General features: G+C 46.3%; 1 protein-coding gene across 1 annotated transcript; it reads right to left on the bottom strand.

The window, feature by feature from the left end:
* Positions 1-17,070: 17,070 nt before the first annotated feature.
* Positions 17,071-61,957, bottom strand: LOC147124038 (uncharacterized). The gene is made up of 3 exons (XM_086002753.1): positions 61,932-61,957; positions 58,550-61,361; positions 17,071-21,210 (listed from the first exon to the last, which is right to left on the bottom strand). Exons 1-2 carry the CDS (start codon positions 61,955-61,957, stop codon positions 60,017-60,019), a joined length of 1,371 nt encoding a protein of 456 aa, XP_085858879.1. The 3' UTR covers positions 17,071-21,210; positions 58,550-60,016.
* Between the last annotated feature and the right edge of the window lie 10,132 nt (positions 61,958-72,089).

Here is a 72,089-nt window from a genome sequence, read left to right as displayed (position 1 = left end):
AGGCCCCTTGGGTCGGAGCAATCATAATATGATCGAATTCTTCATTAAGATGGAGAATGAAGTAGTTGACTCAGAGACTAGGGTCCTGAATTTAAATAAAGGGAACTATGATGGTATGAGGCGCGAGTTGGGTAGGATTGATTGGGGAATGTCACTCAAAGGGTTGACGGTGGATAGGCAATGGCAAACATTCAAAGACTGCATGGATGAACTACAGAATTTGTTCATCCCAGTTTGGCATAAAAATAAAACAAAAAAGGTGATTCAACTGTGGCTAACAAGGGAAATTAGGGATAGCATAAGATCCAGGGGGAGGACATATAAATTGGCCAGAAAAAGCAGTAAACCTGAGGATTGGGAGCAGTTTAGGATTCAACAAAGGAGGACAAAGGGATTAATTCAGAGGGGGAAAATAGAATATGAGAGTAAGCTTGCATGGAACATAAAAACTGACTAAAAGCTTTTATAGATATGTGAAGAGAAAAAGATTGGTGAAGTCAAGCGTAGGTCCCTTGCAGTCAGAATCAGGGGAATTTATAATGGGGAACAAAGAGATGGCAGACCAATTAAACAAATATTTTGGTTCTGTCTTCAAAAAGGAGGACACAAATAACCTCCCAGAGATGTCGGGGAACATAGGGTCTGATGAAAGGGAGGAACTGAAAGAAATCAGTATTTGCAGGGAAATGGTGTTCGGGAAAATGACGGGATTGAAGGCCAATAAATCCCCAGGGCCTGATAATCTACATCCTAGGGTACTTAAGGAAGTGGCCCTAGAAATAGTAGATGCATTGCTGATCATCTTCCAACATTCGATGGAATCTGGAACAGTACCCATGGATTGGAGGGTAGCTAATGTTACCCCACTATTCAAAAAAGGTGTTAGAGAGAAAACGGGGAATTATAGACTGGTAAGCCTGACATCGGTAGTGGGGAAAATGCTAGAGTCCATTATAAAAGATGTAATAGCAGAGCACTTGGAAAACAGTGGCAGGTTCGGACAAGAGTCAACATGTATTTACAAAAGGTAAATTGTGCTTGACTAATCTACTGGAATTTTTTGAGGATGTAACTGGTAAAATAGATAAGGGAGAACCAGTGGATGTGGTGTATTTGGACTTTCAGAAGGCTTTCGATAAGGTCCCGCATAAGAGATTAGTGTGTAAAGTTAAGGCACTTGGGATTGGGGGCAAGGTATTGACTTGGATAGAGAACTGGTTGGCAGACAGAAAGCAAAGAGTTGGAATAAACGGGTCTTTTTCCGAGTGGCAGGCAGTGACTAGTGGGGTACCACAGGGATCGGTCCTTGGACCCCAGCTATTCTCAATATATATTAATGATCTAGACAAGGGAACTAGATCTAATATCTCCAAGTTTGCAGACAACACAAAGCTGGGTGGGCGTGTGTGCTGTGAGGAGGATGCCGAGAAACTCCAGGATGATTTGGACAGGTTGGGTGATTGGGCAGAAGCATGGCAGATGCAATATATCGTGGATAAATGCGAGGTTATCCACTTTGGTGTCAAAAACAGGAAGGCAGATTATTATCTGAATGGCAATAGATTGGGAGAAGGGGAAGTGCAACGAGACCTGGATGTCCTTGTGCACCAGTTGCTGAAGGTGAGCATGCAGGTGCAGCAGGCGGTTAAGAAGGCAAATGGTATGTTGGCCTTCGTAGCGAGAGGGTTTGAGTACAGGAACAAGGATGTCTTGCTGCAGTTGTACAGGGCCTTGGTGAGACCACATCTTGAGTATTGTGTGCAGTTTTGGTCACCTTATCTGAGGAAGAATGTTCTTGCCATGGAAGGAGTTCAGCGAAGGTTCACGAGGCTGATATCTGGGATGGCAAGAATGACGTATTAGGAGAGATTGGGTCGATTGGGCTTATACTCGCTGGAGTTTAGAAGAATGAGAGGGGATCTCATTGAAACTTATAAAATTCTGACAGGACTGGACTGACTAGATGCAGGAAGGATGTTCCCGATGGTCGGGGAGTCCAGAACCAAGGGTCACAGTCTAAGGATAAGGGGTAAGCCATTTAGGACAGAAATGAGGAGGAATTTCTTCACCCAGAGAGTGGTGAACCTGTGTAATTCTCTACCACAGAAGGCAGTAGAGGCCAATTCATTAAATATATTCAAGAATGAGTTGGATATATTTCTTAAGGCTAAAGGGATCAAGGGATATGGGGAGAAAGCAGGGACAGGGTACTGAATTTGCATGATCAGCCATGATCGCATTGAATGGCAGAGCAGGTTCGAGGGGCCGAATGGCCTACTCCTGCTCCTATCTTCTATGTTTCTATGTTTCTATGGCACAGTGTTTATATGGCTGGTCCAGTTATGTTTCTGGTTAATGGTGACCACCTGGATGTTGATAGTGGAGGATTCGGCGATGGTAACGCCATTGAATGTCAAGGAGTGGTGGTTAGACTCTCACTTGTTGGAGATAGTCATTGCCTGGCACTTCTGTGGCATGAATGTTACCTGCCACTTATCAGTCCAAGCCTGAATGTTGTCCAGGTCTTGTTGCATGCGGGCATGGACTGCTTCATTATCTGAAGAGTTGTGAATAGCGCTGAACACTGTGCAGTCTTCAGCGAATATCCCCATTTCTGACCTTATGTTGGAGGGAAGGTCATTTTAGAAGCAGCTGAAGATGGTTGGGCCTAGGACACTGCCCTGAGGAACTCCTGCAGTGATGTCCTGGGGCTGTGCTAGGTATGACTCCAGCCAGTGGAGCATTTTCCCCCTGATTCCCATTGACTTCAGTTTTACTAGGGCTCCTTGATGCCAGACTCAGTCAAATGCTGTGAAGTCTGGAGAATCACAGAGAGAAAGACTTGCATTTCATTAGCACCTGTCATGACCTCAGGAAGTCCCAAAGCAACTTGCAGCCAATGAAGCACTTTTGAGTTGAAGTCCCTGTTGTAATGTAGGAAACGGAGCAGCCAATTTGCGCACAGCAAGGTCCCACAAACAGCAAAATATTGGGTATATTTGAATGCTGAATGGAGGAAGTCGCTGACATGGAGAAGGAACAGAGTGTGAGCGTGAACAAGCCCTCGGAAATCCTCAAGTTGATAGAAAATGAGTCAGAGGATAAGCCTTCAACTACAGTACAGATTGAGCAACTGGAGAGGAAACTGGATAGTCATGAACATAGTTTTACTCCAAGATTTGTAACAATTTTGGAAATGCACAGTGCCAGACCCTGTCAAAGGCATTGGCACATGAATCACCAAAGTGTTCAAGAGCACAGCTCTAGAGATGTATAACATGGACTGGAAATTATCTTTTCTAAGGGAAAGAAGGGTGAACTGGAAATAAGAGAGATTGAAGAGGCAGAGGAAGACACAGGTCAATTCGGAGGAGTGCATCTTCAGTTCAATAAGGATAACATGGAGAGTAGAGACATAGAAACATAGAAGATAGGAGCAGGAGTAGGCCATTCGGCCCCTCGAGCCTGCTCCGCCATTCAATGAGATCATGGCTGATCATCCAAACTCAGTACCCTGCCCCTGCCTTCTCCCCATATCCCTTGATCCCTTTAGCCTTAAGAAATATATCCAACTCCTTCTTGAATATATTTAATGAATTGGCCTCCACTTATTGGATGTCAGATAACAGAGAATCTGATGGACATGGTGATGATAAAACTTGCTATTAGTCCTAGTGGTAGAACTCAACAAAGCAATGGAGTCAGGTGCCTTGACTAGATCAACAAGATTAGAACTAGGGGAAAAAAGTGAGCAAAAATGGTCACGTTTTTCTTTATTTAAATACAATGGCCCAGATATTCCGATCCCTACGGGTGGGTACGTGCTGTGTACCCACCCGTAGGGACATCGGAAATGCCGGTTTCAGGCACGCACAGCGCATGCGCTGAAAACCAGCATTTTCGATCTGTCAAGAATGGTCTTAACAGATCGGACGCCTACCCTGGAGAAGGGCCTCTGTGGGGGGAGAGTTCCGCTTTTTGGAGACTCTCTGCCCGCAGAACACCCTTACAATTCTTACGCCTGGTAAAAGCAGATGTAAGGCCTGCTTTTACCAGGATAAGAGTTGAAAAATGTTTTTTAAAAATCATTTAAAAATACTTTAAGAAAAGGTAAGTTTATTTTTAGCCCTGTAAAAAACTTTAATTATTTTTTTCAAAAAATTAAACTTTTGTTTAAAACACTTAATTTATTGTAATTTCAAGTCATTTTAAAAATGTGATTAAAAAAAAATGTATTTAAAGTTTAATATATTTTTGGGGTGATCTCCATTTATATATTTGACAGGTCTTCCTGTCAAGTGTATAAAGGGAGATTCCCTTCTGTGATTGGCTCCCCATGGCCCACGTGATCCCAGGGACGCTGCGAACTACCTGCGCCTCTGGGATACTTGGGCCCTGCGCACTTGGAGTTTGGTGAGGCCCAGGAGCGGAAGCGTGTGCGTCCCGGGAGCCCTCGGGTAAGGGCGTAGATTTTTCCAGATCGCAGGCCTCCGCCCGCGGGAGGACTGCAATTGGAAAATAAGGGCCAATTATTTGGTAGCAAGAACTTTTAAAGAGTCATGCATCAGTGTAAAGCATAAATCCAGCCTTGCAGTGCACAAAGTGGATGCCACATTTGCCTACATAACAACAGTTACTGCACTCTAAAACTAATTCTTTGGAGATGTTTCTGACATTAAGGTGTTCTGGAAGCGCAAAAATGTAATCCAACTGCCCTCATTACCTGAAGGCACTCAAGAAAGCGCCACTTGGCGTGGTTGATCATCACTGTGTAGGAAACAAAGGAACAGGAGTAGGCCATTCAGCCGCTCGAACCTACTCTGCCATTCAATTTGTTCATGACTGATCTGTACCTCAATTCCATTTGCCTGCCTTAGCTCCATATCCCTTGATACCCTTACCTAACAAAAATCCAGATATTTTGGTTCTGTCTTCACAAAGGAGGACACAAATAACCTCCCAGAGATGTCGGGGAACATAGAAACTAATGAGGGGGAGGAACTGAAAGAAATCAGTATTTGTAGGGAAATGGTGTTGGGGAAGTTGATGGGATTGAAGGCCGATAAATCCCCAGGGCCTGATAATCTACATCCTAGGGTGCTTAAGGAAGTGGCCCTAGAGATAGTAGATGCATTGCTGGTCATCTTCCAGAACTCGATAGACTCTGGAACAGTACCCATGGATTGGCGGGTGGCTAATGTTACCCCACTGTTCAAAAAAGGTGGTAGAGAAAAAGTGGGGAATTATAAACCGGTAACCCTGACATCGGTAGTGGGGAAAATGCTAGAGTCCATTATAAAAGATGTAATAGCAGAGCACTTGGAAAGCAGTGACAGGATCGGACAAAGTCAACATGGATTTACAAAAGGTAAATCGTGCTTGACGAATCTACTGGAATTTTTTGAGGATGTAACTGGTAAAATAGATAAGGGAGAACCAGTGGATGTGGTGTATTTGGACATAAGAACATAAGAACATAAGAAATAGGAGCAGGAGTAGGCCAATCGGCCCCTCGAGCCTGCTCCGCCATTCAATAAGATCATGGCTGATCTGATCCTAACCGCCAATCCACTATCACAGAACCATCTCCTGAATCTAACAGAATTAGACACACGAAATAGGAGCAGGATCAGGCTACACGGCCCCTGGGCCCGCTCCGCTACCCACAGGGCCATGACCGATCCGAACCAAGACTCATGTCCAAATTCCTGCCCGCTCCCCATAACCCTTAATTCCCTTTACTTCTAGGAAACTGTCTATTTCTGTTTTAAATTTATGTAATGATGTAGCTTCTACAGCTTTACGGGGCAGCATATTCCATGGACCTACCACCCTCTGAGTGAAGTAGTTCCTCCTCATCTCAGTTTTGAAAGAGCAGCCCCTTATTCTAAGACTATGCCCCCTAGTTCTAGTTTCACCCATCATCGGGAACATCCTCCCCGCATCCACCCGATCCAACCCCTTCACAATCTTATATGTTTCAATAAGATCGCCTCTCATTCTTCTGAACTCCAATGAGTAGAGTCCCAACCTACTCAACCTCTCCTCATATGTCCATCCCCTCATCCCCGGGATTAACCGAGTGAACCTTCTTTGTACTGACTCGAGAGCAAGTATGTCCTTTCTTAAGTATGGACACCAAAACTGTACGTAGTATTCCAGGTGCGGTCTCACCAATACCTTGTACAACTGAAGCAATACCTCCCTATTTTTATATTCTATCCCCCTAGCAATGAAAGCCAACATTCCATTGGCCTTCTTAATCACTTGCTGCACCTGCATACTAACCTTTTGAGTTTCGTGCACCAGGACCCCCAGAACCCTTTGTACTACAGTACTTTCCAGTTTCTTGCCATTAAGATAATAACTTGCTCTACGATTTTTCCTGCCAAAGTGCATAACCTCACACTTTCCAGTATTGTATTCCATCTGCCAAATCTCTGCCCACTTACTTAGCCTGTCTATGTCCACTTGCAGGTTTTTTATGTCCTCCTCATTCACCACTTTCCCTCCCATCTTAGTATCATCTGCAAACTTTGATATGTTACACTCGGTCCCCTCCTCCAAATCGTTAATATAGATTGTAAAGAGTTGGGGACCCAGCACTGACCCCTGCGGAACACCACTAGTTACTGATTGCCAGTCTGAGAATGAACCATTTATCCCAACTCTCTGCCTTCTGTTCGATAGCCAATCCTCTATCCATGCCAGAATATTACCCCCAATCCTGTGTTTTTTTATCTTAAGCAATAATCTTCTGTGTGGCACCTTGTCAAATGCCTTTTGGAAGTCTAAATACACTACGTCCACTGGTTCCCCTTTATCCACCCTGTATGTTACTTCCTCAAAGAACTCCAGCAAATTTGTCAAACATGACTTCCCCTTCATAAAACCATGATGGCTTTGTCCTATTAAATTATGATTATCCAAATATCCTGTTACTGTCTCCTTAATAATGGACTCCAAAATTTTACCTACCACAGATGTTAGGCTAACCGGTCTATAGTTTCCAGCCTTCTGTCTACTGCCCTTTTTAAATAAGGGTGTTACATTAGCAGTTTTCCAGTCTGCTGGGACCTTTGCCGAGTCCAGGGAGTTTTGGAAAATTATTACCAATGCATCCACAATCCCTACCGCCACTTCCCTCAAGACCCTAGGATGTAAGCCACCAGGTCCAGGTGATTTATCCACCTTGAGTCCCATTATTTTACCGAGTACCACTTCCTTAGTGATTTTGATCGTGTTTAGCTCCTCCCCCCCTTTAGTCCCCTGTTTGTCCAGTGTTGGGATATTCTTAGTGTCTTCTACTGTAAAGACTGATACAAAATATTCATTCAGTGTTTTTGCCATCTCCATATTTCCCACCATTAATTTCCCGGTCTCATCCTCTAAGGGACCAACATTTACTTTAGCCACCCTTTTTCTTTTTATATAACTATAAAACTCTTACTATCTGTTTTTATATTTTTTGCTAATTTACTTTCATAATCTATCTTCCCTTTCTTAATCAATCTTTTTGCTATTTTTTGCTGTCTTTTAAAGTTTTCCCAATCCTCTATCCTCCCACTAGATTTGGCTACCTTATATGCCCTTGTTTTTAGTCGAATACTATCGTTAATTTCTTTACTTAGCCACGGATGGCTGTCTTTTCTTTTACACCCTTTTCTTCTCAGTGGAATATATATTTTTTGGAAGTTGTAAAATAACTCCTTAAATGTACACCACTGATCATGTATCGTCTTACCTTTTAATCTATTTTCCCAATCCACTCTACTCAATTCCGCTCTCATACCTTCATAGTCTCCTTTATGCAAGCTTAGCATGCTTGTTTGAGATCCAACCTTCTCACCCTCTAATTGAATATGGAATTCATCCATGTTATGGTCACTCATTCCAAGGGGATCCTTTACTAGGACATTTTTAATTAATCCTGTCTCGTTACACAGGACCAGATCTAAGGTTGCTTGCCCCCTGGTCGGTTCAGTTACATACTGCTCAAGAAACCCATCCCTAATACACTCAATGAACTCATCCTCAAGGCAGCCCTGCCCAATTTGATTTGTCCAATTAATATGATAGTTAAAATCCCCCATAATTATAGATGTTCCCTTATTACAAGCCTCAACTATTTCCTGATTGATACTCCGTCCAACAGAGTTGCCACTGTTCGGAGGCCTATAGACTACACCCACTGGTGTTTTTTTCCCCTTATTATTCCTTACCTCCACCCAAACTGTTTCATTATCCTGATCTTTTGACCCAATATCATTTCTCTGTATTACAGTGATTCCTTCCTTTATTAACATAGCCACCCCACCTCCCCTTCCTTCCTGCCTGTCCTTCCTGATCGTTAAATAACCTGGTATGTTTAATTCCCAGTCTTGTCACCCTGCAGCCATGTTTCTGTAATGGCCACAAGATCATACCCATATGTAGTTATTTGTGCCATTAACTCGTCTATTTTGTTACGAATGCTACGTGCATTCAGATAGAGAACTTTCAAAGATGTTTTGTGACACTTAGTTCCTGCTTTTGCCCTTTTTATTACTTTACCTTTTACTCCATACCTTCTGCCCCTTCCTGACACACTCTGGTTTTCAATTTCTCCACTGCTACCTAAGTCTATGACCTTCTCTGTTGTCATTTTTATTATTTGCTCTCTAGGAACTTCCCCCCCACTAGTTAGTTTAAAGCCCTCTCTACAGCCCTAGTTATATGACTTTCAGAAGGCTTTCGATAAGGTCCCGCATAAGAGATTAGCGTGTAAAGTTAAGGCACATGGGATTGGGGGCAAGGTATTGACTTGGATAGAGAACTGGTTGGCAGATAGAAAGCAAAGAGTTGGAATAAACGAGTCATTTTCCGAGTGGCAGGCAGTGACTAGTGGGGTACCGCAAGGATCGGTCCTAGGACCCCAGCTTTTCACAATATATATTAATGATCTGGACGAGGGAATTGGATGTAATATCTCCAAATTTGCAGACGACACAAAGCTGGGTGGGAGGGTATGCTGTGAGGCGGATGTTGTGAAACTCCAGTACGATTTGGACAGGTTGGGTGATTGGGCAGAAACATGGCAAATGCAATATAATGTGGATAAATGTGAGGTTATCCACTTTGGTGGTAAAGACAGGAAGGCAGATTATTATTTGAATGGCAATAGATTGGGAGAAGGGGAAGTGCAACGAGACCTGGGTGTCCTTGTGCACCAGTCGCTGAAGGTAAGCATGCAGGTGCAGCAGGCGGTTAAGAAGGCAAATATTGGTCTTCGTAGCAAGAGGGTTTGAGTACAGGAACAAGGATGTCTTGCTGCAGTTGGACAGGGCCTTGGTGAGACCACACCTTGAGTATTGTGTGCAGTTTTGGTCTCCTTATCTGAGGAAGGACGTTCTTGCCATGGAAGGAGTGCAGCAAAGATTCACCAGGCTAATACCTGGGATGGCAGGAATGACGTACGAGGAGAGATTGGGTCGATTGAGCTTGTACTCACTGGAGTTTAGAAGATTGAGAGGGGATCTCATCGAAACCTATAAAATTCTGTCAGGCCTTGACAGACTAGATGCAGGAAGGATGTTCCCGATGGCCGGGGAGTCCAGAACTAGGGGTCATAGTCTAAGGATAAGGGGTAAGCCATTTTGGACTGAGATGAGGAGGAATTTCTTCACCCAGAGAGTGGTGAACCTGTGGAATTCTCTACCACAGAAGGCAGTGGAGGCCAATTCATTAAATATATTCAAGAAAGAGTTGGATATATTTCTTAAGGTTAAAGGGATAAAGGGATATGGGGAGAAGGCAGGAACGGGGTACTGAATTTGGGTGATCAGCCATGATCTCATTGAATGGCGGAGCAGGCTCGAGTGGCCGAATGGCCTACTCCTGCTCCTATCTTCTATGTTTCTATGTTTCTACTACCCTTTGAGTGAATCGCCGCCCAAATCCCTTGTTCACGGGAGTTTAAACAGCGTTAGCGATCACTTGCTGAACCAGGGAGTAAGCATTAGGCTACGAAAAATCCAAAACTTGTCTCCGGTAAGGCAGTAGAGGTTCTCTTGCTGTGCTCCCAGCAATCAGTGAGGCAAAATTCACAAGAGATTGGCCCTTATTGCAGCTGTCTCTAGAGATACCTGGTTATCATGACATATACTACACAAAAAAAAATCACAAACAAAAATAGCAAACTGGTAACATAACCACAAATCCGCTGGGATATGGGAACATGATACGTGAAGCAGCGGCATAGAGTTACTTGCACATTTATGTGGATCGGATAAAAGATCATCCCCCAACTAATGGAAGGCAAGTACCTTTGTACTTTTAAAGCTCTCCTTGCCAGTTAATTCAACCAATAATGGCTTTTGTTAAGTTTGCACGCAGATGAGTTCAATTTATTTTACATTGGCAGAGACTGTAGTTTTTGGACTGGAAACTTGGAACGGAGTCAAATTTTCATTCTACTATTGATTTCCATGTAAACTTTGCATTTAACAGATGGGTCCCGGCTTGGAGTTCAATGGGCTCAGGTCACGTCTGATTGAACTAAACTAAACATACAAGCCAAGGCCACTTTGCTCATCTCTACCAATTAATGAAATGCCTGAATTCCTACTTGTCAATGAGTATGTTTTGGCTACTGCAGGCAACTGGCTTTTAATCTATTAATCAAGGAGCATGTACCCATATTCCTATTATTTAGAAATGTTGCTAGACTCAATAGTAGGCATGTTTTTTAAAGCTTTTTCATATCAAAAATATTGGCCCTAATATTGCGGTCGGTGGCGTAGCTAAAGAGCACGTAGCTGACCTCCGAACAAAATACGCACTTACCTGGTGCGAGGCCCCAAGCCAAAACTTGCTTTGAAACGCTGCAGCGTTGTGCGCAGCGTAGCGGCCCGCGGATCCCAGGGGCGCACCATTGTGCGTAAGCGCACCTGGGATCACGTGAGGGCGGTGCTCCTTGCACCAGCCAATCGGGAAACAGAAACCTCCGATGCCCAACATCGATTAAATTTTAAATTAAACGGTGTGCATATCGATTTTGATTTGCTGACTTATCACCCCCACGGTAAATAATAATGGAAATTATTATAACGCTCAGGCTAAACTGGCACGGAATTTTTGTGTAAAATAAGCACGACCCCCTTTCGAGGATCTGTGCAGTTTTACTTACAGAGAGTGAAATGAATAAAAACAGCAATTATTCAAAGCTAAGTACGGCAAAGAAATATTGGGCAGCAATTCTTTTTTCAACAATATCCAATTACTTTATTATGCGAAAAGCCTGGTGGCTGGGAATAATTCATAATCAGACTGATGGCCAGACTGAGTGAGAACAATACAAAGTAATGGCAGAGTTGCTCCTCACGATACCCCTTGATTAAAGACACCCAAATATGGCAATAAACAGTGTCGCAATTATATTCCTTAATCATATCCAGGAGGTTTAATTGCCTTAACGATGTACAACATTAAATTAATTTAGGTAGTATAGTCCACAGTTTTCATACACAGTTGTTTTCAAATTAATATAATATTAGACATTGTCATGGAAATTGTTTTAATAATCATAATTAGGTGCACCGAGTCTTTGTAATCTAATGCTGAGAGACCTCTGGCCTCAGGCTAGTGAAACCATCTGTGTCGGCTGCCATACTACTGCTTTGTGGCACACATAGTTATGTTTCCTGAAAAGTTACAGGTTCTGATTAATCTTGTGATAGTAAGTAGAGCAGAAAACATTCATTTCAGTTCTATCACATTTAGCCTCATCTAAGGCATATGGTTGGGTACTGAGGACAAACAGCTATGTTGAATATTAAAACAGTATGGGCAACTATTGCTTTAAACCACCCTCCCCCCCACCCCGCCCCCCCCACCGCACCGCCCCTGCTCCCCTTATGTTGTGCAAACAAGCTCCTGCACCTGCTTGCACCAGCCGTAAAATTTTCCAGCAATTAGCCCAACTCTGCACCAGCAATGAGGATTTGACAGTCACCACGGATGATCTGTCTGGGCAGAACTTGACAGATCACAAGTTCGGGATTTAGCGCATACGGAAATCCCGAACTTGCGGTTAATTTCAAAGGCAGTTTGACGGCGTTTCTGCCCCATTAAATTTGCTAAGAAACTGACTCATGTACATCAATAAAACTATTAAATGGTTCAGTATAGTTTTTAGAATTCATTTTCAGTGATTATAAATCAGGTTACGCACAAGTGGAGGAGTGAATACCTTGACCAAAAATGCGTATGTTTGGTGATAAACCCATTTTCAGCTGTATTAATAAAAGTGCACCAGGTTACCACTCTTGAATACATAAAGGAATACTTTATAACAGAAAGGGAAAAAAAAGAAACTATTACATTCTATTACGCTGCCCGATTGCGCTGCTTCGTGAAAGATTTTACATTTATGGCTATGCAAATTAATTTTAGCGGAAACTTTAATTTATACTTGTTGTAATATTCTTTTTTGAAATTGGAAAAATTATATCCACCTGATAGTAGTTGCCTTGTGCTTCCAGTGCAATTTCAAGCACATTTTGGGCACAATTTCCCGATGTCGCCCAAAGCGAAAACTCTACCCCTTAATGTTTTGATAGCTTGAAGGAGTGAAGAGTATTTGCTTCCTCAAAACATTCAAAAACAAGTGCTGATAGACCACACCATGACACATTTACTAAGTGCGGGACAACCTCTCTGAGGGAGTCTCTCATTGCTGCATTCCAGAGCCAGACCTGGCCGCGACTCTAGTTGTACTGTCATTCTTGTCGCACTCCGCATCACAATCCTATGGCACCAAAACTTGAATGGGCATAAAATAAAATCAGTGACACAAACCCTTTCTGTGTATGAATGTTGTGAAGAACAACGTGGGGTATGGTCGTGTAGTTGTTATGTTACTGGACTAGTAATCCAGAGGGCTGGACGAACACTAGTTCATAATCCCGACATCGCAGTTTGAGAATTTGAATTCAGTTTAAAAAAAAGCTGGTACCAGTAAAAGTGGCCATGAGGCTGTCAGATTGCCGTAAAAACCCACTCATGTCCTTTCGGGAAGGAAACTTGCTGTCTGGCCTACTTGTGACTCCAGTCCCACACTAACCTGGTCAATTCTTAACTTCCCTCTGAAGTGGCCTAGCAAGCCACTAAGTTGTATCAAACCATGGTACAAGAAGAAAAGGCCACCACCACTTTCTCAGGGCAACTAGAGATGGGCAATTAATGCCAGCCTTGCCAGCAACACCCACATCTCAAGAGTGAATATAAAACAAGCATACAGTGCACCACTGGCTGGGGTTCAGGTAATGTTGCTAAAACTACTCAAAATATTTGAACTACTAATTCCAATCTAAGATGCCATCCAAATCTCTTGATGTGCTTCTGCCTTGTAACACCACCATGCCCACCCCCCCACCCCACCCGCCACCTCCCCAGTAAATTTGTTATCTGAACAATAAGCAGAGGACTCAATGGCACAAGTATAAAATTCACAAACTGTGAGCAAGGAGAGAAATCCCATGGAAGTTTTTCCCACAGGATAGTTAACATATGGAACAGCATCCCAGAAAAAAGTAGCTGTTCAGGCTCAAATAACATCTTTAAGAGGGAGCTGAATCTAGTATCTGTTGTGAAAGGGTTTTTGAGGAGCATAGCGATATTAATAGCATTGCTTGATTTTTGTTTAGGGAGAGTGTGGGAAGGAACTTAGTACTGTTTAAAACGTGCCGTGTGGAGCCAGTGCAGAACACAATCATCATACATGCACCCTGGATGGAGCAGGACTGATATTCCGAGTTTAGGACCACCCGTCTGATACACCTTCAATGTGTTAGCTTAACGTGACTGGGAAGGGCAGAAGGAATACCTGCTCCCTCCCCCAAGGAGAGCAATTTCCTGTTGAAGTCTCATATGCCACAGAAACTCGGCCGATCTGGGTTCCACCTCCAAATGACAGTACCTCCTGCCTAATTTAAAAGGAAAAGGAAGATGTACACTTCTATAGCGCCTTTCACAACCTCAGGAAATCCCAAAGCTCTTGACAGCCAATGGAGTACTTTTTGAAGTGAAATCACTGTTGTAATGTAAGAAACCTGGCAGCCAATTTGTTCACAGCCAACAGCACTGAAATAAATGACCAGATAATCTGATTTAGTAATGTTGGTTGAGGGATAAATATTGGCCGGGATTCTCCTCTGCTCTTCGAAATGGTGCCATGAATTACATCCACATGAGAAACCAGATGAGGACTCGGTTTAAGGTCTCAACCACAGCACGGGCACGGAGATTAACCGCAACAACACAACCGCTGCGCTGGCTGAGATCAGCTCACCTACCCGAGTCATTCTGGTCTCTGCAGCCTCAATAAAAATGTAAATTTGGGGTTTTATAAATGGGGCATAGAGAATCGGAGTAAATGGATAATTGTGAATTTATACAAAACATTGGTTAAGCTACAGCTAGAGTAGTGTGTGCAGTTTTTGAAGTCCCATTACAGAAAGGACATTAAAGCCACAGTGAGTATGCACTCACCAAGGTGATGCCAGGAATGGGAAGCTATAGTTATGAGGAGAGATTTGAGAAACTGGGACTATTTCCACTGGAGTAGAGAAGGCTAAGAGGAGATTTAATGGAGGTTTGTAAATGATGAGTATTTCCTCTGGCTGGGGAGTCAGTGACGAGGAGTCACCAATTTAAATTATCACTAAAAATGAGGAAAAGAAAGAAGAAAAGACTTGCATTTATTTAGCACCTTTCACAACCTCAGGATGTCCCAAAGTGCATTACAGCCAATGAAGTACTTTTTGAAGTGCAGTCACTGTTGTAATGTGGGAAATGCGGCAGCCAATTTGCGCACAGCAAGCTCCCACAAACAACAATGTGATAATGATCAGATAATCTGTTTTTAGTGATGTCGATTGAGGGATAAGTATTGTCCAGGACACCGAGGATAACTCCCCTGCTCTTCTTCGAATTAGTGCCATGGGATCTTTTATGTCCACCTGAGCGAGCAGATGGGGACTCGCTTTGATGTCTCATCTGAAAGACAGCTCCTTTGGCAGTGTAGCACTCCCTCAGTACTGCACTGGAGTGTCAGCCTAGATTTTTGTGCTCGGGTCTCTGGAGTTGGAGTTGAACCCACAACTTTCTGACTCAAAGGAGAGAGTTTAGGAGAAATGTCTTTACAGACAGTTGTTGTAGCATGTAATGCTTTGCCACAGGGAATATTTCAGACAAATAACATTGCATCTTTTCAAGGAAAATTGGATAAATATTTGAAGCAGAGGAAGATTCAGAGCTATGCGAAGACAGCAGGGGAGCAAGGTTAGTTTTGAATTACCTTACACGATGGGCCAAATGGCCTCCTTCTGTACTGTGAGCTTCTAGTGTTCTATGGGCAGTGTCTTTACCCAGCAAGCCATCAGGGAGCTAAGTAAACTAGATTCTCATTGACTTGGAGCAAATCAATCTCAGGATTAAGGCCTGCGGTAATGGGTTTCATCACAATTTTCTATTAAATTATTTTGGTTCAAATAGCATGTGAACTGTATTTCAAATTACAAAGGAAACAAAATGGATGACAAATCTAGTTTCTGTGTCAAGTCTGCGATTACTGAGGTTACAACAGGAAAACAGATCATTCCTACCAGACATATCAGTGGTGGCCTGGACTTTATCACTGTCAACCTTACTGTACACTTTCACAACATATCTCTTCCATAACTTAATAATGACTATTAAACTACATTATTTTGAAAGCAAATGAAAACTTTGTCAAGTGGCAGTTCCTGTGTTGTAAATCCAACTGACTGACTGCCTGGGACATACGGCACGGGAATTCCCAAACGTCAATAGGCACATACATCATAACAAACATGCGTGAATCAACAACAACAACTTGTAATTATATAGCACCGTTAATGTAGTAATGTAGGCGCTGCACAGGAGTACTGTAAGACAAAAAATTTGACACCGAGCCACACAAGGATAAATTAGGGCAGGTGACCAAAAGCTTGGTCAAAGAGGTAGGTTTCAAGGAGCGTCTTAAAGGAGAAAAGAGAGATAGCGAGGTGGAGAGGTTTAGGCAGGAAATTCCAGAGCCTAGGGCCGAGGCAACAGAAGGCACGGCCACCAATGGTTGAGCGATCATAATCAGGGATGCTCAAGAGGACAGAATTTGAGGAGCGCAGATATCTCGGAGGGTTGCAGGGCTGAAGGAGATTACAGAGATAGGAAGGGGCGAGGCCACAGAAGGATTTGAAAACCAGGATAAGAATTTTGAAATCGAGGCGCTGCTTAACCGGGAGCCAATGTAGGTCAGCGAGCACAGGGGAGATGGGCGAACGGGACTTGGTGTGAGTTAGGACACGGGCAGCCGAGTTTTGGATGACTTCAATTTACCTAGGGTGGAATGTTGGAGGCCAGCCAGGAGTATCACAAAACAAAGCTGAGAAAGGAAAGAGATTCATTGAATTTGCAGGTAACGAGCTAAATGGGCCCAATTTTAGCGTGAGGTACGTTGGCTTTGGCTGCTGCCCCTGGCACTGAGAGTGAATTTATACCAGTTCCAGCACCAGTGCCATTTTCCCTTCTGCAGCTCCCATTCATCCGTTACGATCAGTCCTGGGAATCTCTGCACAAGACAGGGATGATTGGGAAAGACTCTTTTCCTAAAATAGAGCGATCTCAACACTGGAGCTGAGGTGGAGAACTGATAAATGAAATTCTTCTGCGTGCTATTTCTAGTTAATGCCTTCACACCAAATTCCTTTGTGTGCTGTTTTGGGTTAACAATGTCAACAAAATAGTACGCACTGGCATCTGACACAAGTACATTGCCAAAAACAATGTGCCGAGGAATTTCATTGCAGTCCGCTGCCCAAAAATATCGTAATTTTTTTGAATATAGCGAGCATTCTCTTATCCCTCGTGTAACAAGTACAATACTTTTTTCTTTAAATCTTCTAATTGAATAAGTTGAACAAAAGTATGAACATCATGCATTGCGATTTAAACATAATTAAATGTGTTGGTTAGTCATGCAGTGGAGAATGGATTTTGTTCCACAGCAGAAACATAAAAATTTGGCTTTTATTGCTTATTTTTCAAAATGCAATATTTGTTGCAACTTATTTTTAGGAATTTTCTTATTCAAGGTGAGAGACATCACAGTAGACAAGATAGAAATAACTTGCAATTATATGGCAGCTTGTCACATACCTCAGGATATCAGAAAGTGTTCCAGCGCAATTGAATTATTTCTTGCAGTCACTGTTGCCATGTGGGTGAAGTGCTGGGAATGGACCTCTTCGGAGAAGAGCAGGGGAGTTATCCCCAGTGTCCTGGCTGATATTTATCCCTCAATCAACATCACTGAAACTGATTATCTGGTCATTATCACGTTGCTGTTTGTGGGAGCTTGCTGTGCGCAAATTGGCTGCCGTGTTTCCTACATTACAACAGTGACTACACTTCAAAAAATACTTCATTGGTTGTAAGGCGCTTTGGGATGTCCGGTGGTCATGAAAGGTGCTACATAAATGCAAGTCTTTCTTTCTTCCAGCCATTCAGGCATTGAAATTCCTCGCTGTTTTCAGTAACCACTGAGACTGGTAGGAGTGACCAACCTAGAGAGTGCAGAAACTTTGCCTATGGATTACTGGAGCTGGGAAAGAGTTTTCCGAGCATTCCTTACTGCTTTGGCGGCGGACTTGCCTGTGGCATTGCAAGACTCCTGGGATATTTTGCCCTCACCCACAGTGAAAGGTTCTCAGGACCAGGTGTGGAATTCCCAATGGACATTCCTTTGTTTGCCATTATAATGAAGGAGGAGCAGCATCAGGAGTGGATCGAAGCAAGGAGAGTGACGCAGCATATCGGGAGGATGCTGTAGGAGTCTACGTACTCCTAATAAAATATACTGAACTCGGAGAGGTTCAACAGAAAAGGTTTAATTGTTGAGACCGCATGTTGAACACAAAAATGGCGTCAGAGACTCCACCAAGTCCGACTGCCTTTACTTAGTCCCCAGCTTCGACTGCCCCTCCCCCGCTCTGGGCTTAACTATGTTGTAGATCGAGTTTCTTAAAGGTGTGATCCTTCTTAAAGGCATGACGCCTGATTTATAGTCTATGGACCGAAAAGCGGATTGTGTCCTTGATACGCTTATCAATTACTTCATAAAAGGTGATGAGTCGAAGAAGAGATGATGAGTCGAAAGAAGAGATGAATAAGGCTTTTATTAGCTAAGAAGAGACCATGCTTCTTCGTGAGTGACTGAACAAGTCTGAACGAAACCCACACAGTGGTGGGTGGAGTCAGCTGAGGCATGCCTCCATACACAGCGCCACCCAGAGGTGGCAATATACAATACAGTGGTTTACCACAGTCCTTTCTGTGATCGGTACGCCACAATGCAACCAAAGGTTGAGCCAAAACCCTGTGCCGTGTGTATTTTGTTCTTATAAATCCTGACGTCCAAGAACTGTGTGTAATGGGGGACCGGTATCGGAGAAAACCCCTTACAGCAACCTTCAAGATATTGCCCCCGAAGAGAATACACAGGCAACACAGGTCACTCTGCAGACCTTAGTGAGGACCTCTGCGTTAGAAGAGTGCACTTCACCAGAGTGACAATAGGGGAACTGCGCCAACTACCACATGAAGACCTATAGCCAAGATCATCTGCCCTGACAGTCTTCCCTGTGACTGTGAAAATTATGATGGTATTCAACTCTTATCCGCAGGCAGATGGCAATCTATGTAACATCACCCAGGGTGTCATCAGGACATGTATTTGTCAGGTAACTGATTTTAGGAGAGCTGGGGAATTCATCCAGTTTGGCCTGACAGTGAGGCAGCAGCATGAATGGGGCAATCTAGTTTTATTGCCTTACTGCATTCCCCATAATGTTGGGTGCATCTGCATATCATTATGAGCTCCTACCATGAACCCCCTTTAACTATTTTAACAAAGGGCAACCACTCGCTGAATGACCGGATTACTTCTGATCTCTTGCCAACAATTTTTTATGTGAATGCCAGATTTGTTGGAAGTTGCCACGCTCCATTCATCCTTAGGAATCCTGGCCTCCCTGAGTCCATCAAAAGAGTCAAGTGAGAGGACAACTTGTGGGGGACAAGGTGCTGTGGATAATAGCCCCTCTGTCAGGTGGAAGAAGTGTAACTGAGGAACACCACCACGGGCTATATGTCATGTGAGAGGATCTTCCGTGCCCCTCAGGGGCGCGCTTGTTGCCTCCATAAATCAGGAGAGGCTTCAGATCAAATATGCTGCATAGCTGTAGTCTGCTGTGCCCTCCACACCCATGCCACCAAAAAAGTCCTGGACATGGAGATTGCCGAGGAGGTGGCCTTAGTTGCTTTGTTGGTGGAACGGAACCGAGTGGAGCATCAGAAAGCCCGTCATTTGGAAGACTCCTTAGTGACAGCTTCAAGGGGCACCAAAACTCAACTGCCGTGTGTTTAAAGCAATCTCCCTTTGTCACCACTGTCGTAACTCCTCCCCCGCCTTCAAATAAATGAGAATTCCTTCAATCCAGTACTCATCCTAAAACATCACATCACATCAGACATCTTTGGGCCCACATGACTACGCATGTCTTAATCATCTGATTGAATGCAAAGTAGGTGCACCCTTTCCTGTATGACCATAATCTCCATGAATAACAGAAGTGCATCAAGGAAATCAATAATTCATCCTTACACTGTGCTTCCCCAGGTGTCTAACTATGCTCTCCTTTCTCCTATTCTAGTGCTTCTACTAGGTCTATCTGAGGGCCAGTATCACAAAAGATGCTGTGGTGCAAAAGGGTGATGGGACTGAGGTGGCTTTCCTCTCTTGGTAATTTGTTCCTGAAAGGACTCCAGCGCTGGCTACAGTTGATTTCCCTACTAGATGGAGGAGTCGTTCCCTATCTACTCTGTTGTTATTTTAAACACCTCAATCAGATTCCATGTCTGTGGCTCAGTGGGTAGCACCCTCGCCTCTGAGTCAGAAGGTTGTTGGTTCATAGTCCCACTCCAGGGACTTGAGCACACAAAGCTAGGCTGACACTGCAGTGCAGTGCTGAAGGAGTGCTGCACTGTCGGAGCTGCCGTCTTTCAGATGAGATGTTAAACCGAGGCCCCGTCTGCTCTTTCAGGTGGACGTAAAAGATCCCCTGGCACTATTTCGAAGAAGAGCAGGGGAGTACTCCCTGGTGTCCTGGCCAATATTTATCCCTCAATCAACACAACTAAAACAGAGTATCTGGTCATTATCACATTGCTGTTTGTGGGAGCTTGCTGTGCACAAATTGGCTGCTGCGTTTCCCACATTACAACAGTGACTTCACTCCAAAGAAAAAGTACCTTCATAAAGCACTTTGAGATGTCCGGTGGTCATGAAAGGCGCTATATAAATGTAAGTCTTTCTTTCTTCTTTCTTAAAATACTCATCTCTGGGGAATATAACCCAAGTTTACCCAGTCTCACTTAACATCACAACTCATTTAAAGTGTATTTGCTGTTGTTGTGTAGGCAGGCAAGGCAGCAATTTTCCAGTTGGACTTCCAATGATTGACTGAATTGATTTTTATTTTGGGCCACCATTGTTAAAGATTTACTACTCTGTTAAACCTGCATCTACCCAAACGTGAAGTGATGCCCAGACTGCCATTTAACTGCGTGACCAAGCCAGCGTGAAAATGATCCCCAGTTAGGAGGAGACTGCCCCACTCAGAAAACCTCTTCCTTTTTTTATTTAAAAAGATCAAATTTTAGTTTGAATGCTCATTCTTCGAAGGCAGAGTAGTCTTTGCACAGGCCAACTCGGCACTTTGCTGTCTGCTAAGACTGCGCCCTTCCTCCAAGATGTTTTATCACAACTCTCACGCTAATCAAAGAATCACATTTGTTTATAAGTTAGACAAGACAAGAAATCATCCGTAACTAATGTGCTCAAATACAGTAACCTCTTTCTCAAATCTATCTTCACGATGTGTTCAATTAATTTCCGTCATTTTTTTGACCTTCCCCAGTGATATCAAGGCTAATTTACAACATCTTATGCATCTCCCACGTTGTCTTCTTTCTGCTTCCCACAACTGCTGCCACATGTTCTGTGTCATTCTGACTTCCAGAGTATCCGCAGCACTGCAGGGGCTTTCCTTCAATGCCCTTCTGAGTCGATCTCACCTGGGTTTGTCTGTCCTGTGGGGGCGAAAAAAATGAGTAAAGAATGAAAATGGTATCGAACAAGCCGAACTAAAAAAAAACTGCGAAAGACAAAAGAAAAAAGAAGCAGTGGGGAAAGGTAACACAGGAAATGGATGACGTAATAAAACTCACTACGCAATTGGATTGAGCATAAAGCAAGGCTTTAGTCAACTTGTTTTGCTCAAACCAAGTGCGTAGTGAGTTTTATTACGTCAATTTAATCAACTTGTTTCAGAACATGGAAGTCTAGTTGTATTTCACTAGCTCCTTGTCTTACAAAATGTCCCTGGCAAGCTGGGGCCCACGCCCGAGTATTTATACTCCTTGGACGGCGCCACCAGCTGGCCGTCCAGCGTTATTTCATAAGTAGTTCCTTGATGATGAGATTTATAACAATGGATTTAAGACAAAATCATCAAGCAAAATTGTTGATGAGTGCAAGCAAAATGGGGTAGAAATTGGTAGAGACGGGGAGTTAAACGAGCGCAATTCAGCAGTGGGACAGCCTGTGCACAAGTGCCCACTTTTTAGGCATCCCGGGTGGCAGCCAAGAACAGGCAATAGTCCCTTACATGTGTTAATTATGCATCTAATGCCTGTTAAAGGACCCCTCTGCAAACAAGAATTTCGATGAACGGGGCAGGCACTGGGCCTGCCTTGCTCAGGGCTCTTCAGCAGCCCCTACGGCCGCCAGCTAAATTTTTAAAAATACCTTCCTGTGAAGGCAGGAGGAGCTGGAGTTATCCCCGACTCAACATTCGTCGTGATCCCCCGCACCGCCCCCCTCCACACCACAGCCGCAGCCCAACCCAACCCTCCTCCCGGGACTTACCTCTGGCCGGTGCTTAGTCCCCTCCCCCCTTCCCCACCCCCACCGTAACCCTGTAAGTTCTTCATCCTCCAGTACCTGTCCAACTCCATTTTAAAATTATTGATGGAAACAGCTACCACCACCTCTTCAGGTAAAGCGTTCCAGATCCCGACAACCCTCTGAGTGAAATAAATTCTCCTCCTCTTCCCTCGAGATATTTTGCCAATGATTTTAAATCTATGACCTTTGGTATTGACCCACTCGCAGAGGGAATAGTTTTTCTTTATCTACTCTACCAAAACCTCTCACCATCTTGAAAACTTCTATTAGGTCACCTCTTAACCTTCTCTGTTCCAAGGAGAGCAGTCCCCTAACTTTTCCAACCTCTCCTCATTGATATCATTTAATTTGATCCACAACACTTCCACCTCATCTGTATGCAATTCTGATTTGCCTAACTACTTTATCAATACAAAAGCAAAATACTGCGGATGCTGGAAATCTGAAATAAAAACAGAAAATGCTGGAAACAGAGTTAACGTTTCAGGTCGATGACCCATCATCAGAACTGGAAAAAATTGGAGATGTTAAAGGTTTTTTAGCAAGTGTAGGGGCAGGGAGAGGGAGGAGGAGAGGAAAGAACAAAGGGAATGTCTTTGTGGAACACCACCGTTCAGTCCGTAAGGGTGACCCCGAGCTTCCGGTCGCCTGTCACTTTAATTCTCCGCTCCACTCCCACTCAGACCTCTCCATCCTCGGCCTCTTACACTGTTCCAATGAGGCTCAATGTAAGCTGGAGGAACAGCACCTCATCTTTCGATTAGGCACTTTACAGCCTTCTGGATTCCACATCGAGTTTAACAATTTCAGACCATAACTTCTGCACCTATTTTTTTTTCTCACATGGCAGCTGTTGATGATTCTGCCATTTACATTTCAACTAGACTCATCTTTTGTTTCTTAACTTGTCTCCTTTTGCCTTGCACCATCATTCCTTTTGTCTCTTAATCTCTCCTGCCTTCCATCCTATCACAGATATTCCCTTTTGTTCTTTCCTGTCCTCCTCCCTCTCCCTGCCCCTACACTTGCTTAAAAACCTTTTACATCTCCAATTTTTTCCAGTTCTGGCGAAGGGTCATCGATCTGAAATGTTAACTCTGTTTCTCTCTCTACAGATGCTGCCTGACTTGCTGAGTATTTCCAGCATTTTCAGTTTTTATTTTATACTTTATCAATATATTGTAGGAACGTGAGTTTGTAACTAAAAGACTGAGTTCTACTCAGGCGATCAAACAAAACGAAATTTAATGAAACAAACAGGCTTTAACAAGAAACTGCAGGATAACATCGAATGTAGGTCTGCTGTCTCTGGAGGCTCCACGAGGAACTGCCCCTGCAGTCCCGTGGCTGACGTCATGACGTCATGACGTTTTCCCGCCAGTGGGGGGGTCACGTGATGAACGGCGTGAAGTCATCACGTTTTAGTCGTGCTGTTAAAGTAACCACACTCTGTACAGTTAAACAGCATAAATAAAGATACAGACTCAGACTGTAGCTAACATGTTGTTAAAGGAATTATATACAAACGATCTGAGTCCTTTGGTGGCTCCGCCACATGCGCCCCCCCAGAATTGTCTTTAACAGCAAAAGTGAGACGTCGAGGAGGCCTGACAAGTCTGTCCGAGCGACTTCGGTAACCCTGCAGAGGAAGCTGATGGACGGTGGTCGATCTGGCGGGCGGTTGTGGTTGAGCTGGCATGGCGAGTGTGGTCTAGCTGGCGGGCGGCTGTGGTTGATCTGGCATGGCGGCTGCGGGCGGTCGGCCACGTTTCGGCGGTTAAGCGACGACGACTGGGCGGTCCAGGTCCAGGTGAGCCGGCTTCAACCGGTCCACCGAAATGTGATCCGGCTTTCCTCCGATGTCGACCGAAAAGGATTTGTCTCCTGATTCGATGACGCGGAAAGGAGCAGTGTAAGGGGGCTTGAGCGGATCCCGGTGAGCGTCGTGGCGGATAAATATGTACTCGGCGTTCTTCAGCTCCGCTGGCACGTGGGAGCTCTGTAGGCCGTGATTTGATGTAGGCACCGGAGTGAGCATCTGGCCGCTTCCTGATGGCTGACGAGTTGCTGGGAGGCGGACCATGGCTCTGTGGGAGAAGGGAGGAAATCCCCTGGTACTCGGAGCGGCTGGCCATAAACAAGTTCGGCCGAGGACGATTGCAGGTCTTCTTTGGGCACCGTACGAAGACCCAAAAGGACCCATGGGAGTCTGTCCACCCATCCCGCACCTTGAAGACTGGCCCGTAGGGCGGCTTTAAGCGACCTGTGGAATCGCTCGCAAAGGTCGTTCGCCTGTGGATGATAGGCGGTGGTGCAATGAAGTTTGGTGCTGAGCCCCTGAGTTACAGCGTTCCAGAGCTCCGAGGAAAATTGTGGCCCACGATTGGAAGAGATGTCCGCCAGTACCCCGAAACGAGCAACCCAACAGGAGATGAAAGCTCTAGCGACGTCTGCATAAAAAGTGGTGGAAACCAAAGGAATTGCCTCTGGCCACCTAGTGGTGCGGTCCACCATGGTGAGGAGATGCGTATAACCATGAGAAGGCGGAAGTGGCCCCACAAGGTCCACATGCACGTGGTCAAAATGACGCTCCAGAACAGCGAACGTAGCCACTGGAGCTTTTACATGACGCTGGACCTTGGTCTTCTGGCAGACCACGCAGGTGTTGGCCCAGTCACGGACATCGAGGTGCGTACCCTTCCAGACGAACTTCGCCGACATTAGCCGTTGTGAAGCCTTCATACCAGGGTGCGACAACCCGTGTATGACGTCAAACACCTTCCGGCGCCATGCGACTGGCACGATAGGTCGGGGAACGCCCATGGAGACGTCGCAAAGGAGCGTGGTGCCTGCGGCCTGGAAACTGACGTCGGTCGCTTGGAAACTAGAGGGGACGGTTCTGTATGATTGGACCTCTGGGTCCGAGGCCTGATCCGCAGCCATGAGGGCGTAGTCAATCCCCAGGTGAACCGCATGGACCGTCGCACGGGAGAGGCAATCCGCTACCAGGTTGTCTTTACCAGACACATGTTGAATGTCCGTGGTAAATTCAGAAATAAACGTCAGGTGACATTGTTGACGAGCGGACCACGGTTCGGCGGTCTTGGCCATGGCGAACGTTAGAGGCTTGTGGTCGACAAAAGCCGTGAAGGGACGTCCTTCTAATAAGAACCGGAAATGGCGAATGGCTAGGAAAAGGGCCAGTAACTCTCAATCGTAGGTGCTGTATTTTCTTTCATTTTTCCGTAGTTGACAGCTGAAAAATGCCAGCGGTTGCCACGTGCCGTTCACCCACTGCTCCTGCACTGCGCCGATGGCGTAGTCTGACGCGTCTGTGGTAAGGGCGATGGTGGCACCTGGAAGTGGGTGCGCCAGCATGGTTGCATTGGCAAAAGCGCTCTTGGTGTTGACGAACGCCTGGTCCATCTCGGCCGTCCAGCTGATTAGATCCTTACGGGACTTGCCCTTGAGGGCCCTGTACAAAGGCTGCATTAGCTGAGCTGCCTTAGGGACGAATCGGTGATAGAAGTTGACCATCCCCAGGAACTCTTGCAGGGTCTTGACGGTTGGCGGGCACGGGAAAGAGGTAACAGCTTCCACCTTCGTCAGTAAGGGGACGGCACCATCTGATGTTATGCGGTGTCCCAAGAAATCAATCCGCTGCAGGCCGAACTGGCACTTGGCCGGGTTGATGATCAAACCGTGCTGGCTGAGGCGTGTAAAGAGGATACGCAAATGGCAGATATGCTCTTCCTTGCTAGCGCTGGCGATGAGAATGTCGTCAAGGTAGACGAAGATGAAGTTTAGGTCTCGGAGCACGGAGTCCATTAAGCGCTGGAAAGCCTGTGCCGTATTCTTCAAGCCAAATGGCATCTGCAGGAACTCAAAAAGGCCGAAAGGGGTGATGACTGCAGTTTTCGGGACATCTTGCGGGTGCACGGGAACCTGGTGATACCCCCGGACGAGGTCGACTTTAGAAAAGATAGAATTTCCCACCAAATGGGCCGAGAAATCCTGAATATGCGAGATCGGGTACCGATCAGGAGTAGTGGCGTCGTTCAAGTGTCGGTAGTCACCGCATGGCCGCCAGCCGCCGCCCGGTTTCGGAACAATGCGGAGAGATGAAGACCAGGGACTATTCGACCGGCGAATAATCCCCAGCTGCTCCATTGTGTCGAACTCCGCTTTCGCAGCTGCGAGCTTGCCGGGTTCGAGCCTTCTAGCCCGTGCATAAACCGGGGAGCCAGTAGTGGTGATATAGTGGTGATATGATGTTGAACACCATGCTTCGTGGCCGAGGAGGAGAAAGTGGGTCTTGTCAGCTCCGGGAACTCTCCGAGGAGCCGAGTGAAGTCATCCGGAGAAGGGAAAGCGCAGGCGATAGAGCGCGCCACGGTGGTACCGTGGTGGCACGGAATCGAGTGGAAGGTGGCCGCGTTGATCAACAGGCGGTGCCGGACATCGACGAGGAGGCCGTTGACACACAGAAAATCCGCCCCTAGGATGGCCTGCGAGACTGTGGCCATGACGAATTCCCAATGGAAGCGCTGACCGCCGAAACAGACTTGGACCTGCCGCTTTTGGAAAGTTCGAATGGCTGTGCCATTAGCCGCCACGAGGGAAAAACCGTGGTTCCCAGCTTGCATATCGAGATTCGACGCACGTAGGATGCTACACTGCGCCCCGGTGTCACAAAGGAAACGTCGACCCGATAGGGAATCGGTGATGTAAAGAAGTTTCCCCGTAGATCCGATGGCCATCGCAGCCGCGGAGCACCCGTTAGACCCGGTCCTCCTTCGCCAGGAACGCTGCAGGAGCTTTGTTTTTTTTGGGGGGCCAAAAACTGCAGGGAGAGCGGCAGCGTCGTGCTTTCGCGCCAAAACGGGCGTGGTAGGAGCACCAGCCCGCTGCAAGAGGAGCTGGAGCCGCATCTGTGGGGGATGGGCGCCTCGTGGCTGCGCAGCACTGCTGGGTTACTGTGAAAATCTTATCTGCTTCGGCAGCAAGCTCGGCGCAGTGTGTGATCTCGGATCTGGCTAGGGCAGCCTGCACCTGCTCCGGCAGTTGGCAGAGGAATAGCTCCCGGAAGAGGAAGCATTCCGATTCGGCACCTAAGAGCGTGAGCATTTGGCTCATGAGCTCGGAAGGTTTGGAGTCCCCGAGACCGGGCATAGCGAGGAGCCGGCGAGCACGTTCTGACTTCGAGAGCCCGAAGACCTGTAGCAACCGCGCCTTTAACGTATCATACTTGCTGTCAGTAGGAGGACTAGGGAGGAGGCTGATGATCCGCGAGGCAGTGGCGCTATCGAGGGCGGAGACCATGTAGTAATAACGGGTCTGATCCACGACGATGTTCCTGATGGTGAACTGGGCTTCAGCCTGGATAAACCACGTGGCTGGTTGTTGCTCCCAGAACTGTGGCAGTTTCAGAGTCACGGCGTTCGTGTCCATGCTGAAGGTCTTCCGCGAAAACCGTTCACGAAAGTCGGGGTCACCAATGTAGGAACGTGGGTTCCCAAATTCAAGACTGAGTTCTACTCAGGCGATCAAACAAAACGAACTTTAATGAAACAAACAGGCTTTAACAAGAAACTGCAGGATAACATCAAATGTAGGTCTGCTCTCTCTGGAGGCTCCATGAGGACTGCCCCTGCAGTCCTGTGGCTGACGTCATCACGTCATCACATTTTCCCACCAGTGGGGGATCACGTGATGAACGGCGTGACGTCATCACGTTTTAGCCGCGCTGTTAAAGTAACCACACTCTGTACAGTTAAACAGCATAAATAAAGATACAGACTCAGACTGTAGCTAACATGTTGTGAAAGGAATTATATACAAACGATCTGAGTCCTTTGGTGGCTCTGCCACAATACCCTATTTAAATATAAAGCCATCTTACCTGTTCGTTTTTCTATCCCAGTAAATTTAATCCCCATGCGACATCATTATTTAGCCAAGTCTCTGTAATGCTTACAATATCATATGCTCCCTTGTTAGCATAGATTTTAAGATAGGAACATAGGAACAGGAGTAGGCCATTCAACCCCTCGAGCCTATTCCACTATTCAGTGAGATCATGGCTGATCTGTATCTTAATTCCATTTACCTGGCTTGGTTCCGTAACCCTTAATACGGTTCTGTCCAACAAAAATCAATCACTCTCGGGGGATGAAATTCGGCTTTAGTGCGCCTGCCGTTAGAGCCTCCAGGGGGCGCTAATGGGGTGCAAAGGGGTTATCACCCGGGGGAAAGTGCCTGCCGTGAAATTTGGCGGGGCTTTGCTGAGGCGCTACCCGGCATGGTCCTGGCCGCCATCGCGCAGCCCGGCACCGCATCGCAACGCCAGGCTGCTGCCATGGCACCACGCAGCCCTGGTGGCCTAGTGTGGGCCATCGCAGGTCCTGCAGAGTGCGCAGCGGCCCTCCGCTTTAACTGAAGGGTAACGGCTTTGAAACGTGGCAGCGCTCGGCAGAGCCTCCGCCGAGCGCTGCCGATCGCGCCCCGACATCGCTTCGGTTACCGCCCCACCAAGAAGTGGAGTGCCCGACATTGCGCTCCACTTCCTGGGCGGGGCGGTAAGGTGAATTTCACTGCCAGGGCGGGACTTCCTTGCCGGGTGCAGGATGTCCCGCCTCACCAGCATTACCGCCTCGAACCAGGCCGCTACCTAATTTTGCACCCTCAGTTTATAAATTTCAACAGTTTTTTGGGTGAGAGAGTTTCCAATTTCCACTGCCCTTTGTGTGACGAAGTCTTTCCTGACATCACCCCTGAATGACCTGGCTCTAATTTTAAGGTTATGCCCCTTTTTTCTGGATGCCCCCATCAGAGGAAATAGTTTCTCTCTATTTACCCCATGAACTCTTTTAATCATCTTAAACACCTCAATTAGTTCACCCCTTAATCTTCTATACTCAAAGGAATACAAGCCTAGTCTATGCAACCTGTCCTCATAACTTAATCCATTTAGCCCCGGTATCATTCTGGTGACTCTACGCTACACCCCCTCCAAGGCCAATATGCCCTTCCTGAGGTGCGGTGCCCAGAACTGAGGACAGTACTCTAAATGGAGTACACTCCTGAAGGCCATAGCTGCCAGACTGGGACTGCAGCAGGTGGTGAGAGAACCAACATGAAGGAAAAACCTACTTGACCTCGTCCTCACCAATCTACCTGCTGCAGATGCATCTGTCCATGACGGCATTGGTAGCAGTGACCACCGCACAGTCCTTGTGGAGGTGAAGTCCCATTGTCACACTGAGAACACCCTCCATCATGTTGTGTGGTACTACCACTGTGCTAAATGGGATAGATTCAGAACAGATCTAACAGCTCAAAAAGGGCATCCATGAGACGCTGTGGGCTATCAGCAGCAGTAGAATTGTATTCCAACACAGTCTGTATACTCATGGCCCAGCATATCCCTCACTCTACCATTAACATCAAGCCAGGCGACCAATTCTGGTTCAATGAGGAGTGTAGAAGAGCATGTCCGGAGCAGCACCAGGCATACGTAAAAATGAGGTGCCAACTTGGGGAAGCTGCAACACAGGACTACATGCATGCTAAACAATGGAAGCAGCATGCTTCAGTCAGAGCTAAGCGATCCCACAACCAACGGATCAGATCAAAGCTCCGCAGTCCTGCCACATCCAGCCGTGAATGGTGGTGGATCATTAAACAATTGACGGGAGGAGGAGACTCCACGAACATCCCCATCCTCAATGAAGCATTTGCAACCATCTTCAGTCAGAAGGGCCAAGTGGATGATCCATCTCGGCCTCCTCCTGAGGTCCCCACCATCACAGAAGCCAGTCTTCAGCCAATTTGATTCGCTCCACGTGATATCAAGAGATGGCTGAGCGTACTGGATAAAGCAAAGGCTATGGGCCCCGACAACATCCCAGCTGTCGTGCTCAAGATTTGTGCTCTAGAACTAGCCACGCCTCTAGCTAAGCTGTTCCAGTACAGCTACAACACTGGCATCTACCCAATAATGTAGAAAACTACCTAGGTATGTCCTGTTCATAAAAAACAGGATGAATCCAATCCGGCCAATTACCACCCCATCATCAGCAAAGTGATGGAAGGTGTCATCGACAGTGCTATCAAGCAGCACTTACTCACCAATAACCTGCTCACCAATGCTCAGTTTGGGTTCCGTCAGGACCACTCGGCTCCAGAACTTATTACACCCTTGGTCCAAACATGGACAAAAGAGCTGAATTCCAGAGGTGAGTGAGAGTGACTGCCCTTGACACCAAGGCAGCAATTGACCGAGTTTAAAAAAAAAAAAATTTTTAATTCATTGATGGGATGTGGGCGTCGCTGGCTAGGCCTGCATTTAGTGCCCATCCCTAATTGCCCTTGAGAAGATGGTGGTGAGCCGCCTTCTTGAACCGCTGCAGTCCATATGGTGTAGGTACACCCACAATGCTGTTAGGAAGGGAGTTCCAGGATTTTGGCCCAGCGACAGTGAAGGAACGGCGATACAGGTCCAAGTCAGGATGGTGTGTGGCTTGGAGGGAAACTTGTAGGTGGTGATGTTCCCATGCGTCTGCTGCCCTTGTCCTTCTAAGTGGTAGAGGTCGCGGGTTTGGAAGGTGCTGTGGAAGGAGCTTTGGCGAGTTGCTGCAGTGCATCTTGTAGATGGTACACACTGCAGCCACAGTGCTCCAGTGGTGGAGGGAGTGAATGTTGAAGGTGGTGGATGGAGTGCCAATCAAGCGGGCTGCTTTATCCTGAATGGTGTCGAGCTTCTTGAGTGTTGTTGGAGCTGCACTCATCCAGGCAAGTGGAGAGTATTCCATCACACTCCTGACTTGTGCCTTGTAGATGGTGGAAAGGCTTTGGGGAGTCAGGAGGCGAGACACTCGCCGCAGAATTCCCAGCCTCTGGCCTGCTCTTGTAGCCATAGTATTTATATGGCTGGTCCAGTTCAGTTTCTGATCAATGGTAACCCCCAGGATGTTGATAGTGGGGGATTCAGCGATGGTAATGCCATTGAATGTTAAGGGGAGATGGTTAGAGTCTCGCTTGTTGGAGATGGTCATTGCCTGGCACTTGTGTGGTGCGAATGTTACTTGCCACTTGTCAGCCCAAGTCTGAATGTTGTCCAGGTCTTGCTGCATATGGAAACGGACTGCGTCAGTATCTGACGAGTCTTGAATGGTGCTGAACAGTGTGCAATCATCAGCGAACATCCCCACCTCTGACCTTATGATGGAGGGAAGGTCATTGATGAAACAGCTGAAGATGGTTGGGCCTAGGACACTGCCCTGTGTTAAGTCTGTGTGTTATAATGAGAATTACTACACAGACCACAAGAGTAAATTTTAACAGGTCTTTACTAGTCGAAGGTCAGGGCGGAACTGCCCAATAAATCATTACACAGCACTTATATACCGGTGTGGTCACCACCGGTATTACAGTATACCACAGCCAAGATAAAGTAGTGCAACCCTTAAAATAGTTCTCTTAAAGTTGGAACGGTTACATACAGTACAATCCTCCCTTTTTAGCTTAACAGTATATATTCATGTAAAAACAGTTCACAGATTCAGTCTCTGAGGCGGCGACTCCTGCGCCTCCTGACTCAGTCCGGATGACGCCGCGGTGGTGTAGCAGTTCTCGGTGGTATAGTAGGTTCTCGTTGCTGGGGTGACTCATCTAATAGTCCTTCACTGGACTTAACAGCTTGAACTTTCGTAACTTCAGAACCAGCATTGCTGACTTCTAAAGGCTCGAGTACCTTGGGAAGTTTTTCTACTTCCAGACTGATTTGGCTCAGTTCGGAGGGACCACGTGCGTGACCTGGTAGGGGTGATAATGGTTCAGATGAGTCATCATCTTCTGCTTCTTCTCTATTGTCTTCTATTTCCTCCATCACTTCAGCTTTTGCCTCTGCCACCAATTCCCTGAGTGGCTTATTACTGCTGACACTGCTCACAAGAGGGTGCTCTTTCTTCTTAGCTTTCAACTGATCGATGAATTTGACATATTCCCTTTCTTGCTCAGCTTTTATTCGTTTGGCCTCATCGCGCAGACGGTTTGTGTGTTCCTGCTCCATTTTCTCAATCAGCTGCTTCTGCTGTCTTCCCAGATTCTCCAACTCTGCGTCAAAGAACTTTTTCTTTGCATTCATCTCTTGCTCAAAACGGCGAATCATTTGTTCTAATTGCTGTTGTAGTTTGAAATTGAGTTGAGTTCGAGCCCGGTGTTCCTCAGAAATGTGCATGTCGGTAGACTGGACAGACGCAGAATTCTCTGTCAAACTATGTTGTTGTTGTTCAGTGGAATTCTGTTCTGATACTTGGTTCTCTCCTGAAGCATTTATGCACTCCTTCGTTTTTCCATCATTAGTCTGCAAGTCCATTTTAGACTTGTCTTTTGCACATGGGCTGGTCTTACCACCATCAGTACCAGAGTCTGAGCTGATTGTCTTCACCGAGTTCTCACTCTGCTTTGTCACTGTCACTGCTGCATATGCCCTCATCCAATATTCTGGACATCTTTGACATCTTTGTTTTTCCCGGAATCTACCGTTATTGCTTTTAGGGAGTGCCAGTCCATATTTATTTTCCTGATCCACTCCCGTCCCAGAAGTGGTGGACCTCCCTCAGGTAGTACATTTATGTCCATTCCTTGGTGTTCTTTGCCCTTGTGTACCACCTTGACTTTTATCTTTCCGATGGGGTATACTCTTTGCCCCGTATATGTCTTTAATACTATCTCCGTATCCCGTAGGGGAATATGTGTGAATAACCTTTTGTAATCTTGCTTATTCATGACCGTCAACGCCGATCCGGTGTCCAATTCCATCTTCACTTGGACTCCTGCTATCTGCAGTGTGGCCCAGATAGTTTGTCGGTCAGCTTCCTTACTCACATTGTGAATTCTCAGACTACCCAGTTCCTTGCTGTTGGAGTCTGAATCCGAATTCTGTTCATCCGAACTCTTCTCAGCCACCTTATGTACCTTTCTGCACCTTTCCTGCGGTGGCTTTTTGTTGCTGGTCTTCTTTCTTGACCGGCATACTTTAGCTATGTGACCAAGCTTGCCACATTTTCTACATTCCTGGTTTTTAAACCAGCATTGGTTCTGATCGTGTGTTGTCTTCCCACAACGATAACATTTCGTTGTACCCAAAGCCATTTGATCTACGCTGAGTACCGCTGCCTTCAGCTGCATTTCCGCAGTGCCTCTCGCTGCGGCTTCGTGCGATGCTGCAATAGTGACAGCCTTATCAAGTGTAAGATCATTCTCTTCAAGCAGCCGCTTTTGTGTTCCTTCTTTCGACAATCCACACACGAATTTGTCTCTCAGTGCCTCTGTCAGACTTTCCCCAAACTGACAGTATTTCGCTAGCTTACGCAGTTCAATTAAATACTCCGCGTTGCTTTCCTCTTTCAGTTGCGTTCTCGCATAAAATTTAAATCGTTCCGCTAACATCAGCGGTGTGGGGTTCAAATGATTCTTCAGGACAGCAACAATATTAGCGAAAGTCTGATCCGCCGGTTTAGCTGGTGATAGAAGATGCTTCAATAGCCCGTATGTCTTCGCACCCATTGAGTTTAGTAAGGTTAGTGCTTTATCTTCATTTGATATTTTATTTGCCTTACAATATATCTCTATGCGTTCTACATACGTGGCCCAATCTTCAACATCGGGATCGAAATCATTGATGTTACCACGCTTAGGCATCCTCGCAATCTTCTTGAGAAACAAAAAGAAATTTTTCCTTTATTTTTTTTTTCCAAAATGGTGGTTTCCCGCGCTTGTCTTCTTCCCCCGCCTACGAAAATGGCGGCTTCCCGCGTTTGCCTTTCTCCCCCGCTGGCTGTAATGGCGATTGCCGTATTGCTGCGTTCGCCCTCCCCAGCGGTTCTCGAATCGTGCCTCCCAGCCCCTCTTGCAGTCCGGTCCTTTCTCCCCCCGGCTGCGGCTGAGTTCTCCGTGGTTTTTTTAAATTTTCTCCCGCGCCTTCCGCTGACCTGGTCGCTGCGCCTCGCAGCCTCGGTAGCTGCCCGGTCTTTTTCACCGGTCGTGGTCGAGCTCTCTCTCGACGCTGTTGCGTCTCCTAGCCCGCTTGCAGCCCGGTCTTTCGCACCGGCTGCGTTTGCATTCACCGCGGCTCCCGTGCCTTACGCTGCCCCAGTCTCAGCGCCTCTGGCCCCGACTTCTGTCCGGCTCTTTTCCCCGGCCGTGGTCGAGTTCTCCGCCCTTATATCCTCCGTTTTTCCCTCCCCTACTTCACAGCCAACGTGGCCGACTTGCTGCTCGTCGCTGCTCGGCTTACCCACCACCGTGATAGAAGGGATGATCACTGCCTGTTGCTGATGGAAGACTTCGTGTCAGGATTCTTCCTTTGCTCTTCAGACCTGCGCCTTTTCTCAGCTGGATGATGAGGGCGGATGCCTCCTCTCAACGCCCGTCAAACTGCCTTGGATGTATCTCTGCCGCAGGGTAAGATCGTACTCGTCGCCACTGTTAAGTCTGTGTGTTATAATGAGAATTACTACACAGACCACAAGAGTAAATTTTAACAGGTCTTTACTAGTCGAAGGTCAGGGCGGAACTGCCCAATAAATCATTACACAGCACTTATATACCGGTGTGGTCACCACCGGTATTACAGTATACCGCAGCCAAGATAAAGTAGTGCAACCCTTAAAATAGTTCTCTTAAAGGTGGAACGGTTACATACACTACACCCTGTGGAACTCCTGCAGTGATGTCATGTGATTGAGATGAATGACCTCCAACAACCACAGCCAACTTCCTTTGTGCTAGGTATGATTCCAACCAATGGAAAGTTTTCCCCTTGATTCCCATTGACTTCAGTTTTGCTAGGGCTCCTTGATGCCACACTCGATCAAATGCTGCCTTGATGTCAAGGGCAGTCACCCTCACCTCACCTCTTGAGTTCAGCTCTTTTGTCCATGTTTGGACCAAGGCTGTAACGAGGTCAGGAGCTGAGTGGCCCTGGCGGAACCCAAACTGGGCGTCAGTTAGCAGGTTATTGCTGAGTAAGTGCCGCTTGATAGCACTGTCGACGACACCTTCCATCACTTTGCTGATGATTGAGAGTAGACTGATGGGACGATAATTGGCCGGGTCGGATTTGTCCTGCTTTTTGTAGACAGGACATACTTGGGCAATTTTCCACATTGCCGGGTAGATGCCAGTGTTGTAGCTGTACTGGAACAGCTTGGCTAGGGGCGCAGCTAGTTCTGGAGCACAAGTCTTCAGTACTATTGCTGGAATGTTGTCAGGGCCCATAGCCTGAGTGTGGCATCAAGGAGCCCTAGTAAAATTGAAGTCAATGGGAATCAGGGGAAAGACTCTCCACTAGCTGGAATCATAGCTAGTACAAAGGAAGATGGTTGTGATTATTGGAGGCCAATCATGTCAGCCCCAGGACATCGCTGCAGGGGTTCTTCAGGGCAGTGTCCTAGTCCCAACCATCTTCAGCTGCTTCATTAATGACCTTCCCTCCATCATAAGGTCAGAAGTGGGGATGTTCGCTGATGATTGCACAGTGTTCAGTTCAATTTGCAACTCCTCAGATAATGAAGTAGTCTATGCCCCCATGCAGCAAGACCTGGACGACATTTAGGCTTGGGCTGATAAGTGGCAAGTAACATTCACGTCACACAAGTGCCAGGCAATGACTATCTCCAACAAGAGAGCGTCTAACCACTGCCCCTTGATATTTAACGGAATCCCCCAACATCAACATCCTGGGGGGGTCACCATTGACCAGAAATTTAACTGGACCAGCCACATAAATACTATGGCTACAAGAGCAGGTCAGAGGCTGGGTATTCTGTGGTGAGTGTCTCATGTCGTGACTCCCCAAAGCCTTTCCACCATCTACAAGGCACAAGTCTGGAGTGTGATGGAATAATCTCCACTTGCCTGGATGAGTGCAGCTCCAACACTCAAGAAGCTCAATACCATCCAGGACAAAGCAGCCCACTTGATTGGCACCCCATCCACCACCTTAAACATTCACTCCCTCCACCACCGGCGTACCATGGCTGCAGTGTGTAACAACTACAAGATGCACTGCAGCAACTCACCAAGGCTTCTTCGGCAACACCTCCCAAACCAGCGACCTCTCCCACCTAGAAGGACAAGGGCAGCAGGCACACAGGAACACCACCACCTCCAAGTTCCCCTCCAAGTCACACACCATCCTGACTTGGGAATATATCGCCGATCCTTCATCGTTGCTGGGTCAAAATCCTGGAACTCCCTCCCTAACAACACTGTGGGAGTACCTTCACCACACGGACTGCAGCGGTTCAAGAAGGCGGCTCACCACCACCTTATCAAGGGCAATTAGGGATGGGCAATAAATGCTGGCCTTGCCAGCAACGCCCACATCCCAGGGATGAAAAGTAAAAAAACTGGGATCTAACCAGAGCTTTATATAACTGTAACATAACTTCCATCCCTGTGTATTCCAGCCCTCTTGAGATAAGGGCCAACATTCCATTAGCCTTTTTCATTACTTTTTGTTCCTGTCCACTAGCTTTTAGTGATTTCTGTACTTGGACCTCAATCTCCAATTTTATTCCACCAAGACAGAATGTCGGCATCCTCTGAAGATACAACAAGTCTGAGCTGCGTGCAGTATAAGTACACATGTGCTTGCCAACTACCTGGAAACAGTTCACAGGGTCTACATTATCGCGCAATCTCCACTCCCCCAGCTACTTGCAATAGGAGTGCTGCACTGCTGGGTGACAGTAGTTCTAAGTTATAAATACATAAAGAGCAAGAGGATAACTAAAGTAAGAGTAAGGCCTTTTAGGGACCATAAAGATAACCTGTGTGTGGAGGTGGAAGACATGGGTATGGTTCTTAATGAAATGTTTGCGTTTGTTTTCACAAAAGAGAGGGACGATGCAGACATTGCAATCAGGGAGGAAGAATGTGAAACATGAGATGAAATAAATATAGTGAAAGAGGAAGTATTAAGAGGTATAACATCTATGAAAGTGGATAAATCCCCAGGCCCGGAAGAAATGTATCCCAGATTATTAGGAGAAGTAAGAAAGGAAATAGCAGAGGTTCTGACCATCATTTTACAATCCTCTCTGGCTACAGGTGTGGTGCTGGAGGACTGGAGGACTGCTAATGCGGTACCGTTACTTAAAAAGGGAGAAAGGGATAAACCGAGTAATTACAGGCCAGTCAACTTAACCTCAGTGCTGGGAAAATTATTGGAAAAAATTCTGAGGGACATGGATTACAGGGACAGTCAGTATGGATTTGTTAAGGGAAGGTCATGTCTGACTAAATTGCTTGAATTTTTTGAGGAGGTAACAAGGAGGGTCAATGAGGGTAGTGTGTTTGATGTAGTCTATATGGATTTTAGCAAGGTCCCGCATGGCAGACTGGTCATGAAAGTAAAAGCCCATGGGATCCAAGGCAGTGTGGCAAGTTGGATCCAAAATTTGCTCAGAGGCAGGAAACAAAGGGTAATGGTCGAAGGGTGTTTTTGTGACTGGAAGGCTGTTTCCAGTGGGGTTCCACAAGGCTCAGTACTGGGTCCTTTGCTTTTTGTGATATATATCAATGATCTAGACTTGAGAACACAAGAACATAAGAAATAAGAACAGGAGTAGGCCATACGGCCCCTCGAGCCTGCTCCGCCATTCAATAAGATCATGGCTGATCATCGACCTCAACTCCACTTTCCCGCCCGATCTCCATATTCCTTGACTCCCCTACAGTCCAAAAATCTATCTATCTCAGCCTTGAATATACTAAAAGATTCACAACCCTCTGAGTGAAGAAATTCCTCCTCATCTCAGTCTTAAATGGCCGACCCCTTATCCTGAGACTATGCCCCCTAGTTCTAGACACTCCTGCCAGGGGAAACAACCTCTCTGCATCTACCCTGTCAATCCCCTTCAGAATCTTGTATGTTTTAATGAGATCACCTCTCATTCTTCTAAACTCCAGAGAGTATAGGCCCATTCTACACAATCTCTCATCATCGGACAGCCCTCTCATCCCGGGAATCAATCTAGTGAACCTTCGTTGCATCGCCTCCAAGACAAGTATATCCTTCCTTAGATAAGGAGACCAAAACTGTACACAGTACTCCAGGTGTGGTCTCACCAAAGCCCTGTACAATTGTAGCAAGACTTCCTTACTCTTTAGCAAGACTTCCTTACTCTTATACTCCAACCCCTTACAATAAAGGCCAACATGCCTTTTGCCTTCCTTATTGCTAGCTGTACCTACATGCTAGCTTTCTGTGTTTCTTGCACAAGGACACCCAAATCTCACTGAACACCAACATTTGAAAGTTTCTCACCATTTAAAAAATATTCTGTTTTTCTATTCTTCCCACCAAAGTGAATAACCTCACATTTCCCTACATTATACTCCATCTGCCACCTTACTTCCCACTCACTTAGTCTATCTATATCCCTTTGCAGACTCTGTGTATTCTCCTCACAACTTACTGTTCCACCTAGCTTTGTATCATCAGCAAACTTGGATATGACACTCGGTCCCTTCATCTAGGTCATTAATATAGATTGTAAATAGTTGAGGCCCCAACAATGATCATTGTGGCAACCCACCAGTTACAGCCTGCCAACCTGAAAAAGATCCGTTTATCCCTACTCTCTGTTTTCTGTCCATTAACCAATCCTTTATCCATGCTACTATATTATCCCAACCCCATGAGCCCTAATCTTGTGTAATAACCTTTTATGTAGCACCTTATTGAATGCCTTTTAGAAATCCAAAATATACTACATCCACTGCTTCTCCTTTATCTACCCTAACAGTTACATCCTCAAAATACTCTAATTAATTTGTCAAACTCGATTTCCCTTTCATAAAACCATGTTGACTCTGCCTAATCATGTTTTGATGTTCTAAGTGACTTGATTCCACATTCCACTGAAATGCTTCCAGCAGTTTCCCGACAACTGATGTCAGGCTAACTGGCCTGTAGTTCCCTGCTTTTTCTCTCTCTCCTTTCTTGAATGGAGGAAGTTTGATTAAGAAGTTTGCAGATGATACAAAAATTGGCCGTCTGGTTGATAATGAAGAAGAAAGCTATAGACTGCAGGAAGATATCAATGGACTGGTCCGGTGGGCAGAACAGTGGCAAATGGAATTCAATCTGGAGAAGTGTGAAGTAATGCATTTGGGGAGGGCTAATAAGGCAAGGGAATACACAATAAATGGTAGGACACTGAAAAGTGCAGAGGAACAGAGAGACCTTGGAGTGCATGTCCACAGATCCCTGAATGTAACAGGACAGGTAGATAAGGTGGTTAAGAAGGTATACGGGATACTTGCCTTTATTAGCTGAAGCACAGAATATAAGAGCAGGGAGGTGATGCTTGAACTGTATAAAACACTAGTTAGGCCGCAGCTAGAATACTGCGTGCAGTTCTGGTCACCACATTACAGGAAGGATGTGATTGCACTGGAGAGGGTGCAGAGGAGATTGACGGGGATGTTGCCTGGGCTGGGGAATTTGAGATATGAGGAAAGAATGGATAGACTGGAGTTGTTTTCTTTGGAACAGAAGAGGCTGAGGGGAGACCTAATTGAGGTGTACAAAATTATGAGGGGCCTAGATAGAGTGGATAGGAAGGACTTATTTCCCTTAGCAGAAGGGTCAATAACCAGAGGGCACAGATTTAAAGTAATTGAACGGAGGTTTAGAGGGGATTTGAGGAGAAAAGTTTTCACCCAGAGGGTGGTGGGGGTCTGGAACTCACTGCCTGAAAGGGTGGTAGAGGCAGAGACCCTCATCACATTTAAAAAGTACTTGGATATGCACTTGAAGTGCCGTAACCTACAGGGCTACGGACCAAGTGCTGGAAAGTGGGATTAGGGTGGATAGCTCTTTGTCGGCCGGTACAGGCAAGATGGGCCGAATGGCCTCCTTCTGCGCTGTAAATTTCTATGATTCTATGATTCTAAGTAACATCCCGAGTTGAATTACTTCATCCCCACTACCGTGCAGCTGCAGGTGAATATTAAAGCAGCCACTCTGGTTTGCAGTGTTATCAGAAGGACATTCGAGGCCCTAAAAATAAATTTCTCAACCATCTGCACCATTCAGGAGAGGTACTGCAACACAGTGCTCAGTGACTCTGCCTGATCCCTGTGGAATTTCCTATTGCACAACACTGATGCTGGTCTTTTCTATCTGCTAGATCGCACTGAGGAGAGATGAAACGCCTTAAGAAAACAGACAACATCATTAACTGTAGCTGCTCCTGCATGTCAGCACCAGAAACAGACATAGATTGTGTAAGCAAAAGTTTTTTTTTTGCCTTCATGTGATTATCTTTAAGCTTCTCTCAATATATGCGCTTCCTCTTTTTCAGGTGAGCTGAGAGACAGCACAGTGCATCAGTTGGACTGTCCTCCTAGGGCAGAAGATAAGTCAGCTGCTCTTGCTGGTCAGTATTGCCTCCCAGACTCTGTTGCTTCACAGTTTGAGCATGTCTAACCTTGAGTCTTATTGTGCTAACCTCCAAAGTTCAATGGATGCATTTGCATTTGAGCTGGAAGCGTGAGCGATTGGTCTTCTTAAAAAGTGGCTGATTGGATGGACAAGTGTGTAGGTGAGTGAGTAATTATACGGGCAAATGCCATATAGATAACATTTTTGAACGGGTAAATGTGCAGGGTAGGACGAGTGACTCACTTGCAAATGTTGAGTAGGTTGCATTCAACCCAATGTTTTAATTTTCTCCATCAAAAAAGAAGAATTTATGGACGAGTAATCTTTGTAATTGAAGCGATGGTGAATCATTGTTTCAAACAGTTTAAACATTTTGGTCACATCCTGTAGCTGCCCAGACAAGTCAGGATTGCAAGCCACTGACTGAAAAGGGAAACAACTTGAGAGAATTCCAGAATGGATAAGAGGAAACATCGGATCATCCTAGTGCTCTGAAACATCACCTGCAAAGCTACAACATGTGAAAAGCAGATAGTAACAGATCCAACAACGACACTGTGCCAACTGTGAGTCATACATCCCTATTTATTAAAGTATAAGCTTCTAAAATGACCCTTTTTGTGTTATGGGCACAAATAAGCATAACCTTTAATAAATAATTTTGTGAAAATCATTGATGCAAATTTAGAAAACCACTAAACTGATGTTTACGATGGGTAGCAAGGACTTTTCATCGTATCTAGCTGCACACCGAAAGTACAGGGAATATCATTAGGTGACTGATTCACAATTACTCATATATCGTCGTAATGTTAAAAGGTCTTTGGCATCTTCTGCAATGGCATCATTATATATGGAAATGTTCAAACTCCCAATATCACACAAATACATCTTTTAAAGTTTATCGTTAACTATTAGACTGTCAGCAGGTCCACTCTCCCTGTGCCAAGTCTTCTGTTAAAAAATTATGGCGCTGAAATAAACTAACACTACAGTAATAAAGCCACTCATGTATAACAGGAATAGCTTTATATTATTGTAAATTATTTACCTTAAACCGTGCTATTAAATGCCTAAAACTTACTTAACAATAAAAAGAACGGATGACTTTTAAATCTACTCACGCTGTCATCCTTTATTCTGCCACAGTTTTAGCCACGACTCAGTTGATAGCACATTCACCTTGTAGTCAGAAAGTCATGGGTTCCAGTCCTACTTCAGAGACTTGAGCACAAAAATCTGGGCTGACACTCCAGTGCAGTACTGAGGGAGTGCCGCACAGTCAGAGGTGCCGTCTTTCAGATGAGACGGTAAACAGAGGCCCCCTCAGTTGGACATAAAGGGAAAGAAATTGGGCACCTTAGCGCCTCTCGTTAGTGCCTACGGGGGGGGGGGGTGCTAAGGGGGGGGCGCTACCAGCTTTGCGACCGGGTGCGGCGATAGTACCGACGCCCACGAAATTAAGCTGGAGGTTTGCGGCGGCAGTAACCACTTGCGCCACGACCTGCTGCGCCCGGAGATTCTGATGTCATCCGGGTGCGCAGCGCCCCAGCTCTGAAATTCACTCTCGCCCCCTGCCTGAGCGCCTGCCGTTAGCAACGACAGGTAGAGGAGGCGGAATGCGGATGAGCGCTGGAGAAGCGCAATATAAAGGCTGTCAACATCCGGTTTGTTTTTTAGTCAACAAAGAATGCTGCCTTGTCAATTTGACAAAAGCAAACAGGTGTTTTGAGCGACTTGAGCGTTTTCAACTTGAAGGAGTATTCTGGCTGAGAAAAATTCATCACTTTCATTTGGGTTACATTTGATTGTGCATCATTTCCATCCTTTAATGGGGGCTGTACTGGCACTGGACCTCACCCTCCAGCATCACCGTCAGAGGCAGCGGAGGCAGAGAGAAAGATTGCAAAATGTGGCCAGAGGGAGGAGGTCCAACAGGGCTCTCAACAGGAGGCCTTACCCTCCCAGGGTATTCCGGCAGCATTACTCCTACATCAATCTCACAGAGGAGCAGTGTCTTAGAAAGCTCCGCTTCACCAAGGAGGTGGTCACAGAGCTCTGCAACCTCCTGCAGCCAGACCTCGAGCCTCAAATCAGGACCACCACGTCTCTCTCAGTGGCATTAAGGTCTCTGTTGGCCTCAATTTCAACAGCAGTGGATCCTTCCAGTGTGCAACAGGAGACATATCTAACATATCGCAGTTCGCCGTCCATTGCGGCATCCGGAAGGACATAGACGCTCTCTACAGAAGGAGAAGGGACTACATTTCCTTGTCCATGACCAGAGAGAAGCAGGACAAGCGTGCATGTGGCTTTGCCAGGATAGCGGACTTCCCCATGGTGCAGGGCGCCGTTGACTGCACCCACGTTACTTTACGGGCACCTCATAACAATCTTGAGGTATTCCGTAACCGCAAAGGCTACCACTCACTTAATGTGCACACACACAGCGCATGCTCACCGTCAATGCCCGCTATCCTGGCAGCAGCCACAATGCCTTCATCCTGTGCCGGCTCTGTTCCAGCCATCACATCAACCTAGCGGATGGCTGTTGGGAGACCAGGGCTAGCCGCTCCCCACCTGGCTCATGACTCCTCTCCGCAACCCCAGCACTCGTGACCAACACTGTATATGAGAGACATGCTGCCACCTGGAACATCACTGAGCAGACCATCGGAATGCTCAAGCAATGGTTCCGCTGCCATGATCATTCGGGAGGAGCCATCCAGTATTCGGCTGAGTGGGTATCCCTTTTTGTCATGGTTTGCTGCAGGCTACACAACATGGGCATCATGAGGGCGTAGCCATTGCCACCAGGGATTACGGGACCACCTCCGGAGGAGGAAGAAGAGGAGGAGGAGGAGGACGAGGATGAGGAAGAGGAGGAGGAACAGGAGCACAAGCACCAGCGACGGAGGATCCAGCCACTCCATCGGCCTTGTGGAAGGGCTGTCCACTGCCTCATCAGACTTCGGTTCCAATGAATTCGAGGCCACTTCCCGGTTGCTCATCCAGTCCCCATCATTCCATCAATTTCTCATTCCATACCACGCCCCAAAGCTGAAATGAGGCACAGCTCTGGACCTGGAGGGCCCGGCTGTAGACTGCACCACCTCAGGTTGGGCGGCGGCAGTCTGGGCTGACTGGATGACAGGCAGTGGCAAGGGCAATGACGGAGTGGCAGTGGTGGGAGCAGGAATGCTGTCACCCTGAGAGGGGACAGCAGCTTCCTGCTCCATTGACACACTGCCACTCCCCCGGGGCAGCACCTCAGCATCACTAGCAATCTGTTGCTGCACAGATTGCTGGCCTGCTGCAACACCGTGAAAGCCCCGGTGGACTGTGGTGGACCCAGCGATGGTGGCAGCAGTCAGAGCTTTCATGGCATCAAGCTGATACTCATAGAGTCATAGATTTATACAGCACAGAAAGAGGTCCTTCGGCCCATCGTGTCCACGCAGGCCATCAAGCCCTGTCTATTCTAATCTCATTTTCCAGCACTTGGTCCGTAGCCTTGTATGCTATGGCATTTAAAGTGCTCATCTAAATGCTTCTTGAATGTTGTGAGGGTTCCTGCCTCTACCACCTTTCAGGCAGTGAGTTCCAGCTGTGGCCTAACTAGCATTTTGTACAGCTCCATCATAACCTCACTGCTCTTATATTCAATGCCTCGACTAATGAAGGCAAATATCCCATATGCCTTTTTAACCACCTTATCTACCTGTCCTGCTGCCTTCAGGGATCTATGTACATGCACACCAAGGTCCCTCTGATCCTCTGTCCTCCCTAGGATCCTACCATTCATTGTGTATTCCCTTGCCTTGTTAGACCTCCCAAAATGCATCACCTCACACTTTTCAGGGTTAAATTCCATTTGCCATTGTTCTGCCCATCTGACCAACCCATCTATATCGCCCTGTAGCCTGAGCCTTCCCTCCTCGCTATTTACCACTCTACCAATTTTCGTGTCATCTGCGAACTTACTGATCATACCTCCTACATTCATATCTAAATCATTAATGTACACTACAAACAGCAAGGGACCCAGCACCGATCCCTGCGGTACCCCACTGGACACAGGCTTCCAGTCACAAAAACAACCTTCGACCATCACCCTCTGCCTCCAGCCACTAAGCCAATTTTGGATCCAATGTGCCAAATTGCCCTATATCCCATGGGCTTTTACCTTCTTGACCAGTCTCCCATGCAGGACTTTATCAAAACCCTTACAGAAGACCATGTAGACTATATCAACTGCACTACCCTCATCCACACACCTAGTTACCCCCTTGAAAAATTCAATCAACTTGGTTAGACATGATCTCCCCCTGACAAAGCCATGCTGACTATCTTTAATTAATCCTTGCCTCTCCAAGTGAAGACTAATTCTGTCCCTCAGAATTTTTTCCAATAATTTCCCTACCACTGATGTTAGGCTCACTGGCCTGTAATTTCCTGGTTTATCCCTACTACCCTTCTTGAATAATGGTACTTACTATCTTAGCTGTCCTCCAGTCCTCTGGCACCTCCCCTGTGGCCAGAGAGGTTCTGAAAATTTGTGTCAGAGCCCCTGCAATCTCCTCCCTTGCCTCACACAGCAGCCTGGGATACATCCTGAGCCTGGGGGATTTATCCACTTTTAAGCCTGCTAAAACCGTTAGTACCTCCTCCCTCTCAATGCTAATTTGTTCAAGTATATCACAATCCCCCTGCCTGACTTCTATGCCTACATCGTCCTTCTCCATAGTGAACATAGATGCAAAAATATTCATTTAAAACCTCACCTACATCTTCCGGCTCACCAGCTGGAGCAGTAGAAGCAGGCAGGTAGTGCAGGAGACCCCTGTGGCCGTCCCCCTTTTAAACAGGTATACCAATTTGGATACTGTTGAGGGGGATGACTCACCAGAGGAAGGCAGCAGCAGCCAACTTCCTGGCGCCGGGGGTGTTGCTGCTGCTCAGGAAGGGAGGAAAAAGAGTGGGAGAGCAATAGTGGTAGGGGATTCTATCGTAAGGGGAACGGTTCTGTGGCCGTAGGCGTGACTCCAGGATGGTTTGTTGCCTCCCTGGTGCCAGGGTCAAGGATGTCACTGAACGGCTGCAGGGCATTCTGAAGGGGGAGGGGGAACAGGCAGAGGTCGTGGTTCACATTGGGACCAACGACATAGGTAGGAAGACGGATGAGGTCCTGCAACAAGAATTTAGGGAGCTAGGTAGCAGATTAAAGAGCAGGACCTCAAAGGTAGTAATCTCTGGATTACTCCCAGTGCCACGTGCTAGTGAGCATAGGAATAGGAGGATAGAGCAGATGAATGCATGGCTAAAGAGTTGGTGCAGGAGGGAGGGCTTTAGTTTCCTGGATCACTGGGCCTGCTTCTGGGAAAGGTGGGACTTGTACAAGTCGGACGGGTTGCACCTGAACCAGAGCGGGATAAATATCCTTGCGGGGAGGTTTGCTAGCACTGTTCGGGGGGGTTTAAACTAAAATGGCAGGGGGTTGGGAACCTGAACAGGGAGACAGAGGAAAGGAAAACAGGGATAAAAGCAAAAGATAGGAAGGAGAAAAACAAAAGTGGCAGTCAGAGAAATCAACGGTTTAAATCAAACGTGGCCACAGTAAATAATAATTCTAATAGGTCTAAGAGCGTTAAAAAAACAAGCCTGAAGGCTTTGTGTCTTAATGCGAGGAGCATTTGTAATAAGGTGGATGAATTGGCTGCGCAAATAGAGGTAAACGAATACGATTTGGTTGGGATTACAGAAACGTGGCTCAAGGATGGCCAAGACTGGGAACTCAACATCCAGGGGTATTCGATATTCAGGAAAGATAGGCAAAAAGGAAAGGGAGGTGGGGTAGCATTACTGGTTAAAGAAGGGATTAATACAATTGTAATGAAGGATATTAGCTCTGATGATGTGGAATCTGTATGGGTAGAATTGAGAAATACTAAAGGGAAAAAAACATTAGTGGGAGTGGTATATAGACCTCCAAACAGTAAGGTGGAGGTTGGGGATGGCATTAAAAGGGAAATTAAAGAAGCGTGCAATAAGGGCACAGCAGTCATCATGGGTGACTTTAACCTACATATAGATTGGGCCAACCAAATTAGTAACAATACTGTGGAGGAGGAATTCCTGGAGTGTTTACGGGATGGTTTCCTGGACCAATATGTCGAGGAACCAACCAGAGATCAGGCCATCTTAGACTGGGTATTATGTAACGAGAAAGGATTAATTAGCAATCTTGTTGTACGAGGCCCCTTGGGTCGGAGCGATCATAATATGATCGAATTCTTCATTAAGATGGAGAATGAAGTAGTTGACTCAGAGACAAGTGTCCTCAATTTAAATAAAGGAAACTACGATGGTCTGAGGAGCGAGTTGGGCAGGATTGAGTGGGGAATGGCGCTCAAAGGGTTGACGGTGGATAGGCAATGGCAAACATTCAAAGACCGAATGGATGAGCTACAGAATTTGTTCATCCCAGTTTGGCGCAAAAATAAAACAACAAAGATGACTCAACCGTGGCTAACAAGGGAAATTAGGGATAGCATAAGATCCAAGGAGAGGACATATAAATTGGCTAGAAAAAGCAATAATCCTGAGGATTGGGAGCAGTTTAGGATTCAACAAAGGAGGACAAAGGGATTAATTAAGAAAGGGAAAATAGAATATGAGAGTAAGCTAGCAGGGAACATAAAAACTGACTGTAAAAGCTTTTATAGATATGTGAAGAGAAAAAGATTAGTGAAGTCAAGCGTAGGTCCCTTGCAGTCAGAATCGGGGGAATTTATAATGGGAAACAAGGAAATGGCAGACCAACTAAATGCATACTTTGGTTCTGTCTTTACAAAGGAGGACACAAATAACCTCCCAGAGATGCCGGGGAACATAGGGTCGGATGAAAGCGAGGAACTGAAAGAAATCAGTATTTGTAGGAAAATGGTGTTAGGAAAATTGATGGGACTGAAGGCCGATAAATCCCCAGGGCCTGATGGTCTACATCCCAGGGTACTTAAGGAAGTGGCCCTAGAGATAGTAGATGCACTACTGATCATCTTCCAGAACTCGATAGACTCTGGAACGGTACCCATGGATTGGAGGGTAGCTAATGTTACCCCACTATTCAAAAAAGGTGGTAGAGAAAAAGCGGGGAATTATAGACCGGTAAGCCTGACATCGGTAGTGGGGAAAATGCTAGAGTCTATTATAAAAGATGTAATAGCAGAGCACTTGGAAAGCAGTGACAGGATCGGACAAAGTCAACATGGATTTACAAAAGGTAAATCATGCTTGACTAATCTACTGGAATCTTTTGAGGATGTAACTGGTAAAATAGATAAGGGAGAACAGAAAGCAAAGAGTTGGAATAAACGGGTCGTTTTCCGAGTGGCAGGCAGTGACTAGTGGGGTACCGCAAGTATCGGTCCTAGGACCCCAGCTGTTCACAATATATATTAATGATCTGGATGAGGGAATTGGATGTAATATCTCCAAATTTGCAGACGACACAAAGCTGGGCGGGAGGGTAAGCTGCGAGGAGGATGTCGGGAAAATCCAGTACGATTTGGACAGGTTGGGTGATTGGGCAGAAACATGGCAAATGCACTAGAATGTGGATAAATGTGAGGTTATCCACTTTGCTGGCAAAAACAGGAAGGCAGATTATTATTTGAATGGCAATAGATTGGGAGGAGGGGAAGTGCAAAGAGACCTGGGTGTCCTTGTGCACCAGTCGCTGAAGGTAAGCATACAGGTGCAGCAGGCGGTTAAGAAGGCAAATGGTATGTTGGCCTTCGTAGCAAGAGGGTTTGAGTACAGGAACAAGGATGTCTTGCTACAGTTGTACAGGGCCTTGGTGAGACCGCACCTTGAGTATTGTGTGCAGTTTTGGTCACCATACCTGAGGAAGAACGTTCTTGCCATGGAGGGAGTGCAGCGAAGATTCACCAGGCTGATCCCTGGGATGGCAGGAATGATGTATGAGGAGAGATTGTGTTGATTGGGCTTATACTCACTGGAGTTTAGAAGATTGAGAGGGGATCTCATCGAGACCTATAAAATTCTGTCAGGTCTGGACAGACTAGATGCAGGAAGGATGTTTCTCATGGCCGGGGAGTCCAGAACCAGGGGTCATAGTCTAAGGATAAGGGGTAAGCCATTTAGGACTGAAATGAGGAGGAATTTCTTCACCCAGAGAGTGGTGAACCTGTGGAATTCTCTGCCACAAAGGGCGGTGGAGGCCAGTTCATTAAATATATTCAAGAAAGAGTTGGATATGTTTCTTGAGGCTGAAGGGATCAAGGGATATGGGGAAAAGGCGGGGACAGGGTACTGAGTTTGGATGATCAGCCATGATCACATTGAATGGCGGAGCAGGCTCGAAGGGCCGAATGGCCTACTCCTGCTCCTATCTTCTATGTTTCTATGTTTCTATGTTTACACACAGATTGCCACTTTGTTCCATAATGGGCCCTATTCTTTCCCTGGTTATCCTCTTGCCCTTAATATACTTATAAAACACCTTGGGACTTTTCCTTTATTTTGCCCGCCAGTGTTTTTTCATGCCCCCCTCTTCGCTCTCCTAATTCCTTTTTTAAGTACCCCCCTGCACTTTCTATACTCCCACCCTTGACCTTTACGGGAACATGTTGGCGTTGTACTCTCTCTATTTCCTTTCTGAAAGACTCCCACTGCTCTGATGTGGATTTTCCTACAAGTAGCTTATCCCAATCCACTTTAGCCAGATCCTGCCTTATCATATTAAAATCGGCCTTTCCCCAATTTAGAACCTTTATTTTCGGTCCATCTTTGTCCTTTTCTATGACTACCTTAAATCTCACCGAATTATGGTCACTGTCACCAAAATGCTCTCCTACTGACATTTCTACCACTTGCCTGGCTACATTCCCTAGAATTAGGTCCAGTACTGCCTCCTCTCTTGTAGGACTTTCCACATGCTGGTTCAAAAAGCTCTCCTGGATGCACTTTAAGAATTCCGCACCTTCTAAGCCTTTCACACTCTGACTATCCCAGTTAATATTGGGGAAGTTGAAATACCCCACTATTATTACCCTTTTATTTCTACACTTCTCTGAGATTTGCCTACATATCTGTTCCTCTATCTCCCACTGACTGTTTGGGGGCCTATAGTATACTCCCAGCAAAGTGCTTGCCCCTTTTTGTTTTTAGGTTCTACCCATATGGCCTCATTGGAGGAATCTGCTAAGATATCATCCCTCCTTACAGCAGTAATTGACTCCTTGATTAATATTGCGACACCCCCTCCTCTTTTACACCCCCCTTTGTCTCGCTTGAAGATTCTATACCCCGGAATATTGAGCTGCCAGTCCTGCCCCTCCCTCAACCATGTCTCTGTGATAGCAACAATATCATACACCCATGTGTTCATCAAACCTTCAATTCATCTGCCTTACTCGTAAGACTCCTTGCATTAAAATAAATGCCATCCAGCCTTGCCATACTCCCTTGTGCCGTTACATATTTGCTCTGCCTTCCAGGCTGACTTGTTTTTTCCTCTATATTTGGCTGTGCATCAACCCCTACTATAACTCCACTCCATATCCCATCCCCCTGCCAAGTTAGTTTAAACACCCCCACAACAGTACTAGCAAACCTCCCCGCAAGGATGTTGGTCCCGTTCCGGTTCAGATACTGCATGAGAGCAGCCTGAGACTGGAAGGCAGCAACCATTGACTACATTACAGCACTAAGACATTGTGTAGCTTCCACCTGTGCTGCAATGGAAGCTGCCAGATCGCTCATGACACGCGTCATGAGGTTTGGATCTGCACGGTCTCTCTGGGAGTCCACTATCCTCTGCAGAGTGGAAATGATGGGCTCCATGGTGTGCGCAGAGCCTTGTGCAATGTTTGAGGCGGACTCCTCCACGCTCCTTACTATTGGCAATAGGCTCTCAGGCACCCTTGCCATTGCACCTATCATCTTCATGTGCAAGCCCATCACTCTTCTTGTGAACGCCTCCCTACCGAGGGCCTCACCCGAGTCATGTGCAGCAGAACTCGTGCGCAAGCTATTGCTGCCCCCAAGGGGGTCGACGTTGCCGAGGGCCACGGCGCCCACCACCTGCTGCCCAGTGAGTCGCAGCACTCGCTCCTCCAGGTCTGAAAGCTGCTGGGGCTGCGCATCACCCCCACCTGTTCTCTGCTGCTCCCTCCTATTGTGGGCCATCTTGGCCTGCAAGCAAAACGAATGTGTGTGAGTCCAGACATGTGTTTAGTAGATATGCCTGCAGTACTTGAATAGCTATGATTGTAGGCAAGGCGTGAGATGTGGATGTGATTTTAAGTAGGTGCAGATGCTTGGTGGGTGAGTGGTGGGGGTGTGGTGCTTTGTGCCGTGTGTACAGGGTGAGAGATGCTGATATGTAGGACCTGTTGAAGCATGTACTCACCTTGACCACCCGAGTGAGGTCATTGAATTTCTTGCGGCACTGTGTCAGGCTGCGTACGACCACACCACTGGCCGAGGCCTCCTGGGCCACGTCCCTCCACATTGCCCTGAAGACCTGGGGCAATGGCCTCCTTCCTGTGTCCAGGAACAGCACTGTCCTCCTTCGCTCCACTCCCGCGACCAATGCCTCGTCCATGAAATGACGAGTTCTCGCCATGGGGGAGTGGGATCAGCCATCACGATCAGGGGATTGAGTTGCTTGCATTTCACCTTCACAGCCAGCAATGCTGATAATGAGGATCTGCACAATGATGCAACCTCCCCTTTAAGAGCTGGAAGGAGCCAGTGTGAAGGATCATTCCCGATTACATAGCACCTGAAATTCATTATCGCTCTGCTGGTAGTGCCCCCTGTAGCGCCCGAATGAGGTCATTAGCGCTTGATTTAGTGCTCCAGCTCTCTCTTGGAGCACTAACAGCCAATTTAGGGGAACCTCAGACTCATTAGCGCCAGGCACTAATTTTTCAAGATTTCTAAATTTAGCGCCCCACACAGGGCAATAACAAATTTCCCCCCAAAGAATCCCATGGCACTATTTTGAAGAAGAACAGCTGAGCTCTCCCTGGTTTCCTGGCCAATATTTATCCCAAACAAAATCACAAAAATCGATTATCTAGTCATTAAAAGAAAAAAGAAAGTCTTGCATTTATATAGCGCCTTTCACAACCTCAGGACGTCCCAAAGCACTTTACAGCCAATGAAGAACTTTGGAAGTGTAGTCACTGCTCTAATGTAGGGAACACGGCAGTCAACATTCCGGCAATAGTACTGAAGACTTGTGCTCCAGAACTAGCTGCGCCCCTAGCCAAGCTGTTCCAGTACAGCTACAACACTGGCATCTACCCGGCAATGTGGAAAATTGCCCAAGTATGTCCTGTCTAACAAAAAGCAGGACAAATCCGACCCGGCCAATTACCGTCCCATCAGTCTACTCTCAATCATCAGCAAAGTGATGGAAGGTGTCGTCGACAGTGCTATCAAGCGGCACTTACTCAGCAATAACCTGCTAACTGACGCCCAGTTTGGGTTCCACCAGGGCCATTCAGCTCCTGACCTCATTACAGCCTTGGTCCAAACATGGACAAAAGAGCTGAACTCAAGAGGTGAGTGAGAGTGACTGCCCTTGACATCAAGGCAGCATTTGATCGAGTGTGGCATCAAGGAGCCCTAGCAAAACTGAAGTCAATGGGAATCAAGGGGAAAACTCTCCATTGGTTGGAATCATACCTAGGACAAAGGAAGTTGGCTGTGGTTGTTGGAGGTCATTCATCTCAATCACATGACATCACTGCAGGAGTTCCTCAGGGCAGTGTCCTAGGCCCAACCATCTTCAGCTGTTTCATCAATGACCTTCCCTCCATCATAAGGTCAGAAGTGGGGATGTTCGCTGATGATTGCACACTGTTCAGCACCATTCGAGACTCGTCAGATACTGACACAGTCCGTGTCCATATGCAGCAAGACTTGGACAACATTCAGACTTGGGCTGACAAGTGGCAAGTAACATTCGCACCACACAAGTGTCAGGCAATGACTATCTCCAACAAGCGAGACTCTAACCATCTCCCCTTGACATTCAATGGCATTACCATCGCTGAATCCCCCACTATCAACATCCTGGGGGTTACCATTGATCAGAAACTGAACTGGACCAGCCATATAAATACTGTGGCTACAAGAGCAGGCCAGAGGCTGGGAATTCTGCGGCGAGTGCCTCACCTCCTGATTCCCCAAAGCCTTTCCACCATCTACAAGGCACAAGTCAGGAGTGTGATGGAATACTCTCCACTTGCCTGGATGAGTGCAGCTCCAACAACACTCAAGAAGCTCGACACCATCCAGGACAAAGCAGCCCGCTTGATTGGCACTCCATCCACCACCTTCAACATTCACTCCCTCCACCACCGGCGCACTGTGGCTGCAGTGTGTACCATCTACGAGATGCACTGCAGCAACTCGCCAAAGCTCCTTCAACAGCACCTTCCAAACCCGCGACCTCTACCACTTAGAAGGACAAGGGCAGCAGACGCATGAGAACATCACCACCTACAAGTTCCCCTCCAAGCCACACACCATCCTGACTTGGACCTGTATCGCCGATCCTTCACTGTCGCTGGGCCAAAATCCTGGAACTCCCTTCCTAACAGCATTGTGGGTGCACCTACACCATATGGACTGCAGCGGTTCAAGAAGGCAGCTCACCACCATCTTCTCAAGGGCAATTAGGGATGGGCACTAAATGCAGGCCTAGCCAGCCAGCGACGCCCACATCCCATCAATGAATAAAAAAAAATTTTAAATTGCGCACAGCAAGCTCCCACAAACAGCAATGTGATAATGACCAGATAATATGTTTTTTTTAGTGCTGTTGATTGAGGGATAGATATTGGCTAGGACACCGAGAATAACTCCCCTGCTCTTCTTCAAAATAGTGCCATGGGGTCTTTTATGTCCACCTGAGAGTGTAGATGGGACCTCAGTTTAACGTCTCATCCAAAACACAGCACCTCTGACAATGCAGCACTCCCTCAGCATTGCACTGGAGTGTCAGCCTAGATTTTTACCCTCAAGTCTCTGGAGTGGGATTTAGAACCCGCGAACCTTCATGACTCAGAAACAAGAGTGCTGCTAACGGAGCCACAGCTAAGACTCACATTGCTGTTTGCTGTGCGCAAATTGGCTGCCACATTTTCTACATTTACAACAGTGACCACACTTCAAAAGTACTTAATTGGCTGTAAAGCGCTTTGGGACACCCAGAGTTCGCGAAAAGCGCTTTTGCTTTCTTTCTTCCTTTAAATTTTAAGCCAGTCGATATCCCAGACACTGGAGATTACATCATATACACAATTAGGTCAATCTCTAATGCTTAAAGTCAAAACAGGTCAGGTCGGGATCAGCAGATGTAATTCTACACTACCCATACAGAAGCTGAGTTCGAAGGAATCATGAGTCAGATACAAGGGCTGCGAGACTGTAGCCCCGATCCTCTGATTCATGCTTCCTGTGACTGCAGCTCCCCGTTGGGAACTCAGGATCACAAAGTTACCATTCGTGAGTTTATCCAGTAATTTGTCGAGCCTGACAACAACAACAACCACAACTTGTATTTATATAGCGCCTTTAATGTAGCAAAACGTCCCAAGGTGCTGCACAGGAGTGTAATAAGACAAAAAATTGACACCGAGCCGCATAAGGATAAGTTAGGGCAGATGACCAAAAGTTTAGTCAAAGAGGTCGGTTTTAAGGAGCGTATTAAAGGAGGAAAGAGAGGTAGTGAGGCGGAAAGGTTTAGGCAGGGAATTCCAGAGCTTAGGGCCTAGGCAACAGAAGGCACGGCCACCAATGGTTGAGCGATTATAATCAGGGATGATCAAGAGGGAAGAATTAGAGGAGCGCAGATATCTCGGGGGGGGTTGTGGGGCTGAAGGAGATTAGAGATAGGGAGGGGCGAGGCCTTGGAGGGATTTGCAAACAATTTTGAAATGGAGGCGCTGCTTAACCGGGAGCCAATGTAGGTCAGCAAGCACAGGGGAGATGGGAGAACGGGACTTGGTGCAAGTTAGGATACGGACAGCAGAGTTTTGGGTGACCTCAAGTTTACATAGGGTAGAATGTGGGAGGCCAGCCAGGACTGCGTTGGAATAGTCAAGTCGAGAGGTAACAAAGGCATGGATGAGGGTTTCAGCAGCGGAGGCAAGGGCGGACACTCAGGCGATATTACGGAGGTGGAAGTAGACGGTCTTAGTTATGCTGCGGATATGTGGTTGGAAGCTCATTTCAGGGCCAAAAATGACACCAAGGTTGCGAACAGTGGGCTTCAACCTCAGACAGATATTAGGGAGAGGGTGGGAGTCAGTGGCTAGGGAACGGAGTTTGTGGCGGGGTTCGAAAACAATGGCTTTGGTCTTTCCAATATTTAATTGGAGAAAATTTCTGCTCATCCAGAACTGGATGTCGGACAAGCAGTCTGACAATTTAGACACCGTGGAGGGGTTGAGAGAAGTGGTGGTGAGGTAGAGCTGGGTGTCGTCAGCGTACATGTGGAAACTGATGCCGAGTTTTCGGATGATGTCACCAAGGGGCAACATGTCGATGAGAAATAGGAGGGGGCCAAGGATAGATCCTTGGGGGACCCTAGAGGTAATGATGTGGGAGCGGGAAGAGAAGTCAGTGCAGGCGATTCTCTGGCTACAATAAGATAGATAAGAATGGAACCAGGCGAGTTCACTGAATATAATTAAGATCACTGAATATATTTAAGAAGGAGATAGCTAGGTTTCTAGACACAAAAGGCATCAAGGGGTATGTGGAGAGAGCGGGAATATGGTATTGAGATAGAGGATCAGCCATGATCATATTGAATGGTGGCGCAGGCTCGAAGGGCCAAATGACCTACTCCTGCTCCTATTTTTCTATGTTCTATGTTTTCTATGAGTGCAGTCCCACCCAGCTGGATGATGGTGGAGAGCCGTTGGAGAAGGATGGAGTGGTCAACCGTGTCAAAGGCTGCAGACAAGTCAAGACGGACGAGGAGGGATAGTTTACCTTTGTCACAGTCACAAAGGACGTCATTTGTGACTTTGATGAGAGCCGTTTCGGTATTGTGGCGGGTTGGAAACCTGATTGGAGAGAATGAAAGGTTCCGATTTGTTTTCTGGACTGTGCTGAGTTCGATGATTTCTGCCAGGTTGTTCACAAGGGCATTGCAATTGGCCTCAGTGCCCCAGGTACCGAAGGGGAAAATGGGCCAGGATTCCCACTCCTGATCATTGTCCTGGGACCTCTTGCATGGGAAGCACTGGGCAAGGACTGGATTTGGCCTAACAGTGGCCCCTGCGGTCAAGTAGCCTGATGACACTCACTGGCGAGGCTTGCACATTAGTAATGGACATTTGGACAAGATCCTGCAAGGTGATTGCCGCCTCATAGAGTCATAGGGCTGGATTTTGTGAATGGAGGTGAGTTGGAGGCGGGACAGCTGCTTGTCGTGTCAATATCCCGCAAAAGGGCACGGAGGCGGGATGGGGGCAGCTTTGCCATCTGCCGCCACTTTCTCCGAATTTACCGGCTGTCCCGCCTCCATGCCCGCCTCCTCGGGGCTTGGAAAATCCAGCCCATAGAGTCATAACGGCACAGAAGGAGGCTATTTGGCCCATTGAGTCTGTGCCGGCTCTCTGTAGAGCAATCCAGTCAGTCCCATTCCCCCGCTCTATCCCCGTAGCCCTGCAAGTTTATTTCCCTCAAGTGCCTATCCAGTCTCCCTTTGAAAACATTGAGTGTCTCCGCTTCCACCACTTCCGTTGGCAGCGAGTTCCAGGTCCTCACCACTCGCTGCGTAAAAAAGTTTTTCCTCACGTCCCCCCTGTATCTCTTGCCCAAAACCTTAAATCTGTGTCCCCTAGTCCTTGTACCATCAACTAGTGGGAACAGCTTTTCCCCGTCTAGCCTATCCAAACCTGTCATAATCTTGTACACCTCTATCAAATCACCCCTCAACCTCCTTTGCTCTAATGAAAACAAATCCAGCTTCTCCAACCTGTCCTTGTAGCTAAGATCCCCCTTCCCCGGAACCATTCTGGTAAATCTCCTCTGCACCCTCTCAAGGGCCTTCACATCTTTCCTAAAGTGTGGTGACCAGACCTGTGGAACTGTACCTCAGCAAGGAGTCAAAACCAGCTGGAAAGGAGGGGCGGGCAGGAGAAAATGAGTGAAAGAAAGCTGGTGTGGAAGGATAAACATAAACGAAAGAAAGAAAGAAAGAAAGAAAGAAAGAAAGAAAGAAAGAAAGAAAGAAATGAAAAGAAAAAAATGAAAGAAAGAAAAGTAAAAAAAGTACTTGCATTTCTATAGATCCTTTCACGACCTCAGGACGTCTCAAAGCACTTCACAGACAATGAAGTACTTTTTGAAGTGCAGTCACTGTTGTAATGTAGGAAACGTGGCAGCCAATTTGCGCACAGCAAGCTCCCACAAACAGCAATGTGATAATAAAATATACCTGTTAGCAGTTCCACAGAAGAGTGTTTCTAGACCGATAGTCTCACTTGTACCATGTTAAGGGTTAAAGCATCTTACTCACCAACACTTAGATTGGAAACACATGCTGAATCGATGATTGCTACATTTTTTTCTGATTGAAGTCAAGCACTCAACATTTGCAAATGGACCTGGTCTCCGCTCTGTACCACTCCGTGCTTAGTAAGGATTGGTGGTGCAGAATGGAGATCCGTACTATTTGTAAATAAAGTATGCAGTTCAACTGCTTGACCCCTGGAACAGCAAGGTACAAATCACTTCACATGAACATTCATCTAGAGTCTGTGCAGAGTAGGGATTGACACTGACGTGCAACCATGCGGTCATCTGCAAACCTTACAAGCTTCCTCCTTCTTAACACCTTTCCAGGCTTGTCAGAAGAACCACAGAACCACAGTTACCATTAGTGAATTTGACCATTTGCTGGGTCTTTTCGTCAAGGAACGGTTCAGATTTGATTTGCTGTGCGCAAATTTGCTGCCACATTTTTCTACATTACAACAGTGACTACACTTCAAAAGTCCCTTTAACTGAAGTGCAGTCACTGTTGTAATGTAGGAAACACAGCACCCAATTTGCGCACAGCAGGATTCCACAAACAGCAATGAGATAATAACCAGATCATCTGTTTTAGTCATGTTGCTTGAGGGATAAACATTGGCCCAGGACACCGGGGAGAAACTCACCCACTCATCTTCAAAATAACACCCTAGAATCTTTTACATCCACCCAAGAGGGCAGACAGGGCCTCAGTTTAACATCTCATCCAAAAGACGCCACCTCCGACAGTGCAGCAGCCCACTCGAGTCATAGCTTAAATTTTGTGTTCAATCCTCTGGAGTGGGATCTGAACCCTAGAGTGCTACCCACTGACCCAAGGCGAAAAAAAAGACAGGTTCATGTTTTGGACAGTGTCCTTCAGAACACCACTGACAACTCTCCTATGCGAAGCTTGCCTTCCTCAGAGATTTGGATAGCATTCAATTGAATGCTTATGTCAGCTGTGGCTCAGTTGGTAGCACCCTTGCTTGTGAGTCAGAAGGTTGTGGCTTCAAATTCCCACTCCAGCAACCTGAGCACAAAAATTCTAGGCTGACACACCAGTGCAGTACTGAGGGAGTGCTGCACTGTCGGAGGTGCCGTCTTTTGGATGAGACATTAAGCTGAGGCCCTGTCTACTCTCTCAGGTGGACATAAAAGATCTCATGGCACTGTTCTGAAGAAGAGCAGGGGAGTTATCCCCGGTGTCCTGGCCAATATTTATCCCTCAATCAACATCACTAAAAAACAGATTATCTGGTCATTATTAGATCGCTGTTTGTGGGAGCTTGCTGTGCGCAAATTGGCTGCCGGGTTTTCTACATTACTACAGTGACTACGCTTCAAAAAGTACTTCATTGGCTGTAAAGCGCATTGGGAGGTCCTGAAGTTGTGAAAGGCGCAAGTCTTTTTTTTCTCATATTTACCTTTCACTGATGGTGGTGCTTTTATCAGTGCTTGTCCAGGCCATAGACAGAGCAGTTCATCATGGTGGGATGTTGGGTTTCACGAAGAGGAGGAGATTGAAAGCTGCAATCCCAAGTCCCGATGAAGAGTCACTGGGTGCATTTCACAACTGTCGCGGACAGACGATGTGGCTTTCCTGACTCGAGGAGACTGTGCAACAGAACGCACGATCTGCAGTTGGGTCAAATGAAGAAAATCAGGGCTAAAATAAACAGCGAGTGCTACACAGACCTTTGGTCAGGATCATAAGAAGGAAAGCATTTGGGGGAAAATAAAGGGTTGGCACGGTTGAGTGCTTAACTCGCAGCCAGAGGCCTGATTGTCACTTGAACTTGCTGCTCTTGTCTGGCAGAGGGACCACCAAGTGGTGTGGGGGAAGGACGCAAGCCGTGGACCTCTTCATGGCCCTTGCACTCCATAATGTTCTGGCCCCCTGGCTGAATGGAGCCGGGGATGGAAGGGGCAGTAGTTCGAACGTAAAATAAGAGAAAAATATAAGAGTGCAACTTTAAAAGCAACCAGAGTACTTCTTTGAAAACTATTCTTAAACTGCACAAAATGTGGCAATGAATGGAGTTGCTTCTGTTGATCTGGGGGGGCGGGGGGGCGGGGGGAGGTTAATTTCAAAAGCTCCAAGGTATACAAATAGATAGCATCAGATACTTTGTTTGGATTGGAAATGAACAGAGGTCAGTATTCAAGACAAGAAACTGTCTGTTGCTGCTAGTGACCCCGAAAGGTTAAAGTTTTGGAATTTCCTGAGGAGAACCTGATTGAACTACCATTTCAAGAAAAATATCAGGGCTTCTTGAAAGCAGTGCTATGGATTATTTCCAGAAAAGCTGAAAAGTTACGCTAGCTCACTTGAAAAACTCTTGGGAGTCTGGAGCTGGTTCAGATTAAAGTTCAGATCCTAATCGAAACAGCACGTGTAGGGCACGAGTATCAATAGTAGCAAAATATTGTACCTGCAAGGCAGAATCTTCAGACATGTTTCATAGGCTACCAAATGCTGGTAGGCATTAGCAACAGAACTTATTAAATCTCAGTTTACCAATTCTGACCTCAATCTTATTTCCTTGTTCTAACTGTTATACTCAGACATGCGGACTCTCCCACATTCAGTGGGCGGGTGGGGGGGGGGTGGGAGATCTCATGCATCGGACAGGCCCATCTCCATTGTGGTAACTCCCACAGGCAGGTGTAGCTGTGGAGAGGAAGGGAAAGAGAGTAAAATATGAGATAGACAGAGTAAAGAGGATAAAAAGGGGAGAAAACATTAATGCCACTTGGCCGTCCATAGAGGCAGATGCAGCTTCTTAAAAATTTTAAATTATTTTTTGTTAACATATTTTCCCTTTCTCTCTCCTTCTCCTGTGAAAGTGTTGACTTAAAGGAAAAGAGTAAATCATTCAGGAATAAGTTATTCAGGAATAGGAATGGAAGGAGCAATTCAGGAATAGGAGTAGGAGGAGGCTATTCGGGAATAGGAGTAGGAGGAGGCAATTCGGGAATAGGAGCAGGAGGAGGCAATTCGGGAATAGGAGCAGGAGGAGGCAATTCGGGAATAGGAGCAGGAGGAGGCAATTCGGGAATAGGAGCAGGAGGAGGCTATTCGGGAATAGGAGCAGGAGAAGGCTATTTGGGAATAGGAGCAGGAGGAGGCAATTCGGGAATAGGAACAGGAGGCGGCGATTCGGGAATAGGAGCAGGAGGAGGCGATTCGGGAATAGGAGCAGGAGAAGGCTATTCGGGAATAGGAGCAGGAGGAGGCGATTCGGGAATAGGAGCAGGAGAAGGCTATTCAGGAATAGGAGCAGGAGAAGGCGATTCAGGAATAGGAGCAGGAGGAGGCTATTCGGGAATAGGAGCAGGAGGAGGCGATTCGGGAATAGGAGCAGGAGGAGGCGATTTGGGAATAGGAGCAGGAGGAGGCTATTCAGGAATAGGAGCAGGAGAAGGCGATTCGGGAATAGGAGTAGGAGGAAGCAATTTGGGAATAGGAGCAGGAGGAGGCAATTCGGGAATAGGAGCAGGAGGAGGCGATTTGGGAATAGGAGCAGGAGGAGGCTATTCGGGAATAGGAGCAGGAGAAGGCGATTCGGGAATAGGAGCAGGAGGAGGCGATTTGGGAATAGGAGCAGGAGGAGGCTATTCAGGAATAGGAGCAGGAGAAGGCGATTCGGGAATAGGAGTAGGAGGAGGCAATTCAGGAATAGGAGCAGGAGGAGGCAATTCGGGAATAGGAGCAGGAGGAGGCGATTTGGGAATAGGAGCAGGAGGAGGCTATTCAGGAATAGGAGCAGGAGAAGGCGATTCGGAAATAGGAGCAGGAGGAGGCGATTCAGGAATAGGAGCAGGAGGAGGCGATTTGGGAATAGGAGCAGGAGGAGGCTATTCAGGAATAGGAGCAGGAGAAGGCGATTCGGGAATAGGAGTAGGAGGAGGCAATTCGGGAATAGGAGCAGGAGGAGGCAATTCGGGAATAGGAGCAGGAGGAGGCGATTCAGGAATAGGAGCAGAAGGAGGCGATTTGGGAATAGGAGCAGGAGGAGGCTATTCGGGAATAGGAGCAGGAGGAGGAGATTCAGGAATAGGAACAGGAGGAGGCCATTCGGGAATAGGAGCAGGAGGAGGTGATTCGGGAATAGGAACAGGAGGCGGCGATTCGGGAATAGGAGCAGGAGGAGGCGATTCGGGAATAGGAGCAGGAGAAGGCTATTCGGGAATTGGAGCAGGAGGAGGCGATTTGGGAATAGGAGCAGGAGAAGGCTATTCGGGAATAGGCGCAGGAGAAGGCGATTCAGGAATAGGAGCAGGAGGAGGCTATTTGGGAATAGGAGCAGGAGGAGGCGATTTGGGAATAGGAGCAGGAGGAGGCTATTCGGGAATAGGAGCAGGAGAAGGCGATTCGGGAATAGGAGCAGGAGGAGGCGATTCGGGAATAGGAGCAGGAGAAGGCAATTCGGGAATAGGAGCAGGAGGAGGCGATTCGGGAATAGGAACAGTAGCAAGAACATCCATTGCTTCTATGAGAAAAAAATTCTTCTAAATCTCATATCTACTTATCAATTTTGAACCTGTGTCCTTTTGTGTTCACCATTCAAATCGAAGGCACTACTTAAAATATGTGGCTCAAGCATTTTAAAAACCTGGGTAAACAGTCCCCAAACCACCACCTGTTCACCAATGAAAAGAAATTCAGCTCTGTGGCTGTCTCCTCACAATGGAAACCCTTAAATCTCAGTATCTTCTGTCATCCTTTCCTTGTTTTCAACAATGGGCGGGTGATCCGCTCCGCCAAGTAACCACCCGGGTGGTGAAGGTGACGATCACTCCCACTGAGCCAACTTGCCCTCTTTAATCATGTTTACGGTTTTGGCAGCAATGCTCCCATCTAGGACGTATCCAATATTGTCAGCTTTTGTTCCAGTTAAACAAACACCTATTACTTAAAGCAACCATATTTCAGCAAATAAGGGCAAAGTACATTTGATACAGGATACAACTTAGAGCAATAAATCGACTGGGGAAAAGCGGGGAGGGGTAGAACAATGGATGCCGTGGAGTGCAGGACAGGCAGGTACACCTGTACAATGCGTTCCTGATCTCGAAACCATGCGGCTGTGGGGAGCCAGTGTGAGGGGAGGCCAGGCTCTTTAAAGTGGAAGTCAATCACATTGGGTGCTGTTGCATTTTTCCTCGTGCTGAATTGAAAAGAAGCTCGTGGTGCGGCCCTGGGAGCTGGTCTCCAACCCGTGATCTCAGGACAGAGAAATCCAAACAAGGGGAGGAAGAAGTAATGCTAGAAGACTCAATGGACACAAAAGAGATATAAATCAACTTACTTTGCTCTTGATTAATGTTAGAATACCTCGAGAGTAAAAATCTAGCTGGTGGTGTTTTCAACAGCATGCAGCTAATGCCCCTGTAAGCATAATCTTGCTTGTTTGACAGTAATTTTACAGCATAGATTTAAAGGGGTGGTAAAATTTAAAAGGCAGTGGATTGACAACAGCAATTGAACCAATGATTTTGAGTAGAATCAATTAACTTCAGGCAAGCACCAACTCTCAGGTCATTACATGGTAGGCTCATGTGGACTTCCTTAGTCACAGACAGACTGGAATTCAATTAAATTCCAGTCAGCGCAATGAGAATTGATTTTTATTATTGCTAACAAAATATGGCATGGAAAACAGAAAGCCTTTCTCTACTGATGCACTGAAAAGCATTATGTATAATTCATTGGGGACTGCAAGCACTTTTTCAGATGCTTTATATGGTATGAACCTACTATGCAGAGCACTCCAGTAATACATTATTATTTTTTATATTCGTTCTTGGGATGTGGGCATCACAGGCAAGGCCAGCATTTATTGCCCATCCCTAATTGCCCTTGAGAAGGTGGTGGTGAGCCGCCTTCTTGAACCGCTGCAGCCTGTGTGGTGAAGGTACTCCCACAGTGCTGTTAGGGAGGGAGTTCCAGGATTTTGACCCAGTAACGATGAAAGAACGGCAATATATTTCCAAGTCAGGATGATGTGTGACTTGGAGGGGAACTTGGAGGTGGTGGTGTTCCCATGCGCCTGCTGCCCTTGTCCTTCTAGGTGGTAGAGGTCACGGGTTTGGGAGGTGCTGCCGAAGAAGCCTTGGTGAGTTGCTGCAGTGCATATTGTAGGTGGTACACACTGCAGCCACAGTACGCCGGTGATGGAGGGAGTGAATGTTTAAGGTGATGGATGGGGTGCCAATCAAGCGGACTGTTTTGTTGTGAATGCGCACTTACTGATTCACATCCAGTGTTTACATGGAGATCATGGCTGCATTTTCAGATTTGGCAGCAAGACACCCTCTGTATGAACAGTGTAATATCATAAGGATCCTACAGCAGAAATGACATGAACTAGCTTGATAGGCTGGCGTGGCCCAGGAAAACACTGGATACATAGGAAACTTGCATTGATATAGAGCTTTTCATGAGCTCAAGATGTTCCAAGTGCCTCATAGCCAATGAAGTACTTTTGAAGTGTAGTCACTGTTGTAGTGTAGGAAATGTGGCTGCCAATGTGTGCACAGCAAGATCCCACAAACAGCATTGAGATAATGACCAGCTAATGTATTTTAGTGGTATTGATTGAGGGATAAATATTGGCCAGGAGACTAGGAGATCTCCACTTTTCTTCTTCGAATAGTGCCATGGGATCTTTTATGTCCAACTGAGCAGTCACATGGAGCCCTGGTTTAACATCTCATCCAAAAAATGGCACCTCCAACTGAACTGTCAGCCTAGATTATGTGTTCAACTCTCTGGAGTGGAGCTTGAACCCGTGGCCTTCTGATGTAGAGGTGAGAGTGTGCTACCACAGAGCCAAGCCTAACACCTTAAATTGTAACGGATAAACATGTTTTACTTCACCAGTTAGAAAAATATTATGTGGAATCAAAACATTATGCAGTAGAAAAATAGTACATAATTATAGTTAGCCAGACTGCAGTATGAGATGGTTTGTTCACCTTAATATAATAGATATAAACGTGCACAACACAGAAATGTATCTCAGTTTAATGCATATTATTACTTTGTGGAAGTATTCCATACAAAAATATTGTAAAATAAGGAATGATAATCAAACTGGAATATTCCTAAGTCATCGGAGAGGATAGATGTATTTATGTAGGAACATAGGAATTGTTAGAGGAAGATAGACCACGGTCTATCTAGTTCACCTTCTACTATCATGATGGTCACATGATAAAACGATAATGGAGTTGTTGACTAATCATAGCAATCAACCTCTATCAATTAGTCTACATCAGCTCCGATGGATGGGTCACATCGTCTGCATGCCTGATACAAAACTCCCAAAACAAGCGCTCTACTCGGAGCTCCGACACGGCAAGAGAGCCCCAGGTGGGCAGAGGAAATGCTTCAAGGACACCCTCAAAGCCTCCTTGAAAAAGTGCAACATCCCCACCGACACCTGGGAATCCCTGGCCCAAGACCGCACAAAGTGGAGGAGAAGCATCCGGGAAGGCGCCGAACACCTCGAGTCTCTTCACCGGGAGCAAGCGGAAGCCAAGTGCAAGCAGCAGAAGGAGCGCACGACAACCCAAGCACCCCACTCACCCACCCCTTCAACCACCGTCTGCCCCACCTGTGACAGAGACTGTAGGTCCCACATTGGACTCATCAGTCACCTAAGAACTCATTTTTAGCGTGGAAGCAAGTCATCCTCAGTTCCGAAGGACTGCCTAAGAAGAAGAGTCTACAACAGATCCAGACATGACGAGGAAAACCCCAGTGATGGAGAGCTTGGGGAACCATAGAACCTTTATCCTCCCAAGTGCACTGCACTTATCACATGCCATGTCTCAAGTACTGTATCCCAAAATAGGGAGAGGAGGGGTGGTGGGGGGACAATTGAAGTTACCACAGGTGAAGATGTCTACATAGAGCTGTGAATGGTTACAACCTATGACATTGTGAAAAGGAATGGAGAAGAGTTATAGGTTTCATACCAGTGCGATCCACAGAATGATTGGAGATCCCATCAGCCCTACCGACCCCTACCCACCCCAATTGTACAATGTCAGTTGGCATGGACATTGTCCCTGTTAGGAAGGTAGCTACTGCAAAGAGGTGGTGTAACTAGTTTGGCAGCTGCCTTTTGGGGCTCATGTGTTCCCCTTATCTGCCAGAGGAACACTTCTGAAAGTTCAAAGTACTTCCAAGTAGGCCCCATCTAGCCTCAATCATAGAATCATAGAAATTTACAGCACAGAAGGAGGCCATTTGGCCCATCTTGTCCGTGCCGGCCGACAAAGAGCTATCCATCCTAATCCTACTTTCCAGCACTTGTAGGTTACGGCACTTCAAGTGCATATCCAAGTACTTTTTAAATGTGATGAGGGTCTCTGCCTCTACCACCCTTTCAGGCAGTGAGTTCCAGACCCCCACCACCCACTGGGTGAAAACATTTCTCCGCAAATCCCCTCTAAACCGCCTACCAATTACTTTAAATCTATACCCCCTGGTATTGACCCTTCTGCGAAGGGAAATAGGTCCTATCCACTCTATCTTGAAAGGATTCGCAAATTTCATGTCTCCCCCCCCCCCCCCCCCCCCCGAAGATTTACTTTTGGTTTATTAAAGAAACCCTGGTTGGACTGAGTTTAAAAACCAGGGCTCAACAAGATGGCTGTGGTCAGCCTCATGGCCAAAGCCTGTAAGTTTCAGTTTGGACTGACAAGCTTGTATTCTGATGACTGTGAGAAGGAACTTTCCAGAAACTCGAATGCGGACAGACCATCTGCATTTCTGCATGAGAAGCAAACCCAGTGGCATTCAGGCCTCTGATTAAAAATCATCAAGGTTGTTTGCACAAACAATCAAGAGCAGGCAAGGCCTATTCAAAATGTAGTGGGACACGTTCAGCTACATTCAGGCCTTCGTTTAGAGAACATCGACACTGTTTACAAACGATCAACGGGGCATTCAGACTGGAATGGCCCCATCACGAAACCAGTCGGACAAAGGGGAACACTGATGAGGTGTTTAAAACCGATTAGCCGGACATCCAGGTCGATGGGCCCAGATCGGTACATTTTGTATGAGTTTCAACACGTCCAGATTAGACAAAAGAAATGAGCTGATCTGGCAGGAGCTAAGGGCTACTGGGAAGGGTATAACTAGTCCCTCGGGAGGCCATCTCTCTCTCTCTCCCGCCTCACCTCCGGTGCCCTGCCGTATCATCAACCCAGCGAGAGGATCGTCGATGAAGTGCCCGTCAAGGGAAGTAGGATACCTGCAGTTACGTTTGAATTACTGGGGTATCTCTGCTTTGGGGCGGTGAAAACTTAAAACATCGGCAGGCAACAGGGCACGGAGCAGGCGTTTCAACAGCCTAGACTGGTGAGCATCAATTTTCTGGCCCATTACAAGACAATCTAGATAGGTGCAAAGGGTGGGAGTTAAGGGGAATTGCTAAAGTGTCATGTTAGTCATTTTCCCTCGATGTGTCCGTTTCTCCTCCCCCGTTAAGTGTAATTGTGTTGCATCCATAGTGATTTTTTCTCTGTATAGTAATTGTTTCTCTACTTTAATAAACATTGGTTTTCTTTGCACCAAACCACTGGTCTCGTTTGTCTATATCGCTACTTGTAAATAAGTCCAGTGGTCAGAACCAAAGGGGAAGCGATTCGAACCGCACGGGGCTGGGGCAGCTCAGACACGACTGACTGGCCAGACACAAACCCCAAACCAAAACCCCCTACAATCTAGGCCCCTCATAATTTTATACACTTCAATTAGGTCTCTCCTTAGCCTCCTCTGCTCCAAAGAAAACAACCCCAGCCTATCCAATCTTTCCTCATAGCTAAAATTCCTCAGTCCACGCAACATCCTCGTAAATCTCCTCTGCACCCCCTCTAGTGCAATCACATCCTTCCTGTAATATGGTGATGAGAACTGCATGCAGTATTCTAGCTGCGGCCTAACTAGTGTTTTATACAGTTCAAGCATAACCTCCCTGCTCTTATCTTCTATGTAAGAAGTCACACAACACCAGGTTATAGTCCAACAGCTTTATTTGAAGGCACAAGCTTTCGGAGCGCTGCTCCTTCGTCAGGTGAAGTGGAGAGATGCATAAAGACACAGCTTATATAGTCAGAGAATAAAGTCAGATGTTTACAGGTAATCTTTCTAACTGCCATTTATCACACCTCGGCAGAGAAATAATCACAGCAATCAAAGGTGTGAATGGTGTCCAAACAGGTCAGTCAGGAAAACATTACATCAAAGAACAAGGAGGTGGGGTCACAAGGGGTCAAATGTTGCAGATGCTGGGGTCTGTGTGAAAAACAAAAAAACAGACAAAAAACATTTTTTTTGCTGGAAATCACAGCAGGTCCGGCCGCATCTGTGTAGAGAGAACAAGCCAATGACGACTCGAGTCTGGATGACCCTACGTCAGGTGGGGTTACATGTAGCGTGACATGAACCCAAGATCCCGGTTCAGGCTGTCCTCATGGGTGCGGAACTTGGCTATCAGTTTCTGCTGTAAACATCTGACGTTATTCTCTGACTATATAAGCTGTGTCTTTATGCATCTCTCCACTTCACCTGACAAAGGAGCAGCGCTCCGAAAGCTTGTGACTTCAAATAAAGCTGTTGGACTATAACCTGGTGTTGTGTGACTTCTTACATTTGTCCACCCCAGTCCAATTCCGGCATCTCCACACTTATATTCTATGCCTCGGCTAATAAAGGCAAGTATCCTGTATGCCTTCTTAACCACCTTATCAACCTGTCCTGCTACCTTCAGGGATCTGTGGACATGCACTCCAAGGTCCCTTTGTTCCTCTACACTACTCAGTGTCCTACCATTTATAGTGTATTCCCTTGCCTTGTTAGCCCTCCCCAAATGCATTACCTCACACTTCTCCAGATTGAATTCCATTTGCCACTGTTCTGCCCACCTGACCAGCCCATTGACATCCTCCTGCAGTCTACAGCTTTCTTCTTCATTATCAACCACATGGCCAATTTTTGTATCATCTGCAATCATTTGGAGTAAGACTTGCTCATTTTAGTTTAAAAAAGTAAATTGATTTTAATGAACTTTACTCTTACAAAATAATGGCCTGAAAATCCCTGCTGCCCCGATCTGCTGGTGTAAGTGCAGTGAGCGGAATGCCTGCTCTCCATCGCCCAAGGCTGGAGACCCTAAATTTCCAGGAACAGGGCTATTTGCAGAGCAGGGTGGGCTGACGGATCTGCAAGGACACATCAGGGGCTGCCAGCCTAACCCAAGTCGATCCACCCTTCCAAGGTGGGATGGAGTCCTCCAAAGACCCAAAGGCCCAAATGGGCTAACAATTTTTTAAAATATCTTCAGCTGCCACTGAAATTTTGGGGTCGAGCATTCTATTTCTGATTAATCTGAGTCTTTCTGATTTAGCGCACTCGCTGTTAGCATTTCACCAATGTTGACAATTCTGGTGTATCTTTTTTTCTATCACTCAACAATAGCTGGTAGACACCTCTCCCTTGGTGGATACTGCTCAGTGGCTGCTGATAACAGTTCCTTATCACCTACGCCTCTACTTAGCTTTGATCCCCATCAGCGCTCTCAGTTACACGTTAATGGCTTCTGCAGTACATGGAGTGGAGCTGAAAGATTTCAATGACTCACATTTGGGACAAAGAGCACAGTATGTAGAATTAGTTCTATGTATGTGCACTGTGGAAGTGGAAAAAGTCATTTTGGAAGAGACTATAGGCTATTTTGTCAGCTACATTTTTTTATTCATCCACAGAATGTGGACCCCTTGCTGCCCTTGAGAAGGTGGTGGTGAGCCACCTTCTTGAACCACTGCAGTCCATGTGGTAAAGGTACTCCCACAGTGCTGTTAGGGAGGGATTTCCAGAACATTGACCTAGCGACGATGAAGGAGCGACAATATATTTTCAAGTCAGAATGGTGTGCGACTTGGAGGGGAACTTGGAGGTGATGGTGTTCCCATGCGCCTGCTGCCCTTGTCCTTCTAGGTGGTAGAGGTCGTGGGTTTCGGAGGTGCTGTCGAAGAAGCTTTAAGAATTTGAGGCTTTAAGTATTGGCATGCGGCTTAAATGATATTTATACATCACACTTTTCCAACTATCTTTACTGCACTCTGGAAGAGGAGACAATGAAAATTTACCAGACATCTCAGATTCCCATTTAGGTGTTCTGCCCTCAGGAATTATCATGAAGGTTTTCCCCTCCTGTGCAGTTGGTTGAATAGTAAGTTGACGAAAGCCTTTCAACCTTTGAGCATTCCGCTCTTTTTTTTTTATAAGCAGGCATTTCACAATGTTGGATATTTTCTGACAGCCTTGTGACAGTCAATGATGCGTGGAGTCTTTGTTCATTTTTCTGCAATCTGCGTGTGATCTTCCTTAGGATATTGGGAGTGAAGTGATTATTCCAAAAAAAAAGCATCTTAGTGTTTAGCTAACTGTTTCGATGAGAATTAATAACTCGGAGTGGGAGAAGTGTAACCATTCCATGTCTCCTCCAGCCTCAATTTTGTACAGCCAACAGCATACGAGGTCACACTCACTTGTTAACATGCATTATAATATCTGAAGAAGCTCATTGGAGCAGCAGATTCGAATAATGGCAACTGAATGCTGATTGGGCGTCATAGTTCATCACTGGTAGCACATCAATGTCGTGGTTTGCTGGGGTTGCTGCCCTTTCTGATTAAATGGTTAAAAAAAATGTTCGCCAAGGATATTAAGGGATATGGAATCAAGGAGGAAAAATGGAGTTAAGATACAGATCAGCCATGATCTAATTGAATGGCAGAACAGGCCCGATGGGCTGAATGGCCTGTCCTCTTCCAATGTTCCTAAATACAGTCCATTACTGTCAGGACACAACCAAAAGGCTTTAAGGGTAAACATTACAATTTAGCTGAATGGGCGGAAGATCATCCAGGGGGTGCGGGGGGGTGGTGCAGGTTATCCGATACACACTTCGGTCGTGTGAAACTCTGCACCGGGAGTGATAGCATTCGCTGCCTAGCAAATCCAAATTCTAGCCAGAGTCACTGTTTTATGCTGGTCGAGCAAGTCACGTTCTGCTTTTCATTACACAAGATTCTGAAATTTTTACCGCTACTTTGGGAAAAGAAATTCTGCGATCCTGTTGGTTTATTATCAGGGATTGCAGGATTATTACCAGTCAGCTGGGTTTTGCGTTAGAGGATTCCCCCCGTTGTCTGCGGAAGTCACAAATCAGTGGTCTTGATTATCACCCACAGGGCCTCGCCTATTTGTTTTATATACCTTGTTTCTGTTCATGGAATTCAGAAACATTCTAAGAAAAAATACACAATCCATCGATGTTCCCTCTAATTTTTTTTGTGGGCTGCGCGGCCCATTCAAAATTCCGCACATGCACGGTTTTTCCATTTAAAAGCCAGCCAGCCGGCTGTGCAGGAATCTCCAGAGCGCTGCATGGCCACGCAGCTTAAAGGGAACATTGCCATCCGTATATTCAAACTTTTCTCTCTCAAATGTGAGAAGAAAGAAAAGAACAACCGGTTAATTCTTAGATCATAATCCACAATGTGCAAGAGTTTTTCCAGTTGATATGTACAGGAAACTTTTTGGTACCCAGCACCGACGGGACCGGGATGGTGCCAGTTGATTAAAAATTCCGGATGACATAGAGGGTTATCTACCGAGGCTATTTTTAACAAACAAAAATTAAAAAATCAAGAAATGTGCAGTATACAGTAATTGGGTACTCACTTACACCGCGGGAGAGTCAGACTCCTGTTATTGAGGTGTTCGGACTTCCGACAGCGCCAAGAAGCCGAGTAGTGGCGGTTTGGAGAACTACCCCCACTGACTAACTCGGCCACTGCAGGAGGCTCGTATTCGGACACATTTCCGGTTATTGAGGTGTTGTTTTCGGAGTATGAATTTTGCCGGTTAATAGAGAATTCTGGAAATTTAGGTGCCGTTTAAACAAGAGTTTCCTGTATCGTGATTTAATAAAAAGATGTTTGTGGAGATTTCCCTTTGCTTAGTATCTCCAGTGAAAACCTGCCTTTATGATATCACAAGAAATACAGAACACGAGGAAATCTTCATGAACGCTTCTACAATACTGCTAGACAAAGTGAATCTTGCTCCACAAATGTTCTGTAAATAAAACATTGAACCGATCTAAATTAGGAAAGCAACACAACACATAGATGAAAACGTCCAATATAGTACTTGGAATGTTTAATGGAAGGACAATTTCCAAAAACAGCCATGCAAGCAAACCATAAGCAAAAACTTTACAGACCTACTAGCAATACAGAACCAATGTACATTACGCTCCAACTTGCCTTAGTAAAAAACAACTTTCAAAATGCTGAACCTGTAGAGTAACAGGTACAAGATGTAGCTTTTCGGATGGAATAAAATCAGTGAATCAGTAAACCTAATGTAAACAGTGATAGTTAAACCGTGAACTAACAACCAAAGGAAAGATAGCAACCCATGTAGTCCACAAGCACCTCATACAAAAAAAAATAATTAACAATTAAATGCCTCCAAACCAATTCATGCAGGTTACTAGACACAGAACCCTTCAGAACATCAATTTATACTGAACAATAAGTAACACAGCAAAAGAAAATCCTTGACATGCTATCTGGGATTGGTCGGACTTTCCACATCACGAGTAAAAATGCTGCCAAATGTCTGAAACATTAAAAAAAATACCGATTCCAATAAAAACACAATATTGACCTTTCTGGTGGAACTTTCAGTGTTATCGCCTCCATTTCAAACAATCCACTCACACCACATACTACCAAAAATAAGTCAACCAGACAATTGCAGGCCTCCTAACCAGAAGATGACTGATCCATCAACAAACAAACTAGGCAATAAAAAACCTTTCCTCCTTGTGGCAATGATAAAAGTTGACCATTCAAAAAACCTTTCCTTAA

This window comes from Somniosus microcephalus, chromosome 1 (assembly GCF_052327205.1).
Source record: "Somniosus microcephalus isolate GS21.2 chromosome 1, FLI_Smic_1.0, whole genome shotgun sequence".
NCBI lineage: Eukaryota > Metazoa > Chordata > Chondrichthyes > Squaliformes > Somniosidae > Somniosus > Somniosus microcephalus.
This window is presented reverse-complemented; position numbering and strand designations above follow the sequence as displayed.

Bases quoted from the DNA above. Each gene is read 5' to 3' on its own strand.
- LOC147124038 (XM_086002753.1), bottom strand. From the start codon at position 61,957: ATGATTAAAGAGGGCAAGTTGGCTCA. The intron at 61,362-61,931 runs GTGGGAGTGATC...ATTCCCGAATAG, and splicing joins AAAGAGGGCAAGTTGGCTCA to CCTTCTCCTGCTCCTATTCC.